The 61,233-nt window shown below is 46.5% G+C and overlaps 1 protein-coding gene and 1 long non-coding RNA gene across 9 annotated transcripts; both read right to left on the bottom strand.

Annotated features, from left to right (window-relative positions):
* Positions 1-1,285: 1,285 nt before the first annotated feature.
* Positions 1,286-39,710, bottom strand: LOC149361936 (putative monocarboxylate transporter 5). Of its 8 annotated transcripts, XM_089572875.1 has the most exons (7): positions 39,517-39,710; positions 17,666-17,864; positions 16,110-16,216; positions 13,198-13,386; positions 8,833-8,976; positions 6,703-7,896; positions 1,286-2,565 (listed from the first exon to the last, which is right to left on the bottom strand). In XM_089572875.1, exons 4-7 carry the CDS (start codon positions 13,367-13,369, stop codon positions 2,429-2,431), a joined length of 1,647 nt encoding a protein of 548 aa, XP_089429001.1. In that variant the 5' UTR covers positions 13,370-13,386; positions 16,110-16,216; positions 17,666-17,864; positions 39,517-39,710; the 3' UTR covers positions 1,286-2,428. The 8 variants fall into 8 exon arrangements, with proteins under 8 accessions (XP_089429001.1, XP_089429000.1, XP_089429002.1 ...); XM_089572874.1 differs by lacking the exon at positions 16,110-16,216; XM_089572876.1 differs by lacking the exon at positions 17,666-17,864.
* An 11,808-nt stretch (positions 39,711-51,518) lies between these two features.
* On the bottom strand, positions 51,519-55,037 carry LOC149361935 (uncharacterized). Its single transcript, XR_016288465.1, has 3 exons — positions 54,977-55,037; positions 53,104-53,163; positions 51,519-51,627 (listed from the first exon to the last, which is right to left on the bottom strand). It is a non-coding gene; the product is annotated as an uncharacterized LOC149361935 (long non-coding RNA).
* Positions 55,038-61,233: the final 6,196 nt, after the last annotated feature.

The raw sequence follows: 61,233 nt of genomic DNA, 5'->3' as shown, positions 1-61,233 counted from the left end.
TTTACTACTCGGCGAAGTGGACCCGTCAGTACGAATTAGGACTACAAGTCGTTTTCACCGGCTGGGATCGTGACCTTTCTTGGTGCGTACTCAGTCTCAGTTTACTCATTGAAGTGTATTTTATGCTATTTTTGCGTTCGTAATGAAAAAATTCTAACGCATTTATCGGCACGTTATATTTTTACGCTCACTCGTTTGGCTGTTTTCGCCAAACTCGCTATGTATTGAAACAAAGGCTGGTGATGTATGCAACTGGCCTCTACTACCGAAATGTGGGCATGCGTTCGGATGGTGTGCCGAAGTGCGTGTGCCAGCACACTCCGCTCAGCACGACTGCCTTTTAGTGCTGCAAGGGCAACCTTTCACGCTTCATAGACTTGCGTCGGTAAAAGTGGCGTAAATTACTGGGTTTGTTTGTTGTGGTTGCTGTGCCATTCTCTTGTCACCTGTAAAAGTGAACAATTATGCTTTCTTTTGCAGCAACCCTGGCCTATTGGGCTCGGCAGAAGAGTATTGATGCCACCGCAGCTATTAACCTGACGATTATTCTCAACAAGAAGATTCAGTGAAAGCGCCGAGCGCAATAAAATACTGACGCACTAGGAAGTCATCTGCAGTGTTTTGGGCTCTCATGATGGCCATGTACTTGCTTACTCAACTGTATTTGAGCTAGCTGGAGTGTTTGGACGTCCCGACGACTCCATAGGGAAGTCTGTGGCTGGGATGCAGTAGGTCTCCGTTCCATCTGGAATTGTAACAGGTGCCAGCTGCATCTCGTATTGCAGCTGGTTCCAGTCTGGAAATGTGTCTCTTAAAACAGTAGGACTGGAACCAGTTAGAAATTTTCGCCTGGATATTGATCTATGTATAGTCATATTCTCTTTATATAGACGTCTAGGCTACGTAGACTGGGCGTACTTACATGTTCACAAATATCTGATAAATGTAGAGCGTGATGTCTGCAGTACGTACCTACAACGTGAACTGGACCCCAATTTTCATGTTGTAGGTACGTAGATTTTTCGTAAACGGTACTAATGTGGATGTCTAATGGAGGTGTCTAATGTCCAGCGTAAATATCTTGCTGATGTCTATGGTACGTTTTATGGTTTACTGGGGTACAGAGGGCAAAACACATGCCAGAAAGACCTAACTCTGTGTCCCACAGCTCCTAAAGCCGCTGCGACCAAAAAGGCAAAATATGACGGTGAAATCCTATGAGTTTAACTGCACAGGCTTACATACATACAATTTTTAACCACATTTTATCTCTAGATATCGCGTGTTCAGCCTGAAACACGCCCGCAATGTGTTCTAGGCAAGCGTTTTGCCCTCTGTACAGCCGACACCTAAATATAACTGTCCGTTGTAGAGCGGTTTTCTTAGCTCGGATAAAACAACCATCCGCTTACTATGCATGTGCTGATTGCAGATGGACTGCGTAGGCGACTCTTTATTTACAGAATCGAAAGCAAATAACACCTGCTACATGCACTAAACTTGACATCACACATAGAAGAATGCAGTCGTAAATGCTGAACGCCTAGGCGCGCTTGGGTATAGTGTTCCGCATTCAAACCGTAAACTCAGCTCACATTCAAAGCTGAACTCCAAAGGACCTGTTCCTTTGTGTAGAAACATTAGGAAACGTTCAGCAATAATTATGTTGAACAAGTTTAATGCTAAACACAGTGACCGATGGCAAAGTAGGCTTGTTATTCCTTGTAATATGCAGCCGTGCAGAAGTTATGCCCCTAAATTATACGTACTTGTTCATAATATGTTCTGTCTACTAAAAGCTACCAATGAACACAAGCGGAACTCAGCAAGGTGAGACATCACAGTAAGCTTGAAAGTTCAGGTGCCCATATCTTAAACTCCGACTCTTCCCCCTCCGTTTTTCTGTCAGTGATGTCTTGGAATATGCGCTGTTCTGTGCTATATACATTTCCATCCCCACTAACTTCTGCAAAAGAAATTACGCTGACCCCTTCCCCAGTGTTGAATAAAGCTTCTTGCTACGTGCCAAAGGCAGCTCTGCAAAGATATACTTTGCCTTCTTTTAATATTTATACCGTGGCAGTTAATTCGTTTTTATCTTTTTACGTGAAACCTTCCTGTGCTAATCGCGTGTAATAGTTTAATGATTTTCTCCAACGATTACCAATACTTTATGCGCTATTAATTCCAGTTCTCATGCCTCGTGTTTTAAAGGCAAAAAAACGGTACGTGTAGAGGTGATAAACCGCCGAATTCGGTATTTTGCGTTTTAGCCGACCTTCACACAGCAAGATGCGACGAAACAGCTTCTTCAGTCAGTTACACTAGCCTTCTTGTTGAAGGCTTTAGACGCATGAACGGCCCTATTAGCTGCCGCTGTTCAAAATAAAATAACTTCAGCAGAACTCGCAAGCAGCAGCTACACTCCTCAATTTAGTGACCCTGCTTTCCTTGCTCTTCTGTCCAGGAAGGACAAAAGCCCGAAGAGGCCCCCGACGCAACAGTGAATGGCAGCTTGGAGCTGGTACAGTCCGTCGTAGCTCCCCATGGTGTCTCTGAAAAAACCTGAAGAAACAAATCGTACTTTTCACCACAAACTTCTACTGTTTCTCGGCGAGTGAAAAAAATTATGTTTGCAATATACCATCAACACATACCGCACACCATATCGACTGGAAACGCAAGAATGTCCCGAACCCCTCAAGTGGACTTTAGCTTAATCTTTAGGGAGGAAATTCTTTTTTTGAAATCGTGACCATATAAGTGCCAAGTACTCTCATCGAGTTCTTTAAGCAGTGGCCCAGCTTTGTTGCTTATTGAATCTGACAAAGCCTGAAAAATCTTTAGCGCATACATTCTGATACCATTTCTTTCGGGATTCCTTTTCTTCCCTTTAGACATGGTAGAGAAAGTCTATTCGCCAAGAAATTGAAATAGCAATCGATTTTGAGGTAATTCCGCCTCAGTGCAAAAATACTGTGAAGAAGCAGTAAATTTTGAATGACCCGTAATTTTTGAAGCCTTCGTGGTTTCACACAAAGGAATAATGAGCCAAAAAGAGGACTTTTGAAGAATAACACAGCTTGCGCGTTCTTGCACCTACCAACGAGTCTTAATAGCCACACTGACGTCAGCTTTAATATATAAGTCAAGTAACACGTTTTGTCACACCAAATATAATCTCTGCCACTCCTTACAGCCGTTTTCTGATGATTTATGCTTTCATGGAGCAGCTACCAAAACGATATCTTAGGCCGTTGATTATTGGTGTGCCAGCGCCTCATACCAAACAATGGCACAATAGATACCAAGTGAAACGCCGAAGTATGCTATCTTTATAAGTGGGGCGTCGCTTGGTATACGTAATTCGAGGGAAAATGGAGGAGATCATTTCAAGGATCATGCAATATCCAAATATTTTACAGTTAACTTTTCCCCTCTCTTCCTTTTGCAGTAGTCGAACCCGGATATGTCGAACTCGATGGCGACCGTGAAAGTTCACTCTATCGCTAATTCGGTATAAAAAAATGGCTGTAGGTTTGCTTCTTTGTGGCCTAGGAGAAAACAAAAACATAGCACCCACACTAGTGAGGCGCTTCTTGAATAGACGTGCCTACCGCCGGCTTGCTCGCAGTGCACCAGTCGAGGGGCGTTGTAAGGTCGAGCCACCTTGACAACGAAGCCGCTGTGGACGACTCTTTAGAAATGGTAAATTGTCTATCAAAAGATGTATAATCCGGTTACCAGTGCCCTGTAAGTTGAATATTTGCTTTTTAAATTTATATACTTTGAAGGGTTTATTTTGAGTTAATTTCAGGATTGTCTCGGTGAACAAGGCTAAAGGTAAGACAAGAGGTCCACTTACTAAACCCTGGTGCCAGCGTTTTCTCATCTCAAACGCCTGCCGAGCAGTCCAAACGGGCACAGAAAGAGGAGAAACATTGAAGACGTTTCGGCAGTGCAAATGGGTGCGAAGCAAACCAAGCGAGGGCAGCCTCTAGGCTTTACTTGGAATGGCTTCAGAGCATGACAGAGATATGGCGTGTAAAATAAATACGCGAGACCCAAGGCCAGCCTGAAGCAAAGCACATGTCAAACCCTTCACGCGGTTAAACGATGCAAGGGCTGCCAACATGCAGACAACCAAGGCGCCGCAGCCGACCCATCTCTGCCCACGGAAAACACCTAAGAGCGCTGTTTAGAGAGGCACCACATGTGGGAGCACCCCCGCTGTTCGTTATATCGAAGGACCCCCGAAATGGCATTTAGATATGCAGAGCGACTTTCCTAATTATTTACACATGATTTTAAAGGCGATAATATGTGTGTTCTGTATAGTCAATATTTCAAAATATCAGGATTCGATATATCCGCGCTGGACTACTCCGTTCATAGTGACCTAGCATCCAAGACGTTATACTTGAGACCATTGCAGAACTCGTTAAGAAATGTTTTAGAGTGTTTCTGGTTGTGTCTGTTTCTCTTTTTTGGATCGTGAAGCAAATACTCCCACTCTGACTGCATTAAAAAATCGCGCTGAGTTAAAACACTTATCTCACCGCCGTAAATTTTCACTGGAATCACTCTTAAAAACACAACACGACTTTATTTTTTTTCAGTAACTGTCAGCCGTCTTTCTGTGTCTCGACCGTCCACACGCCTAGCGCATCGCATGTCGTTCTTCTACACTTCCTCAGTCTTTCATACAGCACATCAGGACCCAGTGGCACAACTGACCACAACCCGCAACAACGCACAAATTCATTGAACCAACCACGTCGAAATTTCGGGATCTAATACGCCGGGACGTTCACATTTCATTAATTTTTCTGCTTACTTCTTTGTTCCCATTCTTTTTGTGCCTAAAAACGTTTCCAGTTAGATTTTTGTTTGTTGAAGAAGTTGCTATTTTTTCCTGCCTGAGATTTTTTGTGTAATATTCTTACTTCCATGCCCTTGTATCCTTAATATCAGTCGTTCCACATATACTACGATGTTGTAGCTAACCTAGGGATTGTGCCTTTTTCTAGCTTTGGGAGCTTCTAATATTGCACTGCAGATTACTCCCCCCCCCCCCGTTCTTTTTTTCAATCCTGAAAAGAGGGCCTGCAGAAATATCTTCACTAAAACTCGCACGAAGTGGAACGACCTCTATAGATATCTACAAATAAAGTGCACTATTCAAAATGCCGCGGATAATTGAAATCTAACAGATACCGCTTGTTTCAAAGGGCTGTACCGGTGGTGTCTCAATATGCATGTATTTCATTTTAGTATCTGCTGTAGGTTTGCGCCTTCGTCCGTATCATTCCCGCCAAGTCTGGCAGCCATTCTGTATTACTTTTCTGCGCGTCAATTTTGAAGTTTCCAGTTTGCGCGGTCTAAATTAATGGTCCCTAACTTGGTGTCAATTTAGCGCACAGGCAAGAATGCGTTAGGGACACTGCTAGCATTACCCGCACGTTGATTCGCTCTCCACGCTTCCCGAAGGAAAGTTTCACACTTTTTTTAGGTGCTTAGTGCAATTTAAAGTCGGCACTTCGGTTAGCTGCGCCCGCTGTATTGAAATAGTTCCACTTGGTATTTAAAAAAGAGAAAACATCGTGTTGTGCTGGAGACAAACGACTAAAAGACATTTGGTGCGATTTGAGACTCAAAATTTACAGAGGAACCTCTGGAGTTGCTTTTTGCGACAAACTCACTAATGCGGACATTTGGTTACATATACCACTTACGATTGTATGAAGGAATGTAATGCTTCATGTGAGCACTTTATATCGCGAACGTAACCCAGGCCACTATAATTCTCACCGATTTTAAACAGTTGGACAACCTTCCCCTTATTCAATAGGTATTCACAGAAAAGTAATTAATTACATTTAGAAATTTTCTTTTGGCCAGTGTGTGGCAAGAGGCAAGTTGGCGCAAACTTCGTGAAATCGCGTGAATTGTTTTCGTAATAAGGGAGCAAACCACACGTTGGCATCCGCCTAAATGCCACCATACGGCTGCAAAGAAAAGCTATACAGCTTTAACAGAAACTTCGCATTTAAAGAAAAATTCTTTCTGGCCCGGAGTTCGAACCCGGGACCACCGCTTCACCAGATCAGTAGCTCTACATTGCGCTAACTGGGACGGCTAGCTTATGGTAGGTGCAGAGTTTATTGAGCAATAACTCGAAGTGGGTACAGTGTTCGTCAGATATTTCGAGGAATCATCTAAGGTGGAGAAAATTTGTAGTAAGAGAGCAAATACTCATTGGCGTCCACTCCAGCGTATTCGATTTTTTTTTGCAGGAGCGCCACACAGTTGTTTACCTACCACACGATTAACGCAGGTTTAAAAGCGGCGCTTCTTCAGTCCAAGCTTTGCGCACGCATAAAGTATAATTGGGCTTAATAGGTTTTGGCAATAGTTCAAGGTACGAAAAGTTTAAGGATTTTTTTTGCACCAATTCTGAGATTATTCCTCCTATATATCTTGTAAAAGTTTATCAGTGCGGAATAACTAAAATTTCGAGTTAATTTTCGCTCTGCGTTGCTGTAAAGTCTGATAGACGCAAATCTTATCAGAAACGACTTTGGTGCGCACCCAGGGGCTTATTTATTTCTATTCTCCCTCTACAGCTTGAACATAGAGTACTTACTATAGCATAATTAATAATGTAGAGAAAATTTTTTAAGGAAAGAAACATATTCTCACCTATAATCGACGGATTGCACAGAAGCAGAGGCAGTAGAGTCACTCCAGCGAATCCCCAACTGGCAGCGACACTCTCTATTCCGAAATAATCGGCAATCACAACGGGCTTCATACTCATCAAGCAGCCAATGAGCATTGTCGCGCATGCGCAGAGAAGAATATATGACAGAAACGAATTTGTGACTGGCAGGGCGAGCATTGACGCAGCTAGCAGGAAAAAGGTCGCAGATACTAGCGTCGTCCTGCTGACCAACCTGCAGTCGGCCATCAGGGGCAATGCGATGCGCCCTACTAGTTCCGCCGGAGCACAGTACATCACAGACAGGTCCGCGTGGCGACGGGCAGATCCCTTGTCGAGCGCGTAGTCCACAATGGTCGTGGGAAACACCGCCATTGTGTAATCAAGCGCCACAATACCTACCACGACGACGTAGAACCTTGGCTTTGATAATAGCTGCACAATGTGACGGAATACCGAAGGTGAATTTATGGGATCAATACTAGCACAGCAGCTGGGTCGTATTGATACAGTGGCGCGAAAACAGTTTTCGTTGTTGCGAGCCATGGAAGCTTGTTCTGTTGTGTTTTTCGGACACGCCCTACCCACGTCGCTACTCTGGTCATCAGTGGTCTTCGACCCATGCGACACTGCTTCAGGTGGGAGATGAGCTGTGCTACTTGGAGCTCCTTCACAGTACACTTCTTCTGCTGACGACTTGCATGATGTCCCAATGACCCCATTACTTTCTATGACGTCGTTTATTTCTGTGGGGGAAGGTTTCTTCCTGGAGTATTTCCAGTAGTAAGTTGGTCTGTCCACCGGGCTACCAGAGCTTTCTACTTGCAATGTCAAGGTTTTACATGAAATTGTTGCAATTCTGTTCGCCTTTTCTGGACTCGCGTCTGTTTCACTTGCTGAGGGTTTGGCTTCTTTATTCTTCCGGCCATTTTTGTACCACGGCGGCTCCTTGAGAAGCAGTGTGAGTGCTGTGACGTTCATGGTAAGGGCACAGTACACAAGCAGAGTTCCCCTCACGCCGTAACTCTCCTTTAAAGAGGTCAGTATGACTGGGTAGAGAAGTGAGCACAGCGTGTATCCCGCGAACTTGAGGCCGCTCGCTATGCCGCGGTATTTGTCGAAGTACATCATCACCACGATGATGAGAGTCACACAGACGATCCCGACGCCAGCGCCTTGGAAGGAAAAGGAAAAGAGGTAGCATAGTGCATATATTTTTTTTTTCAAGCTTCAGTCATTCCACTATTCTACTTCGCCGCCTTACGTCTTTTTCGAAGCACATATACTTCCTTGGCGTTCACCACCGTACCATGGACAGAACCCTCGCGTGGGTATGTGGCATGTTTACTGAGGTAAACAATGATAACACGCACATTTTGCTGAAGCAATCTGGCCACTTTTGGCGTGGTGTACAGCTAGTAGGTGGTGAATGGTCATTCAGAGGACTTAGCGCATCCGATGATGGTAACCTCTTTGCTGACGCGCTAATGCTCATATATGGTTTGCTAATGTGAGCCCCTACGTACGCCTGTGGTGGCAGCGCTCAGAGAAATCCAACCACCCCCGCAACCGGCTCGGCGTTCTGAGAACTTGTCAACAGCCTTGTAGACTTTTCATCCTTAGAGCTGATTTTATATGACAATCCGAACTTTTCCGTGTAATAGTAACTCGAGTCTTTCTTTCTATTGTATGCTGGTAGGGTTCTGTTATATTATTTAAGTGTACTCTCCACATGACAGTTAACCCGCGTTATTCCGAGAAGGTTTACCACGGCGCAACACTTGCAAAATAACGCCGGACTATGATTAGTCGAAATGTTTTAAACCCTCAAATAGGTTGGCATCAGCTTCGTTCCACTCCTATATGAGGCGAGATTTTTTAAACCGACAAAAGCAGGAATACATCACTAGTTGAAGAGCTCCTGGAAGGAACAGGTATTTTTAGACTTCATCTGGTCTGTTCTTTTTTTCTGTTGAGGTTTTCACTCTACCACCGGTCCCCATTTTAGTCCAATCTTTGACGAGAGAGAGAGAGAGCCATCGCCACTTTAAAGTACTTTGCCAGCTCCCTCAAGAATATCGCGTGCTCTCCTGAAATTCTTAGAGGCTCACCATGCACGGCACCCATCGCCACTGTCATCCAGGCCATGTTCGGCGCAAAAACAGCGCCCAGTATGCCTGCCCACAAAAAGATGCTGCCGGCGAGCCCCATGTGGAAGGCGGACAGCCGCCGTTGACAGACGGATACGAGGAGACCTGCGCACGAAGCGAGGAACGGTGGTAGGGTAAACGTGTCTCTTCAATAAACTTGATGAATTTTTTTTACGGCGCAAGAGCATATATGGCAAAAAGAGCACCATGGCACAAGATGTTTTTATTTACACAAGTGTGGGTTAAATACCTGTTTAAAAAGCATTTCCCCCACATAAGCCGAGCACCAGACAAGGGGAAAGCTTGTGCGCATTGTATCATGGTTGGGTACCCGTCTGCGCTGTGGATAAAACTGTTCAAATGTTTTATTAAGGTGAATTCAAACACAGGTTAGCTCCTATTTGAAGAAAACTGCTCATTGCAGTAATATTAAACGTGTAGCGAAGCAGTTCCCTATTTGTTGCGTATTCAAAAACTCTCGATATGCACAGTCTTACTGTCATCCAATGGCCGTCGACAGAGATTATTTCTCGGATCATAGCAGTTGGCCATCGTCACACTGTGTAAATAGGCCAGAATTTAGAGCCATCTGCACAACGTGCAAGCGAAGCTTGGTGTTCGTTAAACATTTAGAGAGTTCGGGATTCGCGACTGCAAAACACATATGGCTCAAGGTTAGTCTACTTTCGGGCTTGTCGGCTGGCGAGCGATTCTATTCCATACGGTCTCCTGCTGCTTGCAGCAGTTAACAAATACAAAAAAGAGCGCAGTTAGACTAGTACGTTTGTTCCGTTTCACAGCTGGTCGGTCACAGCTGATTCCTGCGGGCTCTGCTCGCCGCCGTCACAGGTGTCTTGTCTCGTTTATCCACGAATCACGGCTATGCTGCGCAGGGCAACGTCGAGTGCACGGCGCCGCTACGACGACGAGCTGTTCGCCTCCCTCGCTGCATCGCTGCCAGAGAGTATAAATATACCGGGTGTCCCTGCTAAATTTAACCAAATTTTTAAAAAAGACGACGTGTCCTAATCCAGTGAAACCAACTGCCTTTTGTTGAGAGTCGCGTGGCCTAGTCTTGAGTATTTTTTTCGTTATTCAAATACAGTTAATTACATAAGCTTAATTGGCTACATTTTTAATCACTGACTTCAGGAAGAAAGAGTCAATAAAAGAGCCGCAGATCGCCTCGAAAAACCGCTAGGAGTGCTGCTTGCATCAAGGTTCGATTTGCGTAGCTTTATTTATTGTCCTCAAAAAGAAAGTCATCACGTGACAAGCTGCTCGCTCACACCTCTGCACCAATGTGTACTTAAAGTACAACTGAGGAGAGGACTTCACAAAAAACAGGATTTCTTTCTTTAAGGCGCGTCTTGGGACGTTGAAGTGGCACCGTTGTCACGTGGAAGCTTTTTCTTATTGCGCGAGTTATGGTTAAAGGACGGCACAGAGCCCACCGTCGCCGAGGACAGGCACACGGTGAGCAGCTCACTCATTTTAGCCCGCGCGAGAATGCCGCACCCACAGCTATACGGTCTGTAGACGAAGCACGAGCACGTACAGTCGGACGAGTAAAAGCAGGACAGCGTAGAGTGAAATTTTAGTGCGAAACACCGACTAAAAAATTTGGCTGTGGCTTAGCTAAGGTTAAGCCTGGATATCTCAAAGCGAAAAGCTCTCGCTGCTTTTCAGCCAACTCCCAAGCTACCACTTCTGGATCGGTGTTGATGATGATGACGATGTCCTCAGGCTTAATGGCACATACCCATGGCGGGGGATTGGCCAGGGTGTTTCTGCGCCGTCCGACTGTTGTTTTTTCTTTAAAAAAACCACTGCGTAACTGGTGCCTTGCTGGAATGTTTCAGTCAGTGGTTTTTAAAGCGATGTAAAAATTTCCCTATGAATCTTTGTTCTTCAAGTCAATAATTAAAAAGTTAGCTAATTAAGCTTAACTACTTAGTTAACCTTGAACGCAAAAAATACTGCAGACTAGGTCGCGTGACTGTAAACAACTTTCGGTTGGTTTCAGACGGCTAGTTCATGCCGTGTTCTTTAAAACCTTGGTTACATTTATCTGGGGCACCTTTTATACTTACACGTATGAAGTGAAATTGCGAATGTCCTTTACGCTAACCCTGCAACTCAACGCCAAGCACGTTTTGAAGAGTGTCGTATACACATCGCCACAGTCTCAAATCCATGTTCCTCCGATGCCACTAAGTCTTTCTTCAAGCAGCAGTCCTGTCCTCCGCGCGGCTAGCGAGGTTGCTCGTGTTAATGCGCAACCTTAATTATCACACTATTTGTTTTTACTTGTTATTTGCTTACACGCTCACCGGCTTGCATTAGAAAAGACTAGCGTTTCATAACGAACAAACATGCCATCAAAGTTCAGGACTTGAGGCTTAGTTCCATGTACGCGAAAACTGAAGCAAACGCTGAGACGACGGCGGCGAGCATCGAGCGGCGCCCTCGCGCTAAGCATTTTCCCCGTGTCGCTTGCCCTGTCGCTCGGACCTGCACCCACACAAACGTCGCTTGTCTTCCATGTGTCCTTTCCCCGTTTCCGATTTATCACATAGCTTCTCCCCCGAGATCTCTGTTCGATTCAACAAGCGCGTCATCTCGGTAATCGGAGCTCTAGAGAAAATATTTACTTTGCCAAAAATATTTACTTAACTTTACTGCAGCCGCGTGAAAGACCTGAAGCATTAAAACAATGAGAACGATCTCCTTATTGGCTACGGATTGCTAGAAAACATCTGAAGCGGGCTACGAGCGGCTGCATTGCATGGAGAGGTGCTAGTCGAGTGGCAGGTACCGGCCCTCGATCAACCGTGCCACTGCGTTCTAGCTGTACGTACGAGCAGAATCACTCGGGGCTCATATTCTCACTTGCATATTATTGTTTTCTCGCTCATAAGAAGACTGCAATGACAATATACAGGAGTGTTTTTACTAAGCAGGAGTGCGCAAACATCGACCGAAAGCACACCACACCGCGAATCCTTGGTTTGAATTCGTCTCCGCAAGAATGCCGGCTTGTTGATCGCGGCTACCGCTACTCCGCGGACGTAGAAAAAAATAATGTTCTTTTGCACTGGTTATGAACCACGCCCGCGAAATTTTAAGAGAGAGAACCGAGAACGGGTTACGAATGTGTTTTCTAAGCTCAAGTGCGCAAGCAGAGACCGCTGAGTACGTCGTCGGTGCACCTCGCTTGCCGTCCTCACTTGCTTGAAAGTTGCCAAATAACCGCAACGAACGAGGGCTGTCGTCGCCGCGCCGCCTCATTGCGTTGCGTTGCACTTTTCGCTCACATGGAGCTCACTCTTTACAGCTGAGCTGGGCAAGAAAGCGGGGATTAATATTATGTACTTTGTCCCTCCGTTCATCTATTTACTACCTATGGCTAAACATTTAATCTTTCAAGGCTAAACAGGGCTTCTGCTGCCACGTGCCATAGTTAATGTGAAGTTTTGTCAAGTAATGTCAAGTAATGTCAGGCAAGTATTTTCATGTCAATCCTCGTATCCGGAAACTGTCGGCGTTATTCTGGAAAGGTCGAAAGATCACTGAAAGCGCGCATTAGAGTCCTTAACATCAATTTTGCATTATTTAAGCATCGTGGCAGTGTGCTCAAGCTCATTACAAGCCAGGAGCTGAGCTCGCTAATAACATGGTTGACACAAATGCGCTGCGGCATTTTCGTAGCTTGGTATTATTTGCGTGACAGAACCTATGGAACAAGTCTACATAAATGGGTTCTTATTGAGGCGATTTAGGTTAGAAACATTTTATTACGAACGATGCTACTGAAACCATTCTTACTTAATACGGATCAAAAAGTACGTCCAGAGATTCATGATGTAAAAGATAGCCCACAGGGAACAGACGGGACGGAAAGTAAACGACGCAGACAAGCGCTTGTCTGCGTCGTTTACTTTCCGTCCCGTGTGTTCCCTGTGCGCTATTTTTTACATCATGAACGTTATCCAACTTGCCCAACTTTCCGCTTTGCTGAATGTTACGTCCAGAGATTGACGGAAACGTACGACCGACCCAAGAAGAAAGGTTTAGGGAACTTCCGGTGGGTTAAAAACCACGTGTAATTTCCTTGCCTACTCTTAAGCTGCAGCTGTAGCAACGGGCTGACACATGAAAAAGTATCAATGAAATATTATGTCGTTCTTTTCATTTCATCTTTGACTTTCACTTGAATGTGAACAACGGCTGATAATTCGACTGAGATCGTGGCTACCATAGCTTTGACACGCAGAGAGAACCAGCCAATTTCATTCTTTTTAATTCGGTAGAGGTGTTTCTCACCGAACGAGTGTGAGACGCCTGACATAACGCTTGCTGGCCACGATGCAGTCTCCCTGTTGACGTCAAACTCTTCCATGAAGGACACGTAGAAGAATCCCGAGTTCATCATCATCGTCACGGTGAAGAATGCTGTCACACTGGCTGCAGCGGCCACAGTCCAGCCGCGGTCCATTTGGAGTCCCCGTGCGGCTGCGGTGAGAATTAACGGTGCGCTTTGTTAACTATTGCCATGTCTTATATATGATCTCCCTGTGTCCATAAGCTGAACCTAAAGCCACTGAAAGTAATCACGCATTCAAAAAGTACTCGATGGAGCAAGTGGCATTGTGAAGCAGCTAAACACTTAAAGTAATGTCTAAATTGCTCTCAAGGGAGTAGAACGTGCAGTTAAACAGAAGGCACCACATTTTCAATTGCTAAGTAGGAAGACGAAATGCGTGAAGCTAGTGGCCAAACAGCTGGCAGACTGTGCATACCATATGGAACTCAAAGAACTATGCATAGATTGCACTCCAAAGCAGCTCAGTTCCTAGGATTAAGAAAACTCCTATGTAACGGCTGTAAAAGGTTCAACATGATTCATAACAGCAAAAATTAAGAAAATATCAGTTTCGCTATCACCCTCGTTTACAAGAAAGAAAAAGCAACGCATGAAACGCTCATCTTTCGCAGGATAAATTCGGTGTCATTTGCCGCCATATAACCGCATCCGTAATTTAATAGGCAATAAAAAGAACCGTGGCTTGAAGCATAATAACATGTGCAGAATACTAGGGTTTACACAGAGTTGAAAAACAAGTTCTTTTATCGTCTTGTAGCTGCTGCTGGTTGCAATGTGGCCACACAGGGGTGAGGCTAAATTTTATTATAAAACGTAAACATCTAGGCGAGTTGGTCACGCAGCTTCAGCGTCAACTGGCTAAGTGGCAAACGACAAGCACATTCGTGGCCACATAATACGTCACTTTATAGATGTGACGGAAAAAAGTGGTAGGGGCTTAACATAGTTGAGCCAAGAACGCTTGCAAATGCAGGGGACACTTAATATTCACCTGAAGGGCTTCAGTGGTTTATGGCCCGTATTTGCAGAATTGCCCATTCTACTTGGCATTCATAGATCGCGGCGAGTCATACCCCGCGCAGCGCAGTGGCGCAGTAGTTAAGCGTTGCAGCACTCCACTGGGAGGTGGTTCCTTCTGTAACAGTCACCGGTAGAGGTTGCGTAGCCCATGTTTCTCTTCCCGAGCAGTCTCTCTCGACCAAGACAAGGCACGCAAGATAAGGCAAAATTTTTGCTTGGGCTTGGTACGTCTGGAATAGCGCTTTCGCAGCAATACCACCTTTTCGCTAGCTTGTGAACCGAAGAAATCGTTACAGACTTTTTTTTCCTACAAAGTGTGAGAAAAGTTTAAACGCCAATGTGAGCTCTGTAATATTTAAGTCGCAGGCGTACACGGCTAGTGTGTGTCGTTTTCATGCATTACATATCGTTTCCAGCTACGCTAGGTGTCACTGTTGCAGTGCGGGTTTTTCAAACAGGTTTCTAGAAGGCTTTGCTGCTCGCCGTGATGCTGTGTACTACAACATTTATGAAAAGTAAGTAACTTTGATCCAATATTTGACAGAATCATGCCTACCGGGGCGAACTGTACACACAGTGTGCAAGCAAAGCAGGAATAAACGTCAGGGTGCTTGCTTACGTTTCCACAAGGGGATTTGTGCGATTTAAGTGAATAACGTGCATTGGCCACAAAAAGTCGATTGCAAAATTGCAGTTCCAGAACCCACACAGATCTCTTGCACACAATGGAGAAGGATGGTATGGGGCACATCTAAAGAGTGCGTGGGCATGAATGAATGCACATAGAAAGCAGAGTGGTCACTCTGGCTCCTGCTGGCTTCTCTTCCTTGCCTGAATTATAAAGCTATTCCAAAAACAAACTTGCTGATTATCTAGCAGAACTTTTTGCTGGGCTAGTTGGTCCATTCTGACATTGGTGAAAACAGCGCGAAAGAAGAAGCCCGAAGGCAAAACGAGGAAGTGACAGGAAAGAGCGCTCTTCCCTGTCACTTCCTCGTTTCGCCTTCGGGCTTCTTCTTTCGCGCTGTTTTCACCAATGTCTTGCTGATTATGTCGTGTTGCTTTGCATGTATGTGGCGTTATTGCAGTCAATGGCGTAATCTGTCTTGCGCTTATCCGGGGGTGTTGGAAGACTTGTGGCTATAGGTGGCATCTCTCCTGTGACAGTGTATGGTTTTCAGTAGTGTTACATACTTTTTTTAAATTGAGGACATTGTTCTGTATTTCAACGCTATGCTTTTCTTACGAGCCGCTTTTGTGCCACTTTTACTTTTTGCACACAAAGTATTAGCGGCTAAACTAGTCGAAATGCAGAGCTGGCGGCTCCTTGAGCACTGACGTTTTTTACGCTCTGACTATTTCATGGCCTTCCTTGCAAGAACCTCCTTCGAGAAGGCAGTTCAAGGTGTGCTCGCTTCGAAGAGAAAGTGGTGGCCTGCGTACATGTGTGTGTAGAATTTGGCGCCGGTGCAAGGTCCTGGAGGCGGGTGGTGACACTACTGGAAATTGGCGGTGAGTGGATGAGCAGCGTACTCAGCGTCCTTAGGAAAACGCAGTGGATTGGGGCAACCGTCCGGCCCGGCAGTTGCCACCACCGGATGCACCCACCCTCGGCTGGGTGCACCTCCGGGCAGCTGCCAAATACTACGGACCACTGCTACACGAAGACACAGGCCGGGCTCCGTTTCTCCGCTCTCACCATACAAAAAAGTTATCGACACTCGTGCCTATCAAAAATGAGCTGCGTGAGGTAAAATTGCACTTCTCAGAAATTGTGCACTGCCTCCGAGCCAGAAAAGGTAGGTCGAGCCTGACGCATTTGGAAATATACCTGTTGCTCGTAGTTACGCAAGCACAGTGCCGCGTTCACAACCTCGTTCTCACAGAGCCGGGTTAGGAAGTGACAGCCTCAGAACACACAGCATGATGGATGGAAACCTGAAAAAGGAACGTGTAATACTGATGTACAGGTATGAGCAAATTTGCGGACCAGGAAAGTATGAGAGCACTCATTGTCGCCGCTATCTTGCGGCGCGTGCTTGTTGTCAAGATATGAGCTGTTCTTCCACACTAACATGTTCGCCTGTTTGCACACGCATCTACGCCGGATGCAGCTCTTTGCACAAAAATTCAGCATGATACCTCTCTTTGCGTTACATCATCAAGCGGACTTATGACGCACACAGCAAGCGAAGCACAGCCACTTAAAACAATTCTATCCGTGCCGTTCGGCTATATATAGTCCCCACTGGTCGACCTCCATTAGGCGCAAGTTTTCCCGACTTTTCTGCCAAAATTCGGACGCATCCGTTTGTAGTGCAGCGTTCCGGGTAGCGTCAAACTGTTGTTCTTTGCATATCATTTAAATCTGCTAGTAAAATGTCAGGCTAGCCTGCAACAAGGATACGCACAGAGAGAGAAAAAAACGTGTTTTAATGAAAGTAAAAGGAGGAGAGGCCCGCCGGTAGTAACATGGCCCTGGCCTGCTACTCCACACTGTGGAAAGGGAAGGGGAGGAAAAGGAAAGATCAAATGAAGTATGCAGAAAGTATGCAATGAGCGGCACATGGCGGCGTATGTGTCGATTAATTCGTGTCCGACTGAAATGGCAGTGTGGAAAAGCGAACACAATAGGGAAGGCACATTGCATATAATTTAACAACAGGCATACACCGTTACACAGCGCTGACAAGCAGGTCTCGCGTTCTCGTCAGTTTGGCTTATCTCAGTACGCCGGCAGAAGTAGAGACTTCATCCGAAGCCTGCCGATAAGCAGCAGATATACACCTGGGATCTTGCGCCGGTGTAGCGTCAGCCGCGAATTTATTACCGAGAGTACTTTAATTACCCTACATCATTATTACTGGGCTCCTTTCGGGAACATAAACTCCTCCACGAATTTCTACCCGGTGATAAGAAGGTAAAATGCAATACCACACCATTTGGTTTGTCAACAAGCAATAGGTTTGGTGTCGCTCGAATAAATGACGCATGTTATTCACTACAGTACAGGGGAAAACACTTACGCTTTTGAGCATGTAACGCCGCCGGATGTAGAGAGAAAAGTCTTCGCGCATTTGTAGGTGAAAACTACCAGTGCATGAAGCAAGGAGTCTGCCACTGCAGCTCAGAAAATTGAGTTCTGCCCTAGGATACGCCCGCCGCAACACGTGTAAACAAGGCCCGACCGCCCCAAGCATGCAGGTGTTTTAACGCTGACGAGGCAAGCATGCCTGCATTGGAGGTGCACCTGCATCGTTCTCAAGCACTCGGTCCGACATCCGGGGAAATGCATGGCAGTCTACTGCTGACCTCAAAGCAGATTTCCGCGCGACAAACGGAAACGAAAAAAAAAGAGACAGTTAAATAAAAGGCTAGGACACATACCTTCTAACTTGCAATAATGATGGCGAGTGTTTAGGGCCGCCGTTCCAGCAGTACTTGCCGCCGTTGACAGCTGCATCAAATAAGTGCCGTCAGGCAGCACTATGGCCGTGGCAGGCTCTCGTCGCGCTGATATTTTCGCCGTCGGACCGGTATGCGGAGTCGCCAAATGCGGCGTAGAGGTGACGAGTTGGGCGCCTCCCTACGCGATCGCAGGAACGGAAGCGGTGGAAAGCTCGTAGGGCAAAATCGAGAAAGGTCACAGCTGGATTTTTGCTTTCCGAAGGCGTACGCGAATAAAATGTTCTACACAGACTGCGCATATGCACAAAACACAATCAAAGCATTTACAAAGAAGGAAATTGAAAATCAACGCGCACACTGCGATAAAAACTCTTCCGCATATCACATCGTGCTACCAAAATGTTTATAAAAAATACCACTCTTCTTACCGTCTAATGATTGCCTACCGTGCCTATTTACCATCCTTGGCCTTTTACCGGTATAATCAAAATGCAATTTCAAATGCTTCCAAGCCATTCCCTAAGACGGTACGCGTTTTTGCAAGAAGCTGTAAAAATAGACTTTAATTTTCTCTTTAGTTTACTGTTTTTTTGCGTGGCTGTGGTGGATGAACCGATTGTGAAAATAGCGGAGCGTGGATGCTGTAGATGTCCACCGCTGCAGCGTGGCACGTTCCCTGTAAAGGGACGAATCTGGTCATTATGTTGTGGTCTAGCTTGGTTTTGTCGACGATTCAGGTATCAATGGCCCCTGCTGATGCTGCGTCGCTATCCGACTTTACATCAGAGGGCGAAGAAGGCCCGAGCAGCAAACCCGGGACATCGATGGTAGCGCCTCGATTGTTTTCTTATTCGGGCCGTTGTTCTTCACTCAGCGGTTCTTTTGCAAAAAAAATATTGACGTTAGCGATGTTATTTGTCTCGTTTGTGGAATTTTCACATAATTTAAGCAGGGTTAGATGGCAGCTGCAAAGCACAGGGTTCGGCCGGCGGTTTCACCTATCGGCGTACCCAATTATAGGCCGTAAAGCGATTGGACAGTTTTCTAGGCGAAAAATGGTACCACTGAGAGCCATGCTTGTTTCACAAATATTTTCTACTGGACACTGAAACATTTTGCGTATATCTGTACATATTTGTAGTTTTTAGTACAAGCATATCTTTGCATACTTTGTTCAAACTTCACGCGGATACCTTTTTAGCAAATAAAATATGGTATTGTCACGAAGTTGTGACTACAGTCCGCCGAAGAGGAAAACATCCAGAATCGCTTCTAAACGAAACTCTTTATTTGGGCTGACCTGAGCTCACAACGAATTTAATAACTCGGCGGTGGGGTAGGAACAAGCGTGCTCGGCGGTCGTCGAACAGTATGCCCGCCGCTCCCGGAAGTGCTCTTTTTAAAGCTGATAGCGAAGTTGCGAGGTAAAGCCTGGAAAGTTACTAGAACACTCTGGAACAGCGTAGAGTCGGCTCCGTCTTGAAGCGTTCAATCGACATAAATCTAGGTGCGTCTTGCATAACAAAGAAAGTGATATAGCAGCGGGTCGGCAGCTTTCAAGAACGAACAAACAAACACTACAACATCCGCGCATTACTCCCCTTTCAAAGAAGCACCGACCGGATGCTTTAGTACATGATACGGCCACAAGCACCAATAACGAATTGTGTAAAAATAAACACCAAGGGTGTAAACGCAACGTGCTTCAGCGCGCATGATAGGGCTTTAGACGGAAGACATGGAGAACTTCTGGACGTAGGCGGCGTCGCTGGGATGCAGTCATTTCGTCAGGGACGACTTCATAGTACAGTTCATTTAGCCGATGAAGGACTTTGTACGGGCCGAAATAGCGGGCCAAAAGTTTTTCATTCTATCCGCGGCGGCGAATGGGCGTCCACATTCAGACTCGGTCTCCTGGCTCGTATTCCGCGTTGCGTCTTCATAGGTTGTAGCGTCTGGCGTCGGTCCGCTGCTGGTCTTTGATCTGTAATCTGGCAAGTCTTCGGGCTTCTTCTGCGCGTCGAAGGTAGGCGGCGACGTAATCTGCTTCGCTAACATTCGGCAGCATGGCGTCTAGCGTGGTCGTGGCCTCCCTGCCATGGACGAGCTTAATAGGCGTCATCTGAGTGGTCTCTTGCACTACGGTGTTGTATACGAAGACGATGTAAGGCATGATAACGTCCCAGGTCTTGTGTTCGGCATCGACATACATGGCGAGGATATCGGCGATGGTTTTGTTCAGGCGCCCGGTGAGTCCGTTGGTCTGCGGATGGTATACAGTTGTCCTCCGATGGCTGGTTTGGTTGTAACGCAGGATGGCTGGCGTCAGTTCCGCCGTGAATGCTGTTCCTCTGTCCGTGATGAGCACATCGGGGACGCCGTTTCGCAAAAGAATGCACTCCACGAAAAATTCGGCGACTTCTGCTGCTGTTCCGTTCGGTAGGGCTTTTGCCTCGGCGTAGCGGGCCAGGTAGTCCGTCGCTATAATGATCCACTTATCTTCAGATGTTGATTTCGGGAAAGGGCCAAGCAAATCCATGCCGCTCTGCTAAGAGTGTCTTGAGGGGGTTCAATGAGATTCTGAAATCCTGCTGGTCGGGTTGGAGGGGTCTTTCATCGCTGACAATCTCGGCAGGTTTTCACATAATGTGCGACATCGGCAGACACTCGTGGCCAGTAATACTTGACTTGAATGCGGTGGAGGGTGCGAGAAAACCTGAGATGCCCAGCTGTCGGTTCGTCGTGCGAAGCCTGAAGAGCTTCTCCGCGCAGATTCACAGGTACAACAAGGAGGTAGGCTGGTTGGTTCGCTGCGAAGTTATTCTTCACGCGGACATCATTCTGTAAACAGAACGAAGACAATCCTTTCTTGAACGAGGCGGGGGTGAAGACACCTCGACTTCCAAGTACTCGATGAGGCATTTTAGGTCGGGGTCCGAGCGTTGTTGTTGTGCAAAAGACCTGAAGCTGATAGATCTCAGGAAGGCGTCCTCATCGTTCTTGACAAATCGCCGGTAATACGCGCAGAGTCCAAGGAATCTGCGCACAGCCTTCTTGTAGGGCGGTGGCGGAATCATTGCGATAGCAGCTGTTTTCTGCGGGTCTGGGCGTACTCCCTCCTTGATAACGACGTGGCATAGAAAGAGCAGATCTTCATAGGCAAAGTGGCGCTTCTCTGCTTTCAAGGTTAGGCCGGACAATTTGATTGCGTCTGGTGCTGTTCGAAGCTTTTTTAGGTGCTCCTCAAAGTTCGAGGCGAAGAAAACGATGTCATCTAAATATACCAGACAAATCTACCACTTCAGGCCTGCCAGGACTATACCCATTACCCGCTGAAATGTTACTGGTGCGGAACAGAGACCAAACGGCGTCATTTTGATCTCGAAGAGGATATCTGGAGTGATGAATGCGGTCTTCTCGCAATCTCTTTCATTGACCTCAATTTGCCAGTAGCCGCTCTTGAAGTTCATCAATGAGAAATACTTAGCCTTGTAGAGCCGGTCCAGTGTGTCGTCTATGCGGGGGAGGGGTTAGATGTCCTTCTTTGTTATGTTGTTCAAGCGGCGGTAATCAACGCAGAATCGAAGTGTGCCGTCTTTCTTTCTCACTAGGACAACCGGTGCGGTTGTCGAACCAAATTCTGGCTGGTCCTTCCAAGGCAAAGAAAACGTGGCTTACTTTATTTAGTCTGCTCATCCCAGCTGTTGAAGACGCTGACACGGTCATACTTTCCCAGCCATTCTTGAGGATGCTCGGACGGTGAACCGTTGAACGTGGGCGGCAGTCGGGGCTGGTGAAAATAATGGGGGCTGCTGTTGTAGCCATGCTTGACGTCGGAATTGACGGCTCCTTTGCTCGCGTACGGTCTGGCAGTAGTCCGTATTCAGGGGAACGCCGCTGTAGGCGACATTGTTTCGCACTTCGTCTTGAGTTTGGGCGGCTTCTGCTGCTTTCTCGTAACCTTCTTCGAGACCACTCGGTCTGCTTTGGCGGCTCTCAGAGGGTGAGGACGGCACGGACATCCGTCAGCCCCTCCACCAGATGACACGTAGTCGTGACTGCAGTCTGGCGAACTGGAAAACAGCGAGAATTGCTTCTAAACGAAACTCTTCATTTTGGCTGACTTGCGCCCTTAAAGAACTTAACTCGGCGGCGGCATAGCGACATGCGTGCTCGGGGGTCGTCGAACAGATTGCCCGCCGCTCTCGGCAGTGCTCTTTTTAAAGCTGATAGCGAACTTTCGAGACAAAGCTTGGAAAGTTACTAGAGAACTCTGGAACAACGTAGTGTCGGCTCCGCCTGGATGCGATCAATCGAGATAAACCTGGGCGCGTCTTGCACCTCAAACAAAGCGATAAAGCGGCGTTCCAGTAGCTTTGAAGAATGAACAAACAAGCACTACAAACATTCGCGGCAGTATTAAGATCAGTACTCTAACAAAGTTCGTAATATTAGCATGATGCTCGTTTCTATCCGTTTTTCTGCATTGCATTGACATTAATTCTCATATTTCGTGTGCATAAAATATTTATTGAAAATCTACAAAAACCGGTTATTCTCCCGGCAGGAAATGAAAAAAAATTCTACTTTTGCATTCCACACGGCAGGCCAGTGAATCACCATAAAAAACCCCGCCTACGTTCTTGACATTGCCCCAAACCTCTCTAATTTTTTTGTTCATGCTCAAAGCCACCGTCTCGCTGCTTTATTACTTTTTTTCTCACGACACATGCTGCCAGATTAACCAAGAAAGTTTATTGCTGCGCGCAATTGGTTGTACTTTTTGAGAGATTGTTGTAGGCGATTACCGCGCATTATCTTTAATCTTCTTTAGCTTTAAATCGAGAATTGTCGACAGCGGTGCTATTTTTCTTCCGTGATGACCGCTGACCGCATTTTTTGCTCTCCACGCCACCTAGGTGCTCAGATATTGGGCGTAATCTGCCACATAAAGTGTTGTTTTGGGAAGCCATTCGCCCTCTTCCTGACTGCCGGACTGCCGACATCACTACGACACCTCTGGTGGAGGGGCTGTGTGTGCTAATGACAGGTGCTGGCAAAGCCAGTGAAGCCTGCCAGCCCGAACAAGAACCTGTAAGAACCGACGTCTGCTAGGACGGTCCATTGAGCGTGGACGTCTTCTGGACTGCACGCAGTTGCGAAGGGAAGCTGCAACCATGACCAAGCCCCTGACATATTAAGGAGCAATTATCCAGCACGGGGGGTACTCATATCTTTCAACAGTTCCCCTGGCTAAGACGTAATAGCATTGTTACGTCATTTCGACAAGTCATCTCCTTCTTATATCTGGACCTGCGCTTGCCCCGATACCTCGTCTCGAGATCGTGCCATCGAGCTTTGGCGGGCACTGCTCGCGTTCATCCAGGAATTGGAGTTGCCGCTGATCGGCGATGGACTCCGCAACGCTCACGAGAGGCACACAGCCTCCGCTTAGCTGCCTCCAGGAAATATTAATGAAGAGGAGGTAGCCTTACCCCTTCTCTACAGTAGCTCCTCCACTTCCACCGCAGGGTCTTCGGCGCATTCTAATACGGAATAAACGTGGTTTAAATCAATCAATGTGTTACTCAACCACGTCATCAGCAATGATGGATTGCGGCCCGATCCAGCAAAAATAGCCACTATCGCAATTTTGAAGCGATACCTTGACTAAGCGGTGAAAAGCGAAGGTCGCCATGCTTTCATTTTAGCCTTTAAGCCAGCCACAGCGCGAACAGCGCGGTGCCTGCTTCTGCTATGTTCGCTTTTCACACAAGGCCATGTAAAGCCAAGGAGGCCGTGCTTTCAATTCTGATTTTGAAGTGAGCCAGAGGTCAAACCATGAATAGCCTTGTGGTGTTGCAATGGTGTGCTAACGCTTGGAACCCAAGGTCAAGGTCAAGAGGGTGGTTGTGTGACACGTGACGTCATCGCATGCGTGACATGACGCAATCCACGTCACTGATAACGTCATAACTTGCGAATATAAGAAGGAGGGTGTAGTGCCGCCAGGCCATATGCAGCTTGATGGAAGACGACGAGCACCCCACCATAGCAGCTAGTCGGGCTCCCAAGTTACAACGAAAGTATGAAGTATGCTGAATAAAGAGATTTACCAAGCTTAACTTGTGAAGCTAACGCGTCTTACTCGGTTTAACCGGAGCTAAATAATCAGCTATTTTTCCCCCAGCCTGCCAAGAGTAAACCTGTACGCATATTCCTTGAATTATGCTCATACTGTCAGCAGATTGTGAAAATGTACTCGCGAATTGCCGAATTCTTGACACGTCGAATGAAGGCTAACGTCCGGTTGGAGTGGGATGCGCCGTTGGTTGCTGCTTTCAGGAAACTTCAACGCCGTTTGCAAGAGCTATAGTAGCTTACCCACTTTGATGAAGCAGCTGAAAATAAGCGTCCGACAGACAAAGAAGTCTGGGCCTCGACGCGTTGCTTGTGCGAATTAAGAACAGCAAAAATCGATACACCCCAGCGCGGGACCCTCGATATCAAAGGCAGAGATCAACTATTCAAAGACGGAAAAAGAGGGGCTCCTGATCAGCTGGATTACATCTAAATTCTGCTTGTGCCAAAAATCAATGTCATTCAAGATAGCAAGCAACCATCACGAGTTGCTGGCTCAGGCAGTCTAGGTCACTGGAGCTTACGACTCGAAGATGGTTTTGTTTATGGGGTTTAACGTCCCAAAGCGACTCCGGCTGTGAGGGACGCCGTAGTGAAGGGCTCCGGCAATTTCGACCACCTGGAGTTCCTTAACGTACACTGACATCGCAAAGTACAAGTCCCTCTGGAATTTCGCCTCCATCGAAATTCGACCACCGCGGCAGGGATTGAACCCGTGTCTTTCGGCTCAGCAGCCGAGAGCAGTAACCACTGAGGCACCGCGGCGGGGTATAAAGCATTAGTATACTTGCATATTTGTACTTGTGTCTCATCTGTATTGCAGTGTTTCTTTTCTGAGGGTGTTCTAATGGGGCTAAAAATGCGAATGACTTCAGGACAAGAAAAAGGATGATGGACGAAAATTAATCTTGCACATGCTTTTAATCTTCGCGACTTCGATGGCACTCTTTGAATGCAGCTAACTAGTGTGTTCAAACTAAAGCATATATGTACGCATCTCAGAGGGGTTAATTTCCAATAACACTATCTTGCTTACTTAAGCGTATTCAAGTTCTCTATATTTCCCAGACCTTAACTATGTACGACTTTTTCAGTCTTACGTTTTGCCAGAGCCTTTTCATACGCTGCCCAAGACTTAAGGCAGCTTTTGAACACCTACATACCTACATAGGCTTTCTTTGGGAGACTGATTGTTAGGAGAAGAACAAATTATATCTGGCCACAAGGGAAATATCACAAGCACATGCACGTTCAATTCAGGGAGTTAATTCCGCTTATTGAGCGGCGATATTCAACGAAAGATATCTGCACCTATGTCTCCTAGCGCCCATACTTCTCAGTTCTGAAAAACATGCTCTTTCGCTACAACGTTGAGTAAACTCCACTAGAGCCCTACAGCAAGTCAGTATGAAGCAAAGGAAGCGTGGTAATTAGGCAGGTATTCATTTTTTGGGACAGTTCATAAGACTCATAAGCATGAAACTAAACGCACAGGTACTCTGCCAGTAATATCTTTTCGTGGTGGTTCTTCCTCCTTTGCATCTGAGGTGTGCCGTTAGCGAAGGTTTCTTAAACAAAGACTCGTAGCGCGAGGAGTCATACTGCCAAAAGGAAGTGAAGCTTTATATACAACTTATTTACAATAATTATAAATGTACAGCAAACTGAGCCTAATAAAACACAAGGTGGATCTGCCTAAGAGGGATATCATCCCTCTTCGGCATAGCCGAAGATGCAGAGAATCTAAACCCAGCCCAGAACGATGGATTGGGCTCCCGGGCTGGGTTTTATGGCCCCAGAAAACCATCTCACATCTAGAGAACATTCATACTCAGCTCGCATTGGTTGCTTGCTGCGTGAAACTTCCAAAACACAAATTTTAAGAAAATCATTAACCTTAGCTGCCCCATAAGACGCACATAGTGAATTCCACAAAAGTGGTTGGTTCGCCTAATCGCGCGTCCCGCCCTGCAGCTTCGATAGTGAACCTGGCACCCCTATGTTGGGGAAGTGCTTTAGTCAAGGCAGCCTTGGCCTGCTGCTGGAACCCACAGGCACTCCTCGGAGAAAGGATGGCGCGCACCATCGCCGGCAACTCCACGAAAGCTTGGTGTCGGGTCGTGGGGAGCTGTACGTCTAGCATTCACTCAAAGATATTCTTCGCTTGGTGCGATGGGCGCCCCAGTGTCCGCAGATACGCATGCGTCACCAACACACATTCCTAAATAAAAGCACGGCACCCGCCGTCGTCGGCGATTCCACTAAAGCCTATCTGCAAATAGCCTCCCCTCCTACATTGGTAATTGGCGACGGGTGCCAGCCATAGGCATCAACTCCTTCTTGGGATCCGCAGGGGCCTAGCGATCCCTTATTCTGCCCTCAATACAGCAGCTGGCCCAAACTTTCACACTCTGTATATGCGCTGCGCTGTATGAATGTTTGCTCACGTCAGTACTAACACTTAAAGCACCTTGACAACTCATTTCACACTCCGCCTCGAGGATTAGTGATGAAAGCGAAAAAAATCGCTCACCTACCTACTCGGTTTCGCGACACACTTTTTCATTAGCAAACATGCCAGTACCTTTTAATGTGATAGCGTTTAGGCGGTCGTCTGAAGAAAAATTTCCAGTCTCTTCTTCACAATATTCCCCGATTTTTCCCTTCCATCATCTGGTTCACGTTACGCCATCAGGGTAACGTGAACCCAATTTCTCCTTAGCAAAAAAAGGATATTCTATAAATGCATTTTGAAGATATTGTAATAATTTCTATTTATTTCGTATTTTTGGTCCCCACGCTTAAACTGCAGTACGCATGCTTTCTAAGTATTAAAGGAATATTATTTCGAACGTTCAGACAGTTACTTCAAAAAGTTTTGCCCGCTTAGCATATTTATAATGCATTAAAGGCATGCTAAAAATATACATTAAATACGTTAGATTGCATTAAACATAGAATAAAAATATACCTTTTGATACATTAAAACATATTCAGGTCTTTTTAAAAAAAATCTACGAGGCGGCTTCACAGGATGAGACGGGTTAGTGTTGTCAACAGCGGAGCTAATGGCTGACGCGGCTATAAGCGATAAGCTGAAGAAGCACATCCCTGAGAAAACGCGTAGTTACCATTAATCTAGAGGTCTAAGACATTGCAGGGTCACGTGACACTATTGGAGCGCCGAAGGTGTCTGCACCGAGAAAGTGTCGACAGAAAGTGATGTAGCAAACAAGAAGGGCTCCGACAAGCATACTTCGCTTGCCTTATATATACGCACCGAGGGACGACGCATTATCTTGCCCGGTGAGGGTTCTTCGCGCGAAAAGTTAGGCCCCCAAGTTCTCGCACAAGCGCCATACTGGTCGCATTCAAATAAGGGGGCTATCTAGAATTGAACTGCTAGTCGAAACTTGCGTCAGGCATAGGTCAGGAGTCAAACTGTCAACCAACAAATACACGGGCGTCTAAGAGAGCCGGACGGCCTTGCCGGTTGGGGTCTTTTTCACTGGTATGTTCGGGCCCGGAAGTATCCAAGGCGCCTTTGCCAGTATAATGCTATCACGGTCTCCGCACGTAATGTTAATAACTAGTGGTTACCTTCCTGATATAAGTTACCATAAACGAAAGGACGGCAGGAAAGGGAGAGTTTTCACTGTCCCCCGAAGCGCCATTTCGAGCCCTAGATTGTTCCACGGTAGCTTGAAGTGGGATGCCAATATGTTTACAAGGACTGCACATTTGCCAGAATTTGAGTATACTTTGAACGAATTAACTGCATGTTTACGAATGTACACTTTAAGTACATTCCAGCATCGAAATCCTATTTCTTTAAACTTGATTTGAAGCATTAAATTCTTCGAAGGTAGCTTGAAGTGTGCGGCAAATATGCTTACGCGGACTGCCCATTTGTTAGAATTGGAGTATACTTGGACGAATTAATTTCATATTTACGAAAGTACACTTTTAATACATTCACAAGATGCTAAAAGCGCATACATATTTTTTCACGTATTTCAAACGTGCTCGAAGTATGCTTTAAATGGCGTATTTTTGGCAAATTTTAAGAATACGTTTCGAATACCAAGCACGAAAGTTGGGGAACCGATCTCCTGCATACTTTTAATGCATTCATGAATATATGCCTAAAATAAAATACAAATATCCCACCGCATATTCCAAACATTACTTTTCGCTAAGGGTCAGCACACAGAGAGCACTGTGAATCTTTAAATTCAAGCCGTAATCGTCCCCATAATTACCACCCATGCGCCTCAAAAAACCGGTCGCGCCATTTTGCGACAGCCGGCGGTGCGGCGGGGCGTAAGTGAACGGCGATGAAAAATAAAAATCAATATCTCGTCAGGCATAATTGTTACAAGCGAGCATTCTCGCTGAGGTGTTAAATATTTCTTACAGTTTTTTAAAGCAGTTTCATCAGTGTGCCTTAAATATCGCGTTTACCCTGCGCAATGAGATAAGATCGCAAGAAGCCTATGACGAGATCGCGAAAAAACACCCCACTTGGCCTCCCTTGATCACTCACCGCTGCACTAATTTGCGATATATCGGCTAGCACTCGCAGTTTTAGGTAGTGAAATGTCCTGTCTTCTAACAGATATAAAGTATTTTACAGCTGAAACAGGCGAAATTCTCATCTGGTTGTTTTTCTATTCATCACGCAGCCTCAGCATCGCAAGAAACGTGTGGCGCCCTCTCTCGGTGTGTTTGGCTAGGCGCACCTCTACGGTTTGGCTGCTTGCTTTAGGGGGGTTGAGTCATGCTGCATGAACTCGCGCTGTTATGAAAAGTACCCCCATCGGAAGGACGCCATAAACATGGGCCGCAACAAGAAAGCTCGCACCCTGTATGGGTATACAGGGTGTTTCACCTAAGACTTTCTGCAATTTTTAAAAATAAGCTATTTGAATTAGATACGCGCTTTTTCTGGCATAGCATTGTCCGTGGTGTAGTACATCATAATGCAGCTAAGACGTGCTAACTAGCAGGCTTGTTAACCAATATTTAATAGTTAACTTTTAAACTATTACCGTTGGGCTCCTTAATTATTGAGAGGCATGTAGCCCACCGTAAGTAATGTCCATATCCGTTTTTAGAATTTCGAAAACGCGGTTACGCTTGGCGCCGTGGCCCAACAAATTTCGCCTACATCGCGCCAAAATACATGCGGTTTGAGAAGCTTGCAGGCAAAGCAACCTCTCCAGTGAACCTAACTCGTCGAGATAGCCAACATTTGTTGTGTGCGCCTGAGTGATAATGGAATAGCGTGCGCTTGACTATAAAGAGTAAAGAAACTTGTAGGTATTTATGTGCAAGTAGAGCAACCCTTAATTCGAGGACGCTCATGCTTATTGCTCACTCAACGATATTTGCATATAGTTGTGTATACTTGCTACTTTTTGTTACTTGCTACGTACATGGCAGATATTAAAATCGCGTGTTATCTGCTACATTTTAACGCTCAATAGCAGCCAGCTGTTCGAAAGTTTCGCTGATGCAGTCAAAATGCAGAACGGATGCGTTGAAGTAACCGTACCTTGGTGGTCTTTTTATTGAATATAATGTCATTTCTTTAGAGGATACAGGCCCAATCAAGCCGGATTCATTTGGCTTCTTGATGTACTCCTGTCATCTATACATATATAGATGCAAATAAACTTGAATGGAAAGTTGCAAATACTGCAGGATTGTATGCGGCAAACCTGGTGCTCCGTTTCGTGCTTGTTTCACTAACTCATTGTGTGCATGAGGTAATTTGTTTAGTGTAACTATTCGTAGTGCGGTAATTCACAGTATTTCTTCTAGGTTACTATCGTACCTCTAATTATTCGATCGTTCGCTGTCACTAAGGTCTTTACCATTGCAGTAATCGCTGCTAATATCCGCAATCATGTCAAAGATGTATGTAGACTATGAAACGATAAGCAAGAGTTCATAGAACGGCATGTTGCGAACAGTCGTGACAAATTTACCATCTGCACTGCAGGAAGCTACACCTTTTCCTAAAGCACATTCAAGAATCAAATACTAGTTAAATATTGTTTATTATGCTTGCCACTTAAGTGAGAAATAAACGCCAACTAAATAAGTTCCCATAGGATAACATGAAGTTACAAAACAGCTTCTCTTTCTGCTTTAAAGAGGGCGCTGGGCACTCCATTCCGGCCACTTGTGCAATGTGCAGCCCGCGCTTCATTAGCAACAGAACGCTATATGCACGCAGCCTTGAATATGCAGTGAATTCACAGGTGCTGTAATTGTGCACAACAATGCCTAGGCACTAACTAGCTCGTGAGTGGCGCGACCTTATTACTTTTTGTATTTTTTGAACGGTGTACGAAGCTTTTTCTGCTTGCCGCATTCCTCCGTTTTTCCTCCTCACTATCCTCTCCCGGTGACTTTAATTCCGTTGGCTGCAGCTCTGGTGCTTTCCTTTTGTATTTTTGTAAGTAAACCTTTACTACTAATATTTCAAGGTGCGACTGCAGGCTAGTTGCAGAGGCTTTTTTTAAGCCCCCATATGGTCCACCGGAGGGCCACGAGCGTAAACCGTGGACGTAATAAGAGGGAGTGGTTCCTAGCGAACAATTAACATTCTCCAGCATCATCGCTCAAGCGGATGACTTCTGCGCTGTTTGGTTGTGTCTCCAGCAAAATGGCTCTCTTGAAGTCAATCCTGTGGTGACATGCCTGGACGTGCTCTGCCATTGCGCTTCGCTCCCTATTCATTTGTCTGAATTAGGCTTTGGGCTGCTTCACCCTTTCCGTCATATTGCTGGTGTCCCCAACATAGATGCCAAGCACTAGTTTTGCATACCACGTCTTGCAACTTTTCTTTAGGATGACGGGTTTTGGGACGGTGGAGGAGGCGTTTGACAACGGTGTATGGCTTGTGCGCAGTTTGTACCCTTCCTTTCCGAGAATACTGGCCGAGATTTCGCTGACGCCTTCGACGTGCAGATTGCATAGGAGTTTTTGCTCCTTGCGTATGCTTAGCTTAGGCGTAGAATTGGTTTCGTTGCGTCTTTCTCAATTTTGGACATCTATTTCCTATGAATGTTTTCTTTTCTTGAGGAGTTTTAATGGTGCAAGGGCAGCCTTGCAACAAAGACCGCCATTGAACAGTGTTTTCTTCTACATAAGGGTGGGTGAAAGACTATTTACGAAGTGTTCTACCTCAAAAACAGCGACCACTAGGCCACAAGAAAATCTGTACGTATTGGAAACCGGTGGGTACCCAGCGGCACTGGAGATCGATCCCCGAACCCCCTGCGAACCGCATGCTCAAAGCACTGCTCTCGCTTATTTTGAAATGAATAAGAATTGGGAATCGCATTCAACCAAAACTTGCTTGAATGCCACTGTACCCTTCCGACACACCTCTTTGACAGTGTTACTCCGGGATAGACAATGACAACGAGACACAAGATTCGCAGGATTATATGGATTACCAATGGGGATGGGCGATAGTGTGAAGCGCGAAGAAGAATGTGAACGGGTGCATAGTTAGGAAGAAATGGGCGTTATTTTCAAAGCTACGTGGGCGACCGGTTGCGGAGGCAAGGAGGAAAATAGAAAAGGGCCGTAGGGAGAGGGGATGTCACAGTGCTGTACCTTTGCCTGCGCCGTTCTTTCTTCCCTTTTACTTTTCCTCGAGTCGTGGAGCGCAGGTGGCTGCTCCTTGACTGCGCTTTTTTTTTTACCTCCGACAGTGAAGAACTACAAAGCTGGCGCGTCTGCCAAACTGGTCCTGCAAGGTCTCATATGCATGAACGCATTCTACCCGCCAGGCCATCGTAAAAAAACACAACACAGCAGATAATGTGCCAGTCCTGGCGAAGGGTCAATCCGCAAGCGGACAAACATCTCCTGAAAATCAAATTAGAGCTTTTGGAGAGAATCGGTTGCATGTTTTCACGTTCTCGTTCCGCAAGACTTCCACCAGCTTTGTAAAAAGCGCATTGCAAGGCACCGACAGAGAGTTGCACAAAAGCAAATGATGGTCGATTTGGCGTGGTTTCGCCAAATGCGAATTAAGTGCGTTAGCACTTCGGTTTTCACTGTGGTTTCGGTGTTCAGATACACTGCGCATGGCTGGAAGTCGATGAAGACGGTACCCAAAGCCCAGTGCGAGAGACTGGTAGTTTAGGACACGGTGTGTTCGGTTGTAGCGATAATGCAAAAGGGAATTCTGGCTTGCTTACATGTGTCGTATTACGTATTATGTCGATCTGCCACCGGTTTCCTCATTGTTTGTACATGGTTCATGTACATAGATCAAAAGAGGAAGAATGTAGTGGTCTAATGTCATGGCCAGCCAAACTGATCTGATCGCGCCGTCTGGATTCGGAACCACTCATCGCCATAAAGTATTTTTATTTAGTTAATTTTATTGCAGATCAAGCAGACTTCAGACATACAGATGGACCTCGGCGAAATCCAAGATTGAAAGCCTTAGTGCCGCACTAAAGATTGCGGTCCCGCCAGGTCGCTGTTGTTCCGCCGCAATGCGGGGGCGGCGGCTAGTGGTATTGCGGCCGCTCGACGGAAACGCGTCATCTTGCGGTTACGGTTGTCATCTGCTGACTTAATGAAGAAGACTGCGCAAGAAAAGGCTTTACCTTAGAGCCTTTACTTCGTTAAACAATCCATTAACTTGTAGAGGTCATTGTGGTGGTTGCCCAGGAGGTGACCACGGCCACCTTTATTTGAAGGCGGGCGGAGAGATGATAGCGGCCGAGCAGCGGCGATAGCGACGGCTTAGGACCAGGTATAAGCATTTCTCTGCGCGAGTCAGCGTTCTCCAGCATGTGCTGGCCACCCTTCTGACAATTGCCAGCCTTGGGGCTGCTGTTACTGGTCTGGCCGTCGTACCCTGCTTCGTGGGACGTGTAGTGTGGTGCGCGTTTGGAGGGGCTGGGGTGGTGGCTAGCAGGATTGGTCTTTGCCGAGAGCACTTTAGAATCAGTTGGATGGGCGTCCATAGCCAAAGCAGGTTGTACCGTGCGGGATGCAGGGCGGGGAATGTTTGCGGCGAAAAATTTAAAGGCGTCCTTCAAGTCGTCGTAAACATGTTCACCCGGCGGCGGAAGGTCGAACTGGGAAAAGTGATCGGCGGGAAACTCCTTCTTCACGAGGAGGTACCGCCAGATCTGCGATCGGACGCCGTTCACGTTTAGCTGAACGTCCACTTGCAGAAACCAAACGACGGGATGTGCGGGCGCAATTGCCACAGTTGCAGACGCGAAGGGTCGTGAAGCTCGGGTGGCTGTCACTCATCTTGAGCGAGGTCCTTGTCGAGAAGGCGGGAATTCGAGGGTGCGGGTGGTGTTAAAGCAGCCGAGCTGGAGACGCTGGACTGGAGCGGCAGAGTACTGGCTGGTGACAGTTGCAGCTTGCTGTTTCCTGAGGATGCAGCCGGAGACGAGTGTGATGCTGGTGCGCGTGCAGGCGCTGGCGGTGGCGAAAGCGGGTCCGCCTCGTCAGAGCGGCAGCGGGTAGTATGATTCGCAGTAGTACGCGAGGCAGGGCAGGCGAGTGGTCAGAGGAAATCGGGCGGGTGAATGTCGCAAAGGACTGCGTGTTTAATCGGCTGGATGGTAATGCCGATCAGGCGTCTCTCATAGCCTTAGTCGCTTTGGGACGTTAAACCCCATAAACAAAACAAACAATGCCGATCAAATACATCGCAATCTCCAGTTGGGCGAAGCAACCGCCGACGCCTGCAGGTCGGAACGCTGGGAGCAGGGGCTGGAAATCCAGGTCTTGCCAGCCTGCCATGCTGGGACGCCGCCGGCATAGTAGGCGCGGCTCGCCGAGTCACCACTTTGTAGAGGTCATTGCGGAGGTCGCCCATGAGGTGACCGCGGCCACGTTTATTTGAAGGCTGACGGAGAGATGATAGCGGCAGAGCAGGGGCGGCAGCGTCCGGCTGAGGACGAGGTTCAAGCGTTCTCTCTCTGCGTGAGCCAGCGTTTTCAGGCGCGTGCGGGCCACCTTTCTTCCTCTTCGGCATTTTTCCACTCTCGGCCGCACGGGTCGCTACAAACTATAGTGCACAGGCGAGACCTTTCTGCGGCCATGTAATTCGTAAAAGCTTCCAAAACCATGTGTCCTCACCCTGCGTGTCAAGAAACCAGTCTTAGAATAGACCTTTGTGGGGATAGTTGGTAATCCATTGAAGCAACTACTAGTAACTCACACGAACAAGGAAAGGCAGGGAATACAAGCATACAGACAAGGACAGACAGCGCTGTGTTCGGCACTTCCCTGTCTGCCCTTGTCTGTGTGTGCTACTACTATCTGCTTCAAAGAAGCTAGTCGCGTGAAGCAAGGTCTCCATTTCTCTAGAGATCATTTGTAAATGACAAAGCGACAAGGCCAGAGCATATGGTTGCGTGTTATCTCGAATTTCCTATTTAAGTTATCATACGTCAGGCCGCCTATACTTCCAAAGCATCACGTCCTGTGCCGATCCAACCCCTTCTAATCGGTGGTAGACCTCCACCAGCGGTGGAGGCATACCAGCGGTGGAGGCATACCAGCGGTTCTTGCGTCGCATATGCACGCACACGTACACCTACGCACACACACGTGTATGCACGCACACACGCATACACACACACACACACAAAGACGGCGAAGGGTTTCAACGAAAAGTTGCATGAATGCGAGAACAATTTCTATGTAAGCGCATCGAACTAGCTGTATGCGATGGCAAGTCTCATGAAAGTGGATACACGTTTAAATAGTAACATTCTGTCATTTACACGCCGAGGAAGCTATCGCCATAATAGTGCATGGATGCAGGAAGCACATGCTGCGTGCCAATAGTGTAGGTAACAGGAACAGCATTAAACTGCCGTTCGTTAGCGGTATGATGCATATGTTTTCGTGCGTTGCGGAAAAATGAAACGAAGACGGTGACTGAGCATATAGACCGATTTGAAATACCGTAAATAAAACCGGTCCCCATGCGACATCAGCCTATACAGACCAAAGATCAAACAAATTGAAAATGTCGGCCCCGGTAGTCCTGCCATTTGTAAAGGTGAGCATCACATGCTGGATATTTTCAGTGTATGACTGCCCTGTAGCTCGCTCCAAGAAAAATTGTTGAAGATTCAATTGCCGACAGCGAGAGTTTTGAAGAATAAGAGTTTTTGGTGCGCCCAGAGCCCTACGTCGGGCGTATTTGCCAGAATTCAGCATCATACGCGTTGTTGAAGCTCCACAATTCGTCATGCAGCCGAAAGTCACAATATATCACGTGCCCTTCTGTACCAATCTGGTACATAAAGTCAGAAACAGAGAGACACTTTTTGAAGAACAGAAAGCAGCCCGCCGAAAGGCCTACGGAGCGTGACACAGAGACATTGCAATCTGTTAGAAAAGGTCGCAGGGCCACCACTGTATTCGATTCACTGTCGATCTTATTTTCTCGAACGGCAACAATGTCTAGCCGAGTGCCCGTAAACAATCGGCGTAACTGTACTTGTTCGTGCCTAGACCGGAGCCGGAAGATGTCGAGCGTTGCGACGAACAACTGGTGGACGTTCACCATGATGACCAAAGTGCACGTAAGCCGACCATTCGCGATGTCGGGAGCTAATCCGGAAAGTGAGACCTCCCTAGAGCTGGCACCCTTTCTTCTTGACACGGAGCGCCGCGGAGACTTCTCGATGTTTCAATTTCGACGGCGGCACTTGTGCTTGGATGTAGAGGCGACGTCCTCATCAGAGTAGGCAGAACTCGGTGACGCGCCACGCTTCGAGGGCACAGTTGAACCGGGCACATCCACCCCACACTTGCCGTGAGGGAGCGAGCTGACAGGCTGGCATTGAGCAACCTGTATGGCTCACCCTAAAGAGACTTCATGAATCCCTTCAGTGCAGGTGCTTGGCGCCGCAGCCCCACCACCGTCTCTTTCTTTCTCAGACTGACGCATAGGGCAGGAACGCGCATCAAGAGTTCCAGCATTGACGCTGTGTATTTCCGGTGTGTGCTCAGCCGCGCAGTGAAGGTCCGCATCTGCAGATAGTTGCCCCGGCCGTGAAGGCGTAGGAGGCTCACGCTGCAGATCAGATCCAGTGTCAGGCACTAGGCGATCAGTAGGTGATTATGCGGGGGTAACGGCTGAGATGCCACGAGCAGCATCCAAAACTGCTTTCGCATCTATCAAATGCTCCTGTAGAGTGCCGTCCACGGCACGGGTGCCACTGCAGAGCTTATAGGCATACGACACAGGGCACTCCTCTTAAGTGTGGCCAAATATTTCTTTAAGTATGACAAGTGGCAGTTTGTAACAACCACTTGCCAGGACACTGGCGCATCACTTAAGCGCTGCACAAGCGCACGAGTAGTGACATGAGGATTCCACGCGATCTATAATTGCGATTGGGAGGATCTTGACCGGCTGACCAATCTTACAGCACCGCAAAAGATGAAAAATGAGAGGACTCCTAAAATTTTGTAAGAACCCCCGCAGAGAATACAGTAAGGAGGGTTGATGGGTTGCTTCTAGGTACTAGGTACTTGAAGATTCTATAAGGCAAAGAGTCACACAGACCCTATCACGAGAATGCAAGTGGTTTCAACAGGGATTTTGACGGGAAAATCATCAAAAGAATATTCGACACACACTGCTGTAACCTAGCCTTTAAGAATGGGGAGTCGGCCGCCAAGGTTTCAACAACAGTTACGGGCAATGTGTCGCAATTCCCGTGCTTAGTACTTTAGCCTCCCACTGCTGTTTCTAGCATGGGCTACTGACTAGGGCGATCAGAACAAAAGCGCTTTTTTTCTAGAGTAAAGCACAAGAAGATAAGATACAGAAGCACGATAGGACACGTCATGCGAATGCGGGTTCTTTGTTCGAGTCTTTTGTGCCAAAAGCAAGTTTTTCCCTTAACGAGCACGCAGTGCAACCTAAAACAAAGTATTACTATAGCGGAGCGTGCAAATCGGAGGTTGATAATTAGTCCATCGGTGAATTTTTGAATTAAGCTATCCAAGTAAATTCTTCTAATGTCTCCTTAAAGCGGGTAAGGAGTAACAGCGGATAAATTACAATGAGAGATAGGCTACAATGAGAGTTAGAAGAAGAGGGGACGCGTGGGGGTTAACCTGGACTGAGTGGTCTTTCTCGGAGAAGTTAACCAGGCCTTCCTTGCAACAGCTCAAGGTGATAACGAGCGCGCTTCGCGTAATGTGAACCAAAGCTGTCAGAACGAAGCGGCACCCATAGTAAATGAAGCCAATAACATATTTAACTTATATGTCTTCGAGTGGCAATCCTCAAATAAGTTTCGACACGTAAATTTTTATGGCCACCCTTTAGGCGGTGTTGTTTTAACACATGACGTCGTGGCAGTGCGCCATGCTTACTCTAAGGTTAAGTCATGGATGACATCGTGACAAGGCGCTAAGGATACATGTCATGAATGTTTCCTTTAACTGAATAGTCCATACACAATGGCTACCCAACTGACATCCTATTTTCCTATCTTACTTCCTTTCCCCCCTCATCTCTCTCGCAATTCGCGCATTCCATGGATATATGGTGTAAGGTTTGGAGCGCTGTTTTTTTTTTTTCCATGTCTGACTATATACCCATGCATTCAATGTGCGTTGTTTCTGTTATCTCATTTACCTAAACTGGCGCGTACAACACTTGAGCAGCCGTGCCGGGTGGATCGCTGAACGTGGAGAGCTGTTATCTGCTTTCGAACGGGCCGCGCACAACCGCTCCTTGTGCGGAAGTAGTAGCATGTAAAGATCGGCGGTCCGTCGCTGCATGTGACATGCAGAAGGTTGCGCAGCCCTCGGGGAAAGGCACTTGGCAGTTCGGAATTGCATACTATCGCTGTTGACGAATAGATAAACGCAAAAGAGGCCGCCGTCGTGGCTGAGTGATTATGGTGCTCGGCTGCTGACCCAAAAAACTTGGGTTGGATCCCGGCCGCTGTGGTCGCATCTTGATGGAGGCGAAAAGCTAGAGGACCCTGTACTGCGCACTCTCAGTGCGCGTTAAAGAATCCCAGGTGGTAGAAATTATCAGGAGTCTTCGACTACAGCGTCCCTCACAGACTGAGTCGCTTTGGGACGTAAAACTGAAACTGAACAGCGAAACGTAAAACAGACGTCACAGTGATATCAGATTCAAGTTACAGTGTAGGTATTTTTCTTTCAGGTGTGGAGAGGGATTCGACACCAACAGATTTAACAGACATTGTAACCGCGCTTAGGGCACTCGTTCATGAGCTAGGTGCGCAGACGCCATGCTTCAGTAGCCACGGGGCGGTCCGCTGGGAGGCAGGGTAGTACGTCCAGTGGAAGACGCTGTGTACGCGTTGTAATTATACCCTTTGCATAAACCTTTCGCCAGTCGGTTCTCTGTCAAGTTTCCGTGCAGCCGGCAGGTCAGATGAGAGGACGACGACGAATACGCAAAGCAATTGTGCCAATCAATTCTGATGGATAAGCGAACCAGTCTGGTTCCGTGACTGGTTTTTGGAACCAGGCCACTCAAATATACTCAGTAAAGTGTCGGCTTTCTCAGACTCAATAAACGCTTCGGGTTGCACCAGCACTCCATGCCACTCCTGAGGTCACTAATTCGGATTACCAGAAGTTCAAACTTCTGGTCAGTGTTGTGAACTGTAACGAATTTAATGATTAAATAAGTTTAATAACGTGAAATCTGGAACAGTCTTTGTTGAAGTCCTAGCGCCCTGGAGATTTTATTTAGGGTTGCGCAGAAGCAATTGAAGCAGTTTATTTTATTTGATTTATTGATGAGAAATCCCCAAGGTGGAGTATATTTCCGTTAGGAGGCAATTACTCATTAGTTTATTTTAACAACTTAACTCTTCCACGGTCCATCTTTTTCTCATTTAATGAAAGGCTGCAAAATAACAACAAAAAATGTGACCGGTTTTTTGCGATATTGTTTCGCAACGTTGTCAGTTGTGGGGAAAAAGCCTCAGCGCTGATCACGTCGAAATGAGCTTTCATCGCTCACTTTGATACGTTTCTGAGTGATTCAAGAAATTCAAGAAAAAGAAATACAAAGACTGCCGTCAAAAATGTGATTTCACCAGTTTTCCATCTTCTTTGTTATATCTGTGTGATAAAGCCTTGTAAGCTCCCTCTCAATCGCCTTTCGGCAGCCTGCATGCCATGAGAGACGGAGGAGAGCGAGTTACACATTCCTGATCCAGCTTCCCACGTTCATTCAGGTCGATACTGGCCGCGACGGATGCTCACTGCGGCAGTGTGAGCGCCCCCCGCTTCATTGGCTCGAAGCGTGTTTGAGAGCATTAGGGCAGCGATAAAACGCTGTCGTGCGTTTTTTATGCTGAGTAGGCTTTTTAAACTTGCCCCACCAAGAAGCACCCTGGATTCTAGATTACATTGGGGAATACCTCTATAAGGCGAGATTATCCATGTTATACCACAGCCTGCGCCCTCCCATCAGTCTGAAGCAGCCAAATCAGCCTATATTTCTGATCCTTATCTGCACAGGAGAAGTGACATAATTTCGGTCCTTACCGAAAATTGCGAGCACGTTGTAAATAACAAGCAAAAGAACTTTGATAGGTGTCCAAATTACCTGTATTTGAAAAAAAGAACTACCTCTACATTCGCATCTGTCTATAAACGCTTACCTTTTTGCTTCCACCTTGCTGCTAGATCATTTGGTCAGCTGTGTGATGCATCGCCTTGATGAGCAAAATTCCTGCCGGGTCCACTTTCGGCCATGAGCTGTGACTTTCAAGACGGAGGGCTGCCTTTTACCTCGAATGCGTTGTTTTATGCCTCGGTATTATCTCTACTGCGTCCGGCGTACTTGTTCATAGAACCCCAGTGCTCCACTGTGGCCACACGTGTACTTTATGGCGTGAGCAAGTACTCTCTGACACGGCAAGGAATGCCGCCTGCGACGATAAGAACATAGCAACTTCGTCTACAGTCCTTGAAATGCGTGAGCTGGCGGCTATGTGCGCGAGAGTAATAGACGACGAATACGCGCAACGAACGCCTAGAATATATACCCAAAAACTACATTGTAAGCTGTTGCTGGGCAGTTTAGCCAATGCCAGCCGTGTTCAGCTCGAATCTTTGCGAAGAAGCCAAATTGAAACCTTTGTAAACCATGTCGGTACTTGTAGTAGTACTCGCTTGTTCGCTTAATATAATATTTGCCAGAGAAGCATGGAATTTGCAGTAAGGCTATTGACTCCACGTTTGAGGGCCGGCTTGTTCCATCTATTTTATCGTTTCCTCCTTCATTAAGATATTTCACCTTTTTTGAAATGATAAGAACACGTTTATTAGCAAATGTGCAGCAAGGGAGATGATAACGGTGATCATTGTGGACAAATATTCTACAGTTTTGTGTGCCTTTCAAAAAACTTATTTAAAGAGAGAACTAAATTCGCAGAAACGGGCGCACAGCTGGTCACGGCACGTTGAATGAAGGTCTCGATCGATAGCGCTGTACAGGACATCAGAGGCTGGTCGGTGTGACAGGGACGCCGAAGTGAGAGCATACAGAAGGACCCACCAAGAATGACGTTATGCGAGCACGAGGATGCTAGTGCACCGACCGCAGTTTTGTAGATGACGTCTTTGACAACACAACTCGTGCAGTGCAAGCGGCGAGTGGCTGGATTTGCTGGGCGTCAGCAGTACGGAGTAAAATTCCAGAAAAAGCCGTGAGAACTTAAATGGTGCGGCGGGAAAATTTCGCGTCCATAACTGATAAAGCTGCTCCGGTGTCAATTAGGGCACACTTCGCAACACCGCCTAAGACCACTTAAACTACGTCGGCCTGGGACGTCAGAGGCCTTGTAAAGTTCGCCGAAAGCGCAGATCTTGCCTCGGGAACTGCGCTCCCTAGTTTTCCATGCGCCATGTGCGGCAAATGTGATGGTGCGGGAACCCGATACGACTGAACAGGTTGTGGTTCCAAAGGCGGCGGAGCTACTGGAGCCGGGCAGGATAGGACAACGGCGGAGGTAAGCGGCGCAGCCACTGCCTACTGAGCGACGGTGGCACGGCATCCGCGATCTGCAGGGCGTCTGCGACCTGTGCCTGCATGGTCTGCTAAAATGCCGGAGGAAGTTCTGAGGACAGAGCTGGAGCCCCATGCACGAGCGCGAGTTGACGTGCCACTTCTTCACGGATGAATCGTTTTGCCTCCTGCATGAACTGGGGTCTCCTGCGACCACGGCATCACCGGATACTACCTCAGCCTTTCTTCTGGGCCGACCAGTGAGGACGTGTTTCTTGCGGAGCTCCTCGTAGCTCTGGTACAAGCTGATTTAAAGGAGTCCTCGTCGATACCTTTCATAATGAGCCGCATCTTATCAGCCTCAGACATTTTAGAGTTGGCGCGCTTGCACAGGTTCACCACGTCTTCCATGTAGCTTGTGAACGTCTCACCCAGCAGCTGCGTCCGCTCACGCAAGCTCTGTTCAGCGCAGAGCTTGCGCACTCCAAGACGGCCAAATACATCGGTGAAATTGGTCTTCAAAGCCGACCAGGTGGTGATGCCCACTTCATGGTTCCAGAACGAGATGTTGGCGACGTCGGCGAGGTAGCAGATGACGTTGTTTAGCTTTATTGTGTTGTCCCAGCGGTTGTGCGTTCTAACCCTCTCGTCGGATGCCAGCCAGTCCTCGACTTCATTATCGTCGGTGCCGCTGAAGACAGCTGGGTCCCGCTGCCATGGCACGCCGGCACGGATAACAGGTGCTGGCAATGGCGGGGGCGGCGGAGCGGTGTCACTCGGCATTTGGTGTGTGGCGGTGCTGCTTCTCAACTCCAGGACGGAATCAGAGTCCACCTTCACCACTTGCAATGGATTTTCGGGCACAAAGCGCAAAGCACAGCACGGCACAAAGCACAGAACGGCATTCACTGAAGATCAGCAGTTCCAGCAGCTCCAACCTGAAGCATGCGCTCGGCGAGAGGAGTCCCACTGTCGCGCGGGGAATTTCTTTGTCGGTACAGTGTTTTTAAGTTTGTTGTCTTTTCTCTCGTGCTATTTTAAGGGATTACGGACATCACTATCAGACTACGCACTTCTGCTGCAGTCTTCCGGTACTCCTGCAGTTCACTCTCGCTCTACTGTAGTGACTAAAGGTTACGCACTTGCTAATTGCTCCCAGGAATACTGTCGTCATTGCTGACGGAATGAATCATAATGAGTGTCAATGAACTTTGACACATTGTGCACCTTAGTGAAATATGCATGTTAGTGCACCACGCACTTCAAACGCTGCCGTTGCAGTGCACATAGTACCAAACACTCTGAAGGCCATGGCTGCTGTACAGCACTGCATGTTACTGTACAGATTCCCAACAAGCATGTGATTCTGATTTCAGTGGTTCGTTTCAGGACACAATTCTCATCATAAAACTACGCTAGCATGACGTAAGTAGTTTTTTCTGAACGTATTTTTTTCGTGCAAGTCGGTACCTGATTCAGAGCTGCACTGTAAGGGCAGAATGGCAAGACGACGCAGTATCTAGAAAAACTACTACTGTGCTGATCAGAGGAGGCATGAAGGCACAGAAAATTATTAAATGAGATATTCGACAGCGTTCAAAACTGACCCTTGCGCCTTTATCGTGGTTTTGCTGTCCGAGAGAGCCGGATAACAAAACTCCTTGAACCAATATGCCTACTAGACGAGTTCTACAAATAGGACCAACTCATCTAGACGACCAATTCTTCGACCGGACCTGTTCATCTGTGTGACGAACTCACCTACTGCTTAATTCTTTCACAGAAACGACGTGGCTATAAGACCGACATATTTATTTGAGTCAATAACCCAATAGGACTCTTTGTTTTCAGGGTTGTAAGCTTTTGCTAGAGCTAGGACACCTTCTATTTCGGTAGAAAGAAGGAGCATAAGTGTCTCACAAGAGTCAGCCCACGTTTATTGTCAATTACTGAAAAATTCTCACGTTTGTTACTCAGCTGCGCACAGAAGGATATTTTTTCCCAACTTGGATCGCACCCGTATTTCCTGAAATGAAGGCCTGCTTGTATTAAACACATATCATTTGCTACACTGCGCGATACCGCAGGATACGGAATGTAGATCTAACATGTAACAAAAATATGTTGTTGTTTCCTACTAGAATGCTATATCTTACAATTTAACATTCACTAGCGCGCATATGCTAGGAAACAGTTGGTGACAGAAAAGCACTGCTTTCTTAAATGTCTGGGCATCTGAATTGCTGTGGTTGGAGAAGCCAAGGTACTCTCACCAAATACCGGCTGGTGCGCCTGCTTTTGGATGGACGAGAAATAGAAAAATGCTGCTGTATTCCTCAATTACTTTGCGCGTAAGAACCCCAGGTGGTCGAAACTTATTAGGGACTCCACCACTGCGGAATCGCTCTTGGCCCGCATGCAGCTTCCGGATATTAATCCGCGCGCACGGTTCTTCGAACGCTTTATTTTTGACTCGAAGAGCACAAGGAGACTCAAATGGCCAGGTTCTTCGCGAGAAGCCTGGCATACCCGTACTGGTACTTTATTCGCTGTGGACAAACTGGTCAGCAATCTCAGTGAGCACAGGAAAGTCGGCATTTAGAGAAAAGCATAAGGAACACAAGAGATTAATCTAGCACATTCATGTTGTCTTACAGTATTTGAAAACAAAATGAGTAATTGGCCGTAGCTTAAGTACTATGGTGCAACCCGCAAGGGCTTGCCCAAAGGTAGAGAAGCAAGTATTACAGTAAGAAAATGCGCAGTTGTACCACGCAACAACACCACAGATTTTTTGACAACACGTCTAGGTCTATAACGTTTTATTATTTTGTGCCCTTTCGGATTTTGGCAAATAGGCAGGATTTAAAAGTGCATTAAACAACAATGGTATAGGGAAACTGGTTAGAGGACTGCTAATCTTGGCCTGCACTCCGGAACCGCACAGCCCTGCCGCAAAAATGATTCGGAGGATTTCAGAACCTTTTCATAAAAGATGTAGACACTCTTGTGTCAGATTTTCCACTGTTCCTTGATCGCTGAAAAAGTAGTCAACCATGCGACAACAGGTGCGTGAAGCACGTGGCACAGCAATGTGTGAAGCATCACAAGACTTTCCTTTTTGATAATTTTGGTGTTTTTTTCTGTATACTGTAAAGCATCAACCACTGTTCTGCCGCATTCAAGATGTACCGTTTTTGTCAAAAGTAACCAGGCTGCATGGTTTGTTTCTAGCTTTTATAGTGGAGCCCTTGTGGCGTTCCTAAAGATCAAAAGGTATTGTAAGCTAAGAAGACCCGCAGTCCTAACCTTTAACGGCTATTTCAGCTTGAGGGAAGCTGTAAGTGCTCCACTGTACGAGCTAGAAGCAAACCTTGCCGCCTGGTTACTTTTGACAAAGACTGTACTTTAAAGTTAGTGCGTCCATGTGTTTGTACATTCCTTCCCAACTTTCTATACGGCCTTTGCTGCTCTGCGCAATAAGTTCAAATTCTCTTTTCTTTTGCGATTTTGAAAGTCTCGTTTAAATCTTGGATGCTTAGTGAAGGAAGAGGATAAATGGAAGATTGTTACCGTTCTGAGTTCATTATCACCATAAAGTCAAATAAATGTGGCGTATCGTTGTCTTATTCCTGGAAGTAAACATTTCATGGTGGAATAGATGTCTTTACTGCGAGATTTCTTCTTTTCTTCGACTCATATGCACAGAAATACATTGCATAACTTCACTGCGAATTAAAAAGCAGATGGAAAGAGCCCTCGACCAGTCGTGTAGCTTGCTCATGATCTGCTCGATGTTGCTGCTCCACATTTTTACCTGTGGCGCGAAACACGGAGACTAAGGAGAAGGGTTCAGCTTACATTGAGAACAACGCACACAACTATAGAAAGAAAATGATAGGTGTAACTTTAAGCGATAGGAATAGGGCAGATGAACCACGAATCAAATGCAGGTTGATGACATCCTAGTCGAAATCAAGGGGAAGCAATGGGCTGGGGCAGGGCACGTAATGCGAAAGCAAGATGAGTAATGGTCATTAAGGGTAACAGGGTTGATTCCAAGGGAAGGGAAGAGTAGTAGGGGGCAGCAGAACGTTTGGTGCGCGGATGTGGTTAAGTAGTCCGCGGGGATAGGGTGGCCGCAGTTAGCGCAGGACGGGGTTAATTGGGGAGATATGGGAGGGGCCCTTGCCCTGCAGCGCGCGTGGTCAGGCTGATGATGATGATGACCAGGTAAATGTCAGCTAATGATCGGACAGAGGTTTAAACGTTGTTAGGTTTCACTTGGCCTGATATTAGCATACCATTTCGGGGCAGAATCTGGCCGACCACAAGGAATAATTTTTATTCTTAGTCCTATATCGGCGGCTGCCGGGCCTACCCGACCAGGACTACCCGACATTTAAGGGGGACTTCGGGAAAACTAGGTCCGTCAGTACAACGTGGGTCCAAGTCCTCAACTTCGGCCTGGGGGCTTTCAGCAAGATCGGTTCAAGGAATTTAAATAGGCTTATTTACGTGATGCCGACTTTATCCCGATGGCGGTTTCCTCCTCGACGTCGTAACAAATTACGACCGACCGAGCTTTGACAGGTTCGTGCAATAAAAAATGAATTATTCAACTATATTACATGAAAACTTCAAGAAATACCACGCACATGATTTCTTTACTTAAATATGCCCTGAAGAGGAATCTTAATTCTTTTGCCGCGGGAACATGGTCTACACGTTCCGACCACTTTTAGAAAGGGAGATATTATCCTATGCGGTCGATTTTCCTACAACATCGCAAACGTCTCGGCACCCGCCTATTTTTCTTTTTGGACTGACCTACGAAAGCAAGAGTCATCCAACACGTAGAGTTCCTTCCTGCCAGCAGCATGGCGGCCTCGCTGCCACTTTTATTCTATTCCTCAGCTTTCCGTGCACAGATAGTTTCAGTCGGAGCCTACATAAGCGCAAATTAGCTTACGGAAATAAAAGTACGCGTGGACTCTTGCTTTCGCTGATCGCTATGTATCACTATCACTCCGCCGACTGCAGAGCGGAAAGCCGCCATGCGACTGGCTGAGGGGCACTCCATGCGTTGGCTGACTCCTCATCTATTCGGATGAGCGCTTAAAAAAAGGCGGAAGCCGGGAAGTTTAGTACAATTCCGTAAGAAAATCGGCCGCAAAAGACAATAATTCGAAGAATCAAATAATGGTCGGAGCGTGGCACCCTCCGGGCATTAAATACAAAAGTGACATAACACTAGAACAATATATATACTATATACAGTTTCGCTGAAAGCCCGTCTCCGAGGCAGACCTATTAAATTGTCGTCACTCAAACTCTGAATGACCCTGGCATGCGCTGTCGGCGGGTGAACACAGCCTGTCCGACAAAGCGCGCTTCCCGAGTCTCTAGTGTCTGTGCGCCTCAGTGAAGAATTACATGTGTCAACGCGTTGTCATTTTCATCTGCGAAGTTGTCTTACGAAACCATTTATTGACGATAAGACGTTCAAAAAAGCTGTAAAAGACACCATCTGCATCTGGTGGCGGCGCCATCGATCGGGACCAAAGGGCGCAGACCGGACCACTCGTTGCTTCCCCGCGCGGCAGTGCTTACGGTGGGGACAATAGCAAAAGAGGGCCCCTCCCTGTTTTGTGGTGCACTCCGCTCCTTGAGGTCGAATCCATCGCACTGTCCAAAACTGCCATCGGTAGTGGCTGCCACTCGTCTCTTTGTTCTGCTGTTAAATTTGACATTTAAGCCACAGAGCCAAAAAAATTGGCTGTTGTTTAGCTCTGGTTAAACCTAGAGTGACGCGAGAGCTGCACCCAGCCGCCTACTTATACAGCTGCGACACTTCTCCCCGTCTCCACTCCAGCCTCCCCACTCAACTCGCCGCATGCCGGCAGCTCTTGCAGCTCGGTTTCGCAGGCGAGCTGCGCCGCCGGCAGCAGCAGCTGCGCCGCACCACGTGACCAACCGGCTCATGGCCACGGCGCCGCTTCGGAGCTCAAGGGGTGCCACGCTGAAGGCTCGAAGTGCTGGCGTAGTGTAGTTCTCGCTACAAAAATACACACATACACATAACGCTCGCCACAGCCATAAGCTAGGTGCCTCGAATGACGAAAACGATAATCATGTTCAGTGGCATTTTCATACGCTAACCGTAAGAGTCTCATGAAGAGCAACAACAGCGGGTAGCGCGCTCAGCGCGCAAAAAGCTTTAAGGCTCAGCGAAAGTCTGGCATCTTGCTCTTAACGTACTACCACGCCCTAAAGCAGCACACTAACAGCACACTAAGGTGTATAGTAAGGCTAACCTTATCTTTAGATTCTTTCCGTGCAAAAGCCAATAAGAGTTTAGTTGTTTCCTCACGTTTTTTTCTTTAAGTTGGTCGTAATGAGCTTAATCGTATCCGATGTGTGTTGGAAATTTTGTCTGCTTATTGAATATCATTGGTACCAGCACTGATATTTTGATTTTACGCACAATTTGTGATACATTTGTTTCTTGCATTAGAGCTTGAAATCGCAGGAAAAAACGAGCCTAGACTTTTTCGGATGGTATGGAAATGTGGGTATTTTATTTTTATCTTTACGTCTGGTGTTCATAGCTAACATATAATTGAAAATTCTGGATCTAAAACAATAAATTATTGATGGAAACAAATCATAGATGTGAAGTTCGTTGTACAGTGTACGTTAGTCGCCGTAAGCGGACTTAATTTTTATGGTGTTAGCTGAAGCACTCAATCAAAGAGAACGGGATTGAAAGATTAAATGTGCATTAACACATATCCACCAGAATAAGAGCATCGCTCAGCCCTCGCCGAAAAAAGGGCACTTTTGATAGCATGAGGTGTACAATTTTTACCAGCGTAAATTTTGAACGTATTTTATTGAACTATCCCGTGAAAGTCAATAAAATCAACGAAACAACTGGTTCTGTTCTTCTTACGATTGCGTAGTGACTGAAGACCTAGAAATGCAAAATTATTTGTTTCCTAGGAATGCAAAATTGATTCACGAAATGCAAGCATTAAAATTTGGTGAAAATAATAGGAGTCAAAGAGACAATGTGATCCCTCACATGTTAAACGTCCAACGATGCACATTCTTCGTGCGTGTCAAGGTCTTTCCTTCTGAACTGATTTAACAGAGAATGACAGCACGTGCTACCATTCAAACTTCGCGGCTTAAACCAAAACCAGAAGTATAGCATTTTAATATCCGCTCCAACCTCTTGGCTCTTTACGGTCGATTTGTCTGCTGGGCTGTAGTTCCCTATACGGTCAGGCTGCCGATGGCCAGTGCAGGCCATCGTGATGTAGAGGAACGACGGGCGGCACCTCACTGGGATGAACACAATCTCCGCTGATGGAATAGTAGTTCGACGTGAGTTCCTGCTACGCGAGCAGACTGGTTTCTTGTTGCCCTTCGTGTCCTTATTTGTGCCGCATGCTTTAGTTTTCCCAAGTACATGTGGTAATGGCCGTATGGCTGTTACCTCATCATCGCGCTCTGTGGAGCCTAAACAGAATGCCGTGCTCCGTCGCTTTGTTCCTTGTGCCCTTCCAAAGCTTCTGTTCGGTCGGAATAAACCGGTGTCCTTTAGCTTACTGTGAGTGTGTCACTGGGCGGGTGAGACCGTGGGTTGCGGACTACATTCCTGGGAAGGCGAGGCCTTCAGACTTCCCCCTTATACAGTCTGTTCTGAAAGCAGTAGGACTGGTTTTTTCCTGAGCGGACGGGCGGACGAGAGGCGGTCTGCGCGTGCAGGTTCGTTGAAGGGGGATATTGGGAATGCTAGGGAAAATCGGCAGTCGGCTCTTGGCCGTTGAAGAGAGCAGGTCGCTTGTACTGTGAACCCCTGTCGAAACGTCTCGTCACGCAGAATCATGGAGCGTTTACTGGATCAGCGATACGCGATCAAATTTTGTGTAAATCTTGGCAAAACGGGCAAAGAGACTCACGACATGATTAAGGAGGCCTATGGTGACGCTGCCATGGGTAGATCACGTGTTTTTGAGTGGCACAAGCTGTTCTGAGAAGGTAAGGAAAGAGTGGAAGACGACGATCGCTCCGGATGCCCTTCGACCAGCAAGACCAACGAAAATTTGTAGCGAGTGAAACATTTACTGAACAGTGATCGTAGGATGAATATCAGAATGATTTCTGATGACTTGAGCATTCCTGAAACCTAAGTTTTTGAGATCATGACAGAGAACTTAGTCTTGAGGAAAGTGTGTGGAAAGATGGTGCCGAGAGTGTTGTCAGAGGAGCAAAAGGCCAACCGGAAAGCGATCTGCCAGGATCTTCATCATGTGGATGAAGACCCTGATTTTTTGCCAAACACAAGCCGGCAACGCTGCCTCAGCCCCCCTACAGCCCCGACTTCGCCCCGCCAAACTTTTTTCTATTCCCGAGAATAAAATCGACACTCAAGGGGAAACATCACGGATCGGTAGAGGCGGTTAAACAGGCCGTGACGACGGAGCTAAACAGCATTCTGGGCCAGGCGTTCCTGAAGGCGTACGAAAACTGGAAAATTCACTGGCAGCAGCGTGTAGGTGCGGAAGGGTGCTACTTTGAAAAATTCTAATCATTTGTACTAATCTCATGAATAAATTTTATTTAAAAAATCAGTCCTACTACTTTCAGAACAGACCCGGTATGTATGACAAAAACGCCGGTATCGAAGTATTCGTCGAAGACATGGTCATATTTCTTACTCCTGTGCCGCTCCGGTGCAGAGAAAACGAGCACTGTTTTGAAAGTTGGAAGCTATGGAAGGTGCCGACTAGAGTGTAGTGGTGCATAAAAACTTGCCTCTAAAGTGAGGTTTTCTTCTGCGTTCAATTATGGAAAAACTATGTAGACTTTCTCAGGTGCCCAAAAATGGTCGCAAGCAACTGCAGCCGTGTTGAGCGCGGGAACTAACGAAGATGATGGTACTGAGTTTCGAAAGAATTTCACTTGCTTTATTTTGACGCTTCAAGGATGCACTCAGCGCTGACAGGCGAGGGGCTGCAGTAGACCGTGACCGTGGCGCACCACTTCCCATCATTCGAGCCGGAAAAACAGCACCAGATGCGTGTGGCACAGCTGTGAGTAATTTCAGCCCGTAGGCGTGGATCTCGGCGGTATGCGGACACCGGGCGACCGGATTTCGCCTCCGGGGAGCTGAAATTCTTAGCACTGTAGCAACGCCGGCGATAGACTGATTTCACAAAGCTCACTGCGTGTGCGCTTGCTGCCCCCATCTTAAGTCCTTCTCTGCGCCACCTACGCGGTAGGTCGCTTCCCTTTGCGTATTGAATGACACTAAATTCGCTTGCGGTGCTCTTTCTGTTCCGGTATTTACTGCATTCTGCTGAAGGAACCACAGGCATGTGCAGCTTTGATAGGGGAGCATCACTGCTGCGACTGGAGGAGGTGGTGACCACAGAGGGGTCGCTGCACTTTTCAGTCGAACCTTTGGGCTCGAAGTGGTGCAGGCGGTGATAAAAACGTGCTTTACCCCCTTTCAAGTGATTCACCAGAAAGAAATTCCTCCGCGAACCATTTTCACGTGTTCGTGTTTCTGCCCACTTGGCAATGCGAGGAGCGGACCGACAACGCATGAAGGGGGTGTTCCCCGACAATGGAGGGAGGCGACTATCCCATTTCACCTAGAACTCCCTGCACTGCCACGCTAGCAGGGTCATGAGAATCGACCGACGCCATTGGCTGGAAGGGGGGTCCTATCGCGTGGAAAAGCCGCTTCGTTCTTTGAGCTGTATCAGACTACAGCCGCGCATAGAGAACGCGCTGCGTCGGCCCGTTCGCCGGCCGGAGTACCACAACTCCCAGGGTGCATCTCGGCGGCGGTGGCGTAATGCAACTAAATCGGTCTATTTGCTTTTATCGCCCTACTGATGGGCACCGACTGCCCTTATGATCCCCCTTATTTCTCTTAATTTGAACCAAATACCTAAACGGCCTAATAAAAATTCACAACAGATGCCCAACAATTACACCGCTAATTATCACTTGGAACTCATTTTATGAGAATGCCAGCCACGGACACGGTGATTATCGCGTAAGAAGGAAGATTTCTCCTAAAAAATGCTGTTTTCTAAAATTACTTACTCTTCCCATGAAACGTCCTCAGCGCTGTTATATCTTTCTGCGGTCTGGCAGTGTTCCTCAAGCAACGGAAAGACACCGCAATGCTTCTCATTAAGTGGTTTGAAGCTTTCACTCGTGTGGAAATACATTTGGCGTCCTCTTGGAATGCTGCCGCAAGTATGCCTGAGGGGCGCGAACGTAAAGACTGTTTAAATATGAAGCTCTAGCTAAATTAGCGCAGAATTCGGGAAATAAATTCTTCGACAACTCAGGTCAGGTGGCTCGCAGACACGAGAATGTAAATTTGCCGCTACCAACAGCAGTGAGTTGGAGTGCAGGTTTTGCAGTTATAAGCCATCTTTGCCTCTCTGAATTGTACGGTGAGCAGAAGCAACAGACCGATTCTCATTTTTGTGAAATTTAAAGGGAGATGTTTTGCATCCAAACTCCGCATACATGATGGGGGTACAGACGCAGCACCAAGTGCACCAAATATAGTGAGCAACTCATGAAGCAACTTAACCCCCAAAACCGGATAATCTATGCTTTAAAATTCGATTTATTGGTCACTCGTTGCAAGGAACCGTTGATGGCTCCATTGAAAGCGCTTCTTGAATATGCAGGTAGGTTGTGGTAATCCGAGTTCATTAGTTTCCTGAAAAAAAAGTAGATAGCTCTGGTGAGTAAACGTTCAGAAGATAAGGCAGACTCCAGAAAACAGATGAGGAACCCCGTGTTGATAATAACGCACTACTCTCGATTTAAGTGTGGTGTATATACCTGATTAGCAATTCACTCGCCGCGGGTTAATAAAAGACATAGAATTTATTTTTGCGTCGTCGATTGTTTGCTCTGCTTCCCGTCATCTTTAAAAGGAATTATTGACTCTTTTTTTAAACTGCACAAGCTACTTTGCACGCACGAGCTTTGCGACATAAGCGCTTATTATTAGTAGCGTTTTTTGTATAAATTTAGACCGAAATGTACGCGTTCAGTTAAGAAAAAGGGTAATTAATACTATGTGCGTGGAGAATACAAGGCAAACTAAAGAAAGGGAAATACTTTAGGGCATCTTAACGTCATCTGTTTATTTACTGAAACACGGAAGCTTGCCATGAAACATTTAAATTATTTATTATTTTCTGGACGTCCGCTACAAATTTAAGTATCTTGAAGATGATAGCTAAAATTGATATGCCACATAATACACTTCCAGGATAGGCAGACGCCATATTTAAAGAGCGTTTGGTTTTATGGGGTTCGGTTTTATGGGTGCGACCTCCAGTCGCAGCAATTTATTTTATACATTTATTCGAGCTCATGGTCAAGGCTTCAACAATGGCCAGGCTTTTGCATCTTTGGTCGTGAAGCAGTGCTTTTCCTCTAACGTTGTTGAACTGGGCCAACTAACAGGCAGAATCCAAATGAGGACTAAGATTTTAGGACAGAAAGGCGTGTGACATCTCAGTGAGAAATTCTTAATGCACCGAGTTCTGAATACTCCCCCATTTCTAAAATCTTCCGCGCACTATTTGCAGAGTAAACTATCATGCATGTTCGAATAAATGGAAGTGCTTAGGTCCAGCTTCACACCAACGTCTAGCACAAACAAAAACACTCGTATGCACTGGCTCACGTAACTTAAATGCTGCAGTAAGTTGGAAAGTGGAAACGTTTCTTGAAATGGACAAGATTTCTTAATCAAAAAGGGTATTTTTGAAAAGTCGAATTAGCAAAGTTTGTGGGAGTGACCACGAAAACTGAAAATTACCAAGAAGGAACACATTGTTAACCTTTTTGTTTCACTTATCGAGCCTAAATTTGCACGCAGATTGTTAAAGAGTTGGAAATCAATCAAGAAAATGCTTGCCTTCACATCAATTCAACACTGCTTAGAAATGTGCGGATACGTGGAGTATTCGACACAAGATTCCTGGATACATATCCAATGCTGCCTTATAGGCAATACTAGAATGTGTGGGACGATGAATAGTGCCAATTAGGAGGCAACAATCGGCAACCTTTTACCATATTCTATTGTCCTTTCTCACTTGAATATACAAAAAGCAAGTGCCTGATTCTGAGAATACAATTTGTGATCTATCACAAATTGTTTTGAAGCGTTACGCACCTAAAGTTCCGTCCAGTCTGCGCTGAGGCGTGGGTCTGCCCGATATTCAGCCAGATCTTCCTGCATTTTCAGGTAACAGGCACAAGGAACATATGACAATAGTAACCTCCGGCCGCATTGTAACGAAACATAATAAAGACACTTCAGTGTAGAGAAAGTAGAATTACATGGTTCCTTTCTGTTTTTTTACAGTTAGCAATGAAAACAAAGCAACCACGTTCACACAATCGACAGAAGACTTTTCACGACACTAAGAAAATCCTCACAACAATCTGCGAGATGATAAGTCTTGAATTCCGCAACCAAAAAATATGCATTGCATTACGCTAATCGCAAGAAATAGCACCACCTATGAAAGAGTAACCGCACAGAAACCAACACTACAAGACATCTTCCCTTCAATCTTTTCTGCAATTTAATTATCAAGCAAAAGAATACAGGCGTATCGATTGCAATGAACATTTTCTCAATTTACACTCTTTCTCCTTTACCAGCACAATGTCTTGGTAAAATTTTTTCACTAGTTAAAACCGTTTTGCTGAGGCATGATAATGAGATTTCGTTTTCTTTAATCTTTGAACGTTGCTAAAGAATGCCGGCAGGGTTACCGGAATGCTTTCAAGAGAAAAAACTGAAGCAGAGGTAGTGATCTTGAAATTGTAAAATATTTGCCCTACCATACTTGCTTCAGATTTACGGCACTTGTTTCAACACGACTTTTCTATACACTGTACCTTAAAAGGGACAACTGCCTAAGTAATCTTCGATGTACAAGATTGATTTTAAAGTTTAAAAGCATACATCCTCGTGGGTGATTTTAGCAAACCTGTAAAGCAAGTTTAAAATATGTTTAAAATTTTAGTTTCTTCCCCCAGGAAGCCAGCACAGGACAGTATAGCTTTAAAAACGCGTCAGTTGCGGTGTGAAATACAAAAATTAGAATTGGTTGCCAGTCTGTTCGTAATGAATTTTACGGCCCCTGTTTGAGGTATCCTTTATACCTCATGCCTTCTGATTCAAGAGTACTCGCAGTGATGACAAGCTACTTGACGTGAACTGTGATACTAATTTTATCGCTCATCATCGTCAGGTACGGATAAATCACCATGTCTCTGAAAGTTCGGTCACCAGAGAGTTGGTACCGATCTATTTATACGATTGTAGTTATCGTGGTAATGTGGGGCTAATCACTTTGTACACTGGCCACCCCTGTGGTGCCATGCTATAAGCTGCGGTGAAAGTATACAAGCAGACATTACAATATGAATTCAATGTGTTTCCAAACACCTTAACGCCCGTGATGGACTTAGTTTCAATCTTGTAGCACTAGGTCATAGTGCTTATGCATAAATTTATCCGAGTGAACACGCTTAAATTCAACTTCTTAAGAGAGGTGCGAATACATATTCAAAAGAGGGTTCGCTAAACACACCAGGTAGAAAAAACTTCTCTGAGACTTGGTGTTTTGATGGGTTCTCAATTCGCTCCAAAGCCATGAGAAGAAATCATATGCTATCTGAAATGTCGCGCAGCAGAATTTCTTCATCAACAAAATATCATACTAGGAGGAAATATTTTGCCCCCGAGTTTCATTCGCTGAGGAAAACCCTTACGCCACTTCGCGAAAATTTCTAACTTAGAATGTTGTCTTAAAAAGGCGAACTTTGTACACCGTACAAAGAACCGTTACCCTATATCTGCGAAAGATAGTTGTCCGGTTCTGTCTGCATTACATAGAACATTGCACCTCTTTCAATGTCAAAAAAGCCTTTCGCCATTATGGCAGAGGTCCGGAGGAGAGATTTTCCCAAAAAAATGTGGTCCTTTTTTCTTAAATTTTAGACCACAGCGAATCGTCTCCAAGTGCACTTACCTACTCCTTCGCCAATGGTCGCTCAGCCCGGCCAGTGTGAATTCCGCCGGTTCCTCCTGCGTGGGTATCAATATGTGTTTTAGGCGACCATGTGGTAAGCAAGAATACCTCTTACACAAAAGTGCTAAGAAAAATCTATCCCAGACATGTATTTGCAGCTAATCACCTTAGCTTAAAGGTGCACTGAAGAGGAATCTGAAGTCGTCTTTTTGCCGCGGGAACTCAATCTGCACGTTCCGAGCATTCTTAGAAGCTTCGATTTATTGCCCTGTGTGGCTGATTTTCCTAATTAAATCGAATTAACGTCTGGCTCCCGCCTTTCTTTTTAATTCTCCCTCGTACGGTGGGCGGAGTCGACCAACGCGTGGAGTGCGTTTCAGCCAGTCCCGCGGCGGCTTGCCGCTCTGCCATCGGCGGAGTAATACGCAGTAGCCCGTAGAAGCAAATAGTCCGCGCGTATTTCTATTTCTGCGGGCTTATTTTGCGGCTATATTATCTGCGAATGAAACTATTTATTCACGGAAGCCTACAAAACAAAATAAAGCGAAAGCAAAGCCTCCACGGAGCTGGCTGCAAGGCACTCCACGCGTTGGTCGACTCCGCCCACCGTACGAGAGAGAATTACAAAAAAAAGGCGGCAGCCGGACGTTAATTCAATTTAATTAGGAAAATCAGCCACACAGGGCAATAAATCGAAGTTTCTAAGAATGCTCAGAACGTCTACATTGAGTTCCGGCGGTAAAAAGACGAGTTCCGATTCCTCTTCAGAGCACCTTTCACAATCACGAAGGTGACACATCGCGAGTGATAATTGTTTTAGTCGCACGCTCTAATAAAACAGCCTTAGGCTTGAAGCTAAAATATACCGCTTATTATGTTTGCTTTCCTGCCTGGAGAATAGGGGGTTGGTTAGCCTCTCCAAACAGGACTCCATACGCTTCCGAGTCTGCAACCAATCTCAATATGGAGCTTTTCAAAGCGTTTTGGGGATTAATTCGTTTCCTGCCATTACTCGAGTTAAGATTGATGTATGTTCTTTCAAGACAAGTTACCTAAAAATTAGATAGTGATCTTGCCATTGAAAAATTTTTGTTCTAGCGTATGCGGCACTAATTTCAACGCGACTATTCCTTACACTATACCTTTCATGAACCAGCTAGCCTAAGTAGTTTTAGACTTACAAGACTGATTTTAAAGTTCAAAACCTTATGTCCTCTCAAGTTACTTTACCAAACATTAAAATCAAGTACGAAATAAGTTCAATACACTTAAGTTTATTCGCCAAAGAAGCCAGCACAGAAGGGTCTTGATTTAACAAGCTGCCAAAGTTATGGTGCGAAATCTCAAAATCCAAATTTCTTGCCAATCCATTCGTAATCTTTTTAACGGTCCTTAATTCAGCTATCCTTCATATCAAAGTCCTCCTTATGCAAGAGTACCCGCAGAGAAGACAAGATAATTGATGGCAACTCTCTAATTTACCAATTTTGTCACTTATTACTCTCAAGTAGTCACAAAAAAAGCTTTAAATGTCCCTCAAGGGACGGTCATCAGCGAGTTGATGCCTATCTATTGCCATGACTTTAGTTATTATGCTAATGTGTTGCTAAGCAAAAAGCACAACGGCAGCTCCTGAGGTGCGTTGCTAGGTACTGTGATGCAGACACACTAGTAGTTATTAGAATACGTTAATCCTATATTTTTTTTAATTTTTGCCCATTCGAGCAACATACAGGTACTACCCACGAAGTAAGACAAAGGGACGTGCTCAACACACTGACTGGGTCTTGACGTCACCTGGTTACAGCATCACGAGAGGTATTGCAGTCTACACGCGGCAAACGCTAAATATCGACATATTTTTAAACAGCGAGAAATCAATGATCGGCTGTCGCAAATAAACAAAATTTCCAATACAATAGAATTAAATAAATACAAGTACAATATGACGGAAAGTCTGCATTTAAGGCGCGGCTCTGCATCTTTCACCCGGTGAGTAGGCCTGCAATGCATCCTATAAGGAATAACGGCACTGCATGTATACTTAATATGAAAGAATTCGAAAAGTTTCCAAACGCGTTAATGCCTCGGATGGAGTAAGCTTGAAACTTGTGATGCTGTGTATCGGTTCTTCCGCATAACTATATCCGAGCGAACGAGCTTAAATGCACCCGCTTAAAGAGCCAAGAAAACTAGGTTAAAAGAAGGTTCGCTACACAGCCACGTCGATAAATAACACTGGCCTTTGAATGGCTTTCTCTTCGCTCTCACCGCATCACAATATATCATACGATACCGGAAATAACATAAAGAAAAATTTCTTCTTTCAAGAAAATATATTTGAAGCAAATATTTTTTCCCTTGGGTTCGATTCAGTGAACAAAACTAATCCGGCGATTCATTAAAATTTCTAACTTAGGACATTTTCTAGAGATTAAATTTGCAATCATTTTCAAGAACCGTTAGCCTGCATCTCCGAAGAATATCCGACCAGCTCTGCATGAATGATACCGACGTCACCGCGAATGTCAACCTCCCGAAAGCTTTGCGGTGAAATAAACATACAAAATTCGACTAGTTCTTAATTAATAACGGGTCAGGAGGAAAAAGTTTTCAATTAAATTTACTTAGTTTTTTTGTAATTATCGAGAGAAATATTATCCAACTGCACTTATCTACTCCATGCCCAATGCTCACTCAGATCAGCCAGTGTGAATTCCTCCGTTTCCTGCAAACACCTCACAATCCAAAATATTCACAAGTACATCGCGATATTCACAAGATATTCAGAAGTACATCGCGAGAAACAAATATTTAATTGTGCGTTGTGTGAACAGCTTTTCCAATCACAGGTGCGCAAATTTCTGGTAAAATTCTTTATCAGAAAAATCATATCCAACTACACTTACCTACGGCTCCACCCAATGATCGCTCAGCTCGACCAGTGTGAATTCCTCCGTTTCCTCCTGCGAGGGTGTCGTTGGGTGTTTATGGCGATCAAATGTTGACTATTAGAACGCTTTAAAGAAGAGGGCTAGAAACGACCTTGTGCAGACAAGAATTTGAAGCCGATCACCGCAGTTTGATATTCACGATGCAAGTACATCGCGAGATACAATTATTTTAATTGTGCGTTGTGTGGACAGCTTTTCCAATCAAGGGTGCGCAAATTTAACGTAAAATTCTGTACCAGAAGAAATTATATACAACTGCACTTACCTACGGCTCCACCCAATGATCGCTCAGCTCGACCAGTGTGAATTCCTCCGTTTCCTCCTGCGAGGGTATCGTTGGGTGTTTATGGCGACGAAATGTTGACTATTAGAACGCTTAAAAAACAGTGCTAGAAACGACCTTGTGCAGACTGGAATTTGAAGCTGATCACTGCAGTTTGATATTCACGAAGCAAGTACATCGCCAGATACAATTATTTTAATTGTGCGTTGTGTGGACAGCTTTTCCAATCTCCGCTGCGCGATTTCTCGTAAAATTCTGTGCTAGAAGAAATTATATTCAACTGCACTTACCTACGGCTCCACCCAATGATCGCTCTGTTCGACCTGTGTGAATTCCTCCGTTTCCTCCTACGAGGGTATCGTTGGGTGTTTATGGCGACGAAATGTTGACTATCAGAACGCTTAATAAACAGTGCTAGCAACGACCTTGTGCACACTGGAATTTGAAGCTTATCAGAGCAGTTTGATATTCATGAAGCAAGTACATCGCCAGATACAATTATTTTAATTGTGCGTTGTGTCGACAGCTTTTCCAATCACCGCTGCGCAAATTTCTCGTAACATTCTGTACCAGAACAAATCATATCCAACTGCACCTACCTACGGCTCCACCCAGTGATCGTTCAGCTCGACCAGTGTGAATTCCTCCGTTTCCTCCTACGAGGGTAGCGTTGGGTGTTTATGGCGACGAAATGTTGACTATTAGAACGCTTTAACAACAGTACAAGAAACAACCTTGTGACGTTCCGAGCGTGCGCTACGAGGGCCCATATCTTCGGCGGAATCTTCCCTGTGCTGAACCCCGGAGGCACCCCGGCAAAGGACGCAGCTCGTTCCGTCCTACTCATTTGTCTCCCCTTAAACGGTCCGCGTTCGACGGCGCCGCGTTGACGGAGCCCCCAGCGGCGGCAAAGCCACTGAAGGGGTACAATGGTACAAAGACGCCAGCGGGAGGGGAAGCCAGCCCAATTAGGCTGCCTGGCCGTACAAGGACACAGGAGAGGCTGACAACCCGACAAGAGAAGAAAGCTGCCGACGGGAGACAAACGACATCCCAACGAGGCAGGTCGGCAGGGGAGGCTGACAACCCGACAAGAGAAGAAAGCTGCCGGCGGGAGACAAACGACATCCCAACGAGGGAGGTCGGGGGTGCCGCAGGCGCCGCCGTGGAAAGGAGGAAGAAGGAAACAATCCAGCCTGGAAGACAGGAGATCGGGCGTGGCCGGCGGAGCACATATAGCTGGCCAGTGCGGACGAAAAGGACGCTCAGGACGACATCGTACACGAAAAAGGGTCCTTGAGCGCCGAAGCCGGACGGCGCGCGGTTTCTGCCAGCCACCGACGGATCGCAACTCCGGAGCCCCTCCATCACCCCCATGAAGGCGTCGCCACGTAAGCTCGGACGCCCCAGCCTGTGATGTACAATGTGTAATTATTGAATACATCACTTTGTTTAAACTGAGCCATACGGTGTCTTCTTGCCTCTCCGTCCCGTGTGGACCTGCGCATTATGTGGGGTCGTCACACTGGTGTCAGAAGTGGGGTCTAAAAAGCAAATGTCCTCTGAATGCTGCGACATTCATGACTTCAAAATTGTAATGAAAGGGGAATCACGGGGCTGATTGTGGGACTTTGACCCCCATTTGAGAGGCTTGAGGCACCGGAGGGCTGGAGCGGAAAAAATGTCTGTAACTGACGGAGCTCCCACTCCACAACCGTCGCTCGGAGCAAGCATGCTGGCATTAGGAAGCGTCATTCCGACGTTTACGGGAGATAAGACAGGGGTTCCAATCTGCGATTTCTTTTCCATGCTAGAAGAGATTGGGAAAATGGGGGGATGGTCCGATGCTCAAATGCTGGGAATGGCGAGGTGTAAGATGGCAGGAGCTGCTCATGATTTTGCATGGCGAGACGAAAAAGTAAAATCCACAAAATCATTTGCGAAATTTAAGACGCTCGCGTTCGAGCATTTGACACTGAACCACGTCATGTGCGGATACAGAGGTTCCGTGACGCCGGACAGATGGTAGGGGAGGACGTGCGAACGTTTGCGTCGCGGCTTCAGCGCCTAGCGCGCGATACGTTGAGTAGGGAGGAGGAAGGAGACCAGCTAAAGAAGAAATACGCGGAGGATCTACTTAAAGAGGAAATGACCGCTTTGTTTGTGGCTGGTCTGCAAGACCCCGTGCGCCGGTTCGTGCTCTCGCGCAAGCCGAGCAATTTCGACCAAGCCGTGGCGGCCGCATTGGATAAGGAACGAAATGAGGCGCTAACGGCGGCCGCAGCGAGAGTACGCGTCATAGAGAGAGCGGTGCCCAACCCTGAGGTTACTCTCTTGACAGAGCGGTTAGATCGCTTAGAGCAGCTGCTATCTCAGCAGGTGGAACGCCAGGTTGGAGCGGGCGCTCAACGGCGCCCATTCGCTGGAAACCGGAGACCGCCACAAAGGTACAGGCGCGGTATGCGAGATTTTGAAGAAATCGCGTGCTTCGCGTGCCAGGGTCGCGGACACATCGCAAGGTTCTGCCCAAACGTGCGCCGTGGGGAGCCACAAAGAGAAGCAGGCGAGACACGCCCTAAGCAAGCCTACAGCGAGGCTCCAGATACAGGGACAAAAAACTAGGTTGTCCTCCCCATCCTGATGAGCGTGGGGAGGGAGCAGTGGGTAATGAGGTGGTGGTGGTTTGTGTGGCCGACGAGGCATGCCCTGTTGTGCGTTGCAAGTTAAATGGTTGTTGCATGGAATTGTTGATAGACACGGGGTCAAAGGTGACCTTGCTTAAGGAAAGCAGCTTTAACACGCTTCGAAGGAAAGGGAACCGCGAGGTGTTGGAAGCGTCTGGTGGTATGGCAACCAAATTTGTAGGCATAATGGGAGATCCTCTTGGCATAAGTGGGCTCTACCGGTTACACTTCACTCTCGGCGGAATTGCATTGGAACACCCCTGCTACGTATGCCCGGACACGGTGTCTCTGCCAAACGGAGTGTCAGGTATATTAGGGCAGGATTTTTTGAGAAAA

The sequence above is a fragment of the Amblyomma mixtum genome, chromosome 2, assembly GCF_055824585.1.
Source record: "Amblyomma mixtum isolate Tamu chromosome 2, ASM5582458v1, whole genome shotgun sequence".
Classification (NCBI taxonomy): domain Eukaryota; kingdom Metazoa; phylum Arthropoda; class Arachnida; order Ixodida; family Ixodidae; genus Amblyomma; species Amblyomma mixtum.
This window is presented reverse-complemented; position numbering and strand designations above follow the sequence as displayed.

What these genes read in the sequence shown, in the direction of transcription:
- LOC149361936 (XM_089572874.1), bottom strand. Translation starts at nt 17,741, where the DNA reads ATGCAGCTGTCAACGGCGGCAAGTACTGCTGGAACGGCGGCCCTAAAC. An exon ending in TCATTATTGCAAGTTAGAAG is followed by an intron (nt 13,387 to 17,665) that starts GTATGTGTCCTA and finishes TTCTCACCGCAG; the next exon opens with CCGCACGGGGACTCCAAATG. An exon ending in GTGCAATCCGTCGATTATAG is followed by an intron (nt 2,566 to 6,702) that starts GTGAGAATATGT and finishes TTGTTTCTTCAG; the next exon opens with GTTTTTTCAGAGACACCATG.